At 42.5% G+C, this 72,089-nt stretch overlaps 2 protein-coding genes across 2 annotated transcripts; both read left to right on the forward strand.

Annotated features, from left to right (window-relative positions):
• The first annotated feature begins 22,559 nt into the window (after positions 1-22,559).
• On the forward strand, positions 22,560-25,722 carry LOC122721863 (D-amino-acid transaminase, chloroplastic-like). The gene is made up of 5 exons (XM_043950815.1): positions 22,560-22,848; positions 22,925-23,001; positions 24,226-24,401; positions 24,553-25,226; positions 25,465-25,722. The coding sequence occupies exons 1-5, from the start codon at positions 22,830-22,832 to the stop codon at positions 25,572-25,574; spliced, it is 1,056 nt and encodes a 351-aa protein (XP_043806750.1). The 5' UTR covers positions 22,560-22,829; the 3' UTR covers positions 25,575-25,722.
• Positions 25,723-69,676: 43,954 nt separating this feature from the next.
• On the forward strand, positions 69,677-71,432 carry LOC110608272 (uncharacterized abhydrolase domain-containing protein DDB_G0269086-like). Its single transcript, XM_021747485.2, has 4 exons — positions 69,677-69,811; positions 69,917-70,618; positions 70,704-71,009; positions 71,067-71,432. Exons 1-4 carry the CDS (start codon positions 69,677-69,679, stop codon positions 71,430-71,432), a joined length of 1,509 nt encoding a protein of 502 aa, XP_021603177.2.
• Positions 71,433-72,089: the final 657 nt, after the last annotated feature.

The raw sequence follows: 72,089 nt of genomic DNA on the forward strand, positions 1-72,089 counted from the left end.
AACTGTCTGGAAAAGCCCATCCAGCGAACTCATTCGCAAATTCTTCCCATGTCATACCGTCTAGTCTCGGGTCCACATAACATTTGAACCATTCCCGTGCCTTCTTGCACTTTAAAGTGAACCCTGCCATCTGAATGGCCCTGCTGTCACTTGCCCCTAGCTCATCAGTTATTGTCTTCACTACTCTCAGATACTCAAAGGGGTCATCCCCTGACTTGTATTTGGGAGCATCTAGCTTGAGGTAATCTGTCATCTTTACCTTGCTCCCATCGACTGAGCTAGGTCTAGGAGGTTGAGTAACTGGGGCTGCTGGTTCTGTAGGTGGTGGAGGTGGAGGTGCAGCATTCCCCGAGGTGGGGTTTGCCGGGTTTGGATAGAAGGGTGAGGGTGGATAAGCTGGGTACTGTGTATAGGGTGGATAGAAAGGTGGATAAGGCATGTAGGTAGGGTAGGGGTTAAAGCTGGAGTAATCCGATGTGCCTCCCATCGGATACCCTGAACCCTGTGGGAAGGGTGGATAATGGGGTGGAAAACCATACCCCGAGGCCTGAACGCCTCCCTGAGACTCCCCTGTCCCTTCTTCCTGCATGCTCACATCCAGGTTCCCATCCCTCCTCTGATCCTCTTCCATAACCTCCCTCACATCTGAAGAACTTCCTCCTCTATTTGTCCCCCTTCTGCTAGCATCAAAAGACCTTCTAGGGTCCCTTGACACTCTCTCTCTGTTGGCTCTACAAGACATTGCCCTAGGCAATGTAGGAGGACGGGCGCTCGTGCCCTCATCCTCAGGTGGCACTCCAGTCAATCGCGCAGATCGACGAGTTCCTCTCATCCTATTCTCTGAAAAATAGCTCATAACAAGCAAACATTAGCATCATATGGTTCATGTGGGCACACATGAACCCTCATCACATACATCACATAGCTTAGCATATCATCAATGCACATGTACAAAATCATGGCATTTCACATCATCATACAAGACAGGACTCAACATCCTATCCTAGTGGACATGACCTTCCTATTGTGCTTGACCTTCTAGAACATCTATGAGCCCGACACTCTAGGTCCGACCATATGAACCTGGGGCTCTGATACCATTCTGTAACGCCCCGGAAATCCGGACCGCTACCGGCGCTAGGATCCGGGTCAACTTAAGGCCGCCGGGACCCGTAGCAAGCCTGACCTATAACCTGTAAACCTGTATAATCCCATACATGATCAACAACATGCATAAAAATTAAAACTTTTCTTCATACAAACTGTCATCAACTAACTCAACCTGTGCATACTCTGAACATCTACATAACATAGTCCCTCTGTGGGATCTCATCAAGCCTTAAAGGCAAAACAACCTGTGTTGAGTTAGTTTACATAAACATCATAACATAAGATCATGTATATACAAAAGGGATTAACAATATATTATGGTCAAGCACAACTCTATCCTCAATAACCTCATTACATAACATCCTGAATATTTTTACATTTCATCGTAATACAATTGTCATGTCCACAAACTAACTATTACATACATATGACTTTTTCTCGTCTTGCCTTCTCTATCTATCCCGTACCTGCAAACCTGGGGGTTAGGGGAGAGGGGTGAGCTAGATGCCCAGTGAGTAGAACTATAAAAGAAAATATTTAAAACATGCTATCATGAAATGCGTCACTGCACAAACAAATCACACCACGGATGGACTGATTCAAAAATCCCTCAACTCCATGCCCGGCCCTATTATGGGCACCACAGGACTTCGTATTGCTCGGCCCTATTATGGGCACCACAGGACTTCGTACTCGGAGTTATTGCCCGACCCTATTATGGGCACCACAGGACTTCGTATTGTCCGGCCCTATTATGGGCACCACAGGACTTCGTATTCAGAAGGCTAATGAATCATCCTAATGTCCATCCACTGTCATCTATCACAACAATACAATACGGCATAGTCGTGCATTCTAATGCAAACAACCTATAATATGATCATGATGCATGAAGCATGATAAAAGCATTTCATTTCTTAATTTAAAAAGGTTAAGTTTAGTTCCACTCACCTCTGGCTGACTCTGACAAACTCTGTAGCAGCTGGCTCACTGCTGGGGTCCTTGGTTCCTCGGGTCCGAATCTACACAGGTGGACTCCAATGAGGGACCAAACATATATAAACATGACTCTAACATATTCCCCCAAAACCCCATAAAGCATCCTGAAAATATCACATAGAGATATGCATGGGGTGGCTGAACAGGGCACTTTCGGCGGCACCCGAAAGTCCCAGACAGAGACGAAACTCAGGTAGGTTCGGCGGCACCTTCGGCGGCCGAAAGTCCCAGACAGAGACGAAAGTCTCTTTTCGGGGGCAACTTCGGCAGCCGAAAGGCCTGCCTCCCCAGCCATGTTCGGCGGCCGAAAGTGCCTTCGGCTGCCGAACCTGGTTTCTGCCAAAGAGCAGAAACTTGGCTCCTTTGTGCATCTTCGCCTCCAAACTCACCAATCATGCATATATCTCACCAAAACATGCATACAAGTTCCTAGGGGCCTCAAAACATCAAATACCGCAACTACAACACTTCAAACACCCACAATCAACACACATTGACCAAAACATCAATATTAACCCATAACTCAAAATATAACCTAACATGCATTTCTACTCATGGATCTAGCATAAAACTTACTTAAAACATATAAGGAGCTTAAGATCGGCCCTTACCTCTTGAAGATCGAGAGGGAGACGACCTAAACTTGGAGATTCACGAAAATGAGCTCCTGAGTTCCCAAGGCTCCAAAACTTGGTTTAAATGTTCAAAACTTGCAATGTGAGTTTAAAACTTAAGAAAAATGGAAGAGATTTGGAGGAAGAGCACAAGAGTTGCAAAGGGAAGGTCGGAAGCTTGCTGTGGCCGAAAATGGGAGAAAGCTCGCCCATTTCGGCTAAGTGCCCCATTTATAGGTGGCTGGCCAGGCCACGTTCGGGGGCCGAAAGTGCCTCCGCATCCATGCAATGTTCGGCGGCCGAACTTGACTTTCGGCGGCCGAACCTGAACTTCCCTAACTCATGCTTTCGGGGGCCTAACGTGCCTCCAAAACGCATGCATGTTCGGCAGCCGAACTTGACTTTCGGCGGCCGAACCTGGATTTCCCTCCAATGCTATTTTCATGCAAAAACTCATTTAGTTTCATACTTTAAAACCATTAAAAACATGAAAACATTTTATGAAAGCATGGTTCTACCCTCCTAGAGGTCTCCGACATCCGAGATTCCACCGGACAGTAGGAATTCCGATACCGGAGTCTAGCCGGGTATTACATGAGGGGTATGCCTAGAGGTTTGATATCAGCCCTGCAGGCTCGTAGGTTGCTCAGGAGGGGTTGTCAGGGGTTTCTAGCTCATGTGAGAGAGCTTGACAGTCAAGTTAGGGAGCCCGCCTCAATGCCTGTGGTCAGAGAGTTTCCAGATGTTTTCCCAGATGAGCTTCCAGGACTATCACCTGTTAGGGAGATAGAGTTTGAAATAGAAGTCATGCCTAGAACCAGACCGATCTCTATCTGATAGAGCATAATTTAGTCCATTTTATATTAATATTATTAATGAATATTTACATGATTTCTGCTTAATTTATTATTTTTAATATTATTTTGTAGAAAATGGTATAAAAGGACAATTTGAAGAAAATCCTCCTAAAACTGCCTTATTTGGAGTAAAAGAGAGGAAGTCTGCCAAATTGGATTTAAACGAGCTAAAAGGAGGAAAATATTTTGAGGCTTAAATATTCAAGTTTGGACAGCCCATGCAAGCTCACCTTGCAAATGGACCAAAGCAAGGCTCAATTCGCGCACATTCACCATGGGCCGCATAAGGTGCGTGGGAATTGGCGTGAGTGGAGTCCAAACTCTTCACATGGACCATTCCCACTTGCACATGGGCCCCGCCAACTTCACTCCACCATTCACTTCACGTGGAACATGGCCCGCTTCATCATTTCCTCACGCGGCCCGCACGTCCACCTGCCCGTTCCAGCACATCACCGCACCGGATCTTCACCGCAGCACTTCCCCATTTTCACGCCCCTCCACTCCAGCTTCACGTAGACACTCGCACACTCAATCCACTCACGCACCGCGCGGACAGTTTTCCTAAACAGCACATCTCCTCTGCTCTATTTAAAGAACCTGCAGTGGCCAAGACAAAAAAAGAGACGATCTCTTCCATTCGGCAATTCCGCAAGCTCCACCGCCGTCGGTTCTTTTTCTTTTCTTTTTCTTTTTTTTCTTTTATTTTTCTGTTTTCAATTCAGTCAATGAGTGGCTAATTTTCCATCTAGTTGAATATTGGTTGAAGTTTTAGTTGTTTAATGAGTTATGAGACTTGATCAAATATTATTTAATTTTGGGAATTCAATATTCATGTAATTTCATATTTAATTCTCATATTATTTTGTTATTGAAATTTACGTTGATTTTTATTGCAAAATAATTATTTATTAGTTTGAATAATTTAAGTCCGTAATTACTTGGGTTATTCTTACATGAGAACACTTGGGATAAAACTTAAGGAAATTGTATGATCTAGCATTATCTCCATACGTTTGGGTAGCTAGGATTGGATCTCTCTATTTCTTAATGCAATTGACAATTGTTTTGATGCCTAAGGCCCAAGGACGTTCCTTGGCAATTTATTGATTAGTAATTAATTAGAGGACGTTCCCTAATTGGTTTAATCATAAGGAGAGATAATGGTGGTGAAAAGCGTCTTCCATCTCCATAAACTAATCTATTGAATCAACCCAAAAGAACAAAGTGTCTGTGATCAATCCCAATGACTAAAGTGGATCCAATACTTCAACTAGAGCTTTCTTATTATTCATTTCTCTTTTATTTTATTATTCGTTTATTTTAATTGCTTTTAGTAGTTTATTAATCAAATCAATCTCAAACCTCCCATTTTACTTTTATTACAATTTATTTTTATTCCGCTTTCAGTTTATATCATTTGATCCCACTTTCAGTGTTTATCTCATTTTTTTAGTTTATTATTGTTCCAGTTAATTCTCTTGGTCTTGTTGAGAAAAATAAATAGGTTCTCAATTCCCTGTGGATTCGATCCTTCACCACTATCTGCAGTTGTAAATTGTTGATAACCAATAAGGTTATTTTTGACCGGCCTCGACAACCGCGAGTCACTATCCCTCCCTACAGGATGGCACCAGCAGAGTTGCAAGAGTTAAAGGAGCAGTTGCAAGAGTTGGTAGATAAGGGTTTCATCCGACCGAGTACCTCACCTTGGGGCGCTCCAGTGCTATTTGTAAGGAAGAAGGATGGATCCTTGAGACTTTGTATCAACTACAGACAGTTGAACAAAGTCACTACCAAGAACAGGTATCCTCTACTCAGAATCGACGATCTATTTGACCAGCTAGCAGGAGCAGGTTGTTTTTCTAAAATAGATCTAAGATCTGGGTATCATCAGCTGAGAATCAGAGAAGAGGATGTGCCAAAGACAACGTTCAGGACCAGATATGGGCATTATGAGTTCCTAGTGATGCCGTTCGGGTTAACTAATGCCCCTGCCGCATTCATGGACCTCATGAATAGAGTTTTCAGCCAGTATCTGGATCACTTTGTTATTGTCTTCATTGATGATATCTTAGTGTACTCCAGGAATGCAGAGGAGCATGCCCATCATTTGAGGTTAGTGTTGCAGACCTTGAGAGAGCATGGCTTGTATGCCAAGTTCTCCAAGTGTGAGTTCTGGTTAGGGAGCATTTCTTTCTTGGGGCATATTGTATCAGACCAAGGCATTGAAGTAGACCCCAAGAAGATAGAAGCTGTAGCTAGTTGGCTGAGACCCACTTCAGTATCAGAGATTAAGAGTTTTCTAGGTTTGGCAGGCTATTACAGGAGGTTCGTTCAGGACTTCTAGAAGATTGCTGCTCCTATGACCAGATTAACTAAGAAGAATCAAACTTTTGTATGGTCTGACCAATGTGAAGAAAGTTTTGAAGAGCTCAAGAAAATGTTGACTTCAGCACCGGTGTTAGCTCTGCCTATCAGTAATGAAGACTTCACAGTGCATTGTGATGTGTCCCGAGTGGGACTAGGTTGTGTGTTGATGCAGAATGAGAAGGTAATTGCTTATGCTTCTAGGCAGTTAAAGAAGCATGAGTTGAATTATCCTACACATGACCTAGAGATGGCAGCTGTGATCTTTGCACTCAAGATGTGGAGGCATTACCTTTATAGGGTTAAATGTGAGATCTTCACAGATCATAAAAGCTTGCAATACATCTTGAGTCAGAGAGAGTTGAATTTGAGGCAGAGGAGATGTGTAGAACTGCTTAGTGACTATGATTGTACGATTCAGTACCATCCGGGTAAGGCAAATGTCGTGGCAGATGCTCTAAGCCGGAAATCACTTGGCAGTTTGTCCCACATCGCAACAGAGAGAAGACCGGTGGTGAGAGAATTCTATAAGCTCGTTAATGAGGGGCTGCAGTTAGAGTTGTCTGGTACATGTGCCTTGATCGCTCAGATGAGAGTGACACCTGTGTTTCTGGAGCAGGTGGCTCAGAAACAGCACGAGGACCCAGAGTTGGTAAAGATTGCTAGGACTGTTCAGTCAGGCAGCAATGGTGAGTTCAGATTTGACAACAAAGGGATCCTCCGCTATGGAACCAGGTTATGTGTACCAGATGATGTGAGCCTGAAAGGAGACATTATAAGGGAAGCTCATAATGCCAGGTACAGTGTTCACTCTGGAGCCACCAAGATGTACCAGGATTTGAAAAGAGTCTATTGGTGGCCAGCCATGAAGAGAGAGGTGGCACAGTTTGTGTCAGCTTGCGAGGTATGTCAAAGGGTGAAGCTGGAACATCAGAAGCCGGCTGGAATGCTTAACCCACTGCCAATTCCAGAGTGGAAATGAGAGAATATAGCTATGGATTTCGTGGTAGGGTTACCGGCAGTGTCCAACAGACTAGACTCCATATGGGTGATTGTGGACAGACTGACCAAATCTGCTCACTTCATCCCTGTCAGGAGTGGCTATTCTGTGGATAAATTAGCTCAAGTGTATGTTGCTGAAGTGGTTAGGTTGCATGGGGCTCCTGTTTCAATTGTGTCAGATAGAGGACCCCAGTTCACCTCCAGGTTTTGGCGGAGTCTGCAGAATGCTATGGGCACAAGGTTGGACTTTAGCACTGCTTTCCATCCACAGACTGACGGACAGTCAGAGAGGACCATCCAGACTATTGAAGATATGCTCAGAATGTGTGTGCTAAATTTTGGCGGTTCTTGGAGGCAGCATCTACCTTTGATGGAGTTTGCCTACAATAATAGCTACCATGCTAGCATAGGGATGGCTCCATATGAAGCTCTTTATGGGAGGAAGAGCAGGCCACCTGTTTGCTGGGAAGAAGTTAGAGAGAGGTCCTTAGCAGGGCCTGAGTTGATTGAGATCACCAGCAGGGTAGTGCCTATTATCAGAGAAAGAATCAGAACTGCTGTGAGTCGACAGAAAAGCTATGCAGATGTCCGCAGGAAGCATCTAGAGTTCCAGGAGGGAGATTTGGTGTTGCTCAAAGTGTCTCCAATGAAAGGGGTGGTTCATTTTGAGAAGAAAGGTAAGCTAGCTCCATGGTACATCGGACCCTTCGAGATCTTGCAGAAGGTTGGGAATGTATCGTATAAGTTAGATTTACCTGCTTCTATGGAGAGAATCCATCCGGTTTTCCACATTTCTATGCTACCAAAATTCGTGTCAGATCCGGGCAAGGTTCTTAGTGAGCCTGATGTAGAGATCCTTGGAGTTCTCACCTATGTTGAGCAGCCAGTGCGGATTCTAGACACGCAGATCAGGAAGCTGAGAAATAAGGAAATTCCGATGGTGAAAGTTCTTTGGAACCACCACCATATCGAAGAATGTACCTGGGAGACGCGGGAGTCTATGCTCCAGCAATACCCTCATCTCTTTTAAGGTTAGTTTGTGTGTGTTCCTTTATGTGTTTATGTGCTTATGTTCTTGCTTTGCATGTATTAGTGAGGAACATTCGGGGATGAATGTTCTTAAGGGGGGAGAATGTAATACCTGGTTAGACCTCGACGTCGAAATTCATACTTTCCGGCGAAATCTCCGTTGGAATCTGGAATTCTAGGATGTCGGAGCTTCTTAGAAGGGTAAAAGAAAGGTTTTCCAAAATGTTTTTGCATGTTTTTAGTGTTTTGATTAAGAAACTTTGAAATTTTGAAAAGAAAAGACCAAGGAGGGAAATGCCAGGTTCGGCCGCCGAAGGTGGCTTCTTTTCGCTGCCATCGAACCCCATGTTCGGCTGTCGAACGTGGTGGAGGTGTGGAAGTAAGGTTTGGCCGCCGAAGGTGGTTGACCGGCCACCTATAAAAGGGTCCCTTATCCAGATTAGAGGTGAGTTTTCCCTCTCTTTTCGGGTATAGGTGAGTTCTTGACCTCCTTTGATTGATTTCTTGGTTTTCTTTCAAGTTAAGCAAGTTTTAAGTAGTTTTCATGTTGGTTTTGAAGTTTTTGAGCAAAGAAGCAAAGTTGTGAGGCTTGGAGGTTTCAGATCTATTTTTCCTTGCATCTCCGAGTTTAGACCATCAATCCTCTCGATCTTCAAGAGATAAACATGGATCCTCACCTTTCTTTATGTTTTAAGTGAGTTTTGAAGGGTTTAAGTGTGGTTTTTGCATGGTTTGCATGGGTAGGGTTTATGTTGATCATAAGCCATATGTGTGTATATATGTTGTTTTTGGGGGTTTGAGCTAGTTCTAAGCCCCTATATGCATGGATAAGGGTATATGCATGTGTTTGAGAGCTTGTTTGTGAGTTGTGAAGGTTTGGATAGGTTTTGGAGGCTGGAAACTTGAGTTTGAAGCGAGTTCTGCCTTCTTGGCGAACTTAGGTTTGGCCGCCGAAGCAAGGTTCGGCCGCCTTGAGGAGGTTGTTTTGGCTGCCTAAACCCGCCCCCGAAATTTTGGACTTTTGGCTCTGGAGTGGAGTTTCGGCCGCCGAACATGCCGCCGAAGGTTGTGACTTTTGTCTCTGGAAGGACTTTCGGCTGCCGAACCCTGCCCCCGAAAGTGCCTGACTTTCGGCTCTAGAGGGACCTTCGGCCGCCGAAAGTTTCCTGTTCAGCCTTCCTTTGCATGCTTTCTATGAATGTTTTGTGATGTTTTAGGAGGTTTTTGGGGAGATGTTTAGAGTCATATTAGTGTATGTTTTGGTCCCTCATTTGAGTCCACCTGTGTAGGTTCGGACCTGAGGAACCGAGGACCCCAGCAGTAAGATAGCTGCTTCAGAGTCTGTTCAGAGTCAGCCTGAGGTGAGTAGATTGTTTGCATCACGAATGCCATGATATATAGTAGGTTGTTTGCATTAGAATTCACGAATATATTGCATTGCATACTATGATGTTGATGTGGATGGATGTTGTAGCCCCCGATATGATATGAGATGGTATGGTACGGAAGTCCAGGTCGAGGCCCATTCTACGCCCCTGGCACGATGTTAAGAGAAAGTCCAGGTCGAGACCCATTCTACGGCCCTGGCACATTGGAATGTTATGTTATGTTATGTTAAGGGAAAGACTAGTGGCCCATTCTACGCTCTGGCACTCTTGGAATGTGTAGAGGGCTAGTGGTGACAAGTCCATCCTTGATGTGATTTGTTTGTGATGTGATGCATTTCATGAAAGCATGGATTTGAATATAATGTTTTACTATTCTGCTCACTGGACTCTAGTAGCTCACCCCCTTTCCCTTAACCCCCAAGTTTGCAAGTTCGGGATAGACCAGAAAGTCAGCAAGAGTAAAAGTTATTTGTATGTAATAGTTAGTTGTGCACATGAAAGATGATGTAATGTAATGTAAAAGTATGGTACAGTTTTGTATTGAGGATTAATATTGTGCTTGACCCTAGTGTGTATGGTTTATCCCTTTGTTCATGATCATATTGAAATGTTTTAATGTTGAGAAATGTAAACCAAGCTTGATTAATGGAATGTTGACCCAACTAGAGCATTTGATGAGGACTCTAGGATGGGGTTTTTATGTATTCAGTTTTAGTGCATGCACAGGTTAAGCTTGGTAAATGGAAAGTTTAAAATTTTTATGTATATGTATGATCATGTATTGGATTTATCAGGTATGACAGGTTGTATGTTAGGCTTGCTACGGGTCCCAGCGACCTTAAGTCGATCTGGATCCTAGCGCCGATAGCGGTCCGATTTGGGATCGTTACACCTATATTAAAACCCCTAACATACCTTTAAATTTCCAAACTCTTGGTTACTATTCACTCTCCCTCAACCTTGAATTTTCTCTTTGATTTCTCTTCTTTTCTTCAAATTCTATTTTGAAAATGTGTTGGGAGAAAATGGATAATTGATTGAAGATGAAAATTTGAAGGAATTTGGTATAGAAGAGAAAAGATGGAGAATGAAATTTTTTTTGGTTCACAGCAGAGGAAGGAAAATTGAAGAAGTTGGGTTCTTCTTCTTCTCTTCTAGTATTTTCTTATTCTTTTTGTTTTTTTAATTTATTTGGTTAAGTGGCTAGCAAATTGCTACTTGTCCTTAAATTAATTTAATTTTTTTTCTCTCTCTTTTTTTTATTCTTATTCTTTTTTTATTCTTATTTTTTATTATTTATTATTTTATTTTATTTTATTTTATTTTTGGGATGTTACAACTCTACCCATCTTATAAAAAATTTATCCTCGAAATTATATATGTATTAAATAGATAAGGATATTGTGCTTTCATCTTCTTCTACTTTGTGATTCCTCCACAGGACTTTAATAAGAGAAATTCTTTTATTTCTCAACTCTTTTATTTCTCTTTCTAGAATTTTCACAGGTTCTTCTTTATATGAAAAGTTTGGTTGTACATCCATAAATTCCACTGGGAGGATATGAGAGTGATCTGACCTGTATCTTCTAAGTATAGAAACATGAAAGACATTGTGTATCTTGTCAAGTTTTGGTGGTAAGGCTAGCTTGTAGGCTATCAGTCCTACACGTTCCATAATTTCATAAGGACCGATAAACCTATGATTCAGTTTGCCCTTTTTGCCAAATCTCAGCACTTTCTTCCAAGGTGAAACTTTAAGGAAGACTTTATCGCCCACTGAAAACTCTATATTCTTTCTTTTCTTATATGTATATGACTTTTGTCTGTCTGATGCTGCCTTTAACCTCTCCTTGATGATCTTAACCTTTTCTTCTGTTTGTCTTATCAAGTCAGGACCCACAAGCTTATCTTCACTTAACTCTGTCCAGCATAGAGGAGTCCTACATTTCCTCCCATACAATGCTTCATAAGGTGCCATTTTAATACTGGATTGGTAGCTGTTGTTGTAAGCGAATTCTATTAATGAAAGATACTTTTCCCAGCGTCCTTCAAATTCAATAACACAGCTCCTTAACATGTCTTCTAAGATCTGAATTACCCTATCTGACTGTCCATCTGTTTGGGGATGAAAAGCTGTACTGAAGTTCAATCTAGTACCCAAGGCTTCATGCAATTTCTCCCAAAATCTTGATGTAAATCTCGGGTCTCTGTCAGATATGATAGAGATAGGTACGCCATACAGTCGTACTATCTCGTTTATGTACAATTCTGCTAATTTTTCAAGGGAATAATATGTTCTAACAGGTAGAAAATGTGCAGACTTTGTCAATCTATCAACAATCACCCATACAACATCTTTCTTTCTTGGTGTGAGTAGCAAACCAGTGACAAAATCCATAGTAACTCGATCCCATTTCCATTTTGGTATAGAGATTAGTTGTAGCAACTCAGAAGGAACTTGGTGCTCCGCATTTACCTGCTGACAGGTTAAGCATTTCGAAATAAACTCTGCTATGTCTCTTTTTATTCCTGGCCACCAATAGTTTTTCTTCAGATCTTGATACATTTTGGTACTATCAGGATGCATTGCGTATGGACTACTATGAGCCTCTTCAAGTATACTCTTCCTTAACTCAGTTACGTCTTGCACACATATTCTGTTTTGGTAATATAAGCAACTATCAGCTTTAATTTCAAACCCATTGTCCTTTCCTTCCTGTATTTGTCTTACCTTCACTGCAATATCCTTATCTTCCTTTTGAGCTTCCTGGACTTGTTGAAGCAAACTGGGCCTAACTTTCAGTTCTGCAATAACAGCTCCATCTCTAGCCAATGTCAAGTGAGCATTCATAGCTTTGAGTGCAAGCAAATATTTTCTGCTAAGAGCATTCGCCACCACATTTGCCTTGCCATGGTGGTAGTCAATAATACAATCATAGTCTTTTAACAACTCCATCTATCTCCTTTGTCTCAAATTTAACTCTTTTTGAGTTGGCAAGTATTATAGGCTTTTATGATCCGTATAAATATAATATTTCTCACCATATAAGTAATGCCTCCAGATCTTTAATGCAAAGACTATGGTTGCTAATTCTAAATCATGAGTGGGATAGTTTCTTTCATGTGGCTTTAATTGCCTGGAAGCATAAGCAACAACTTTTCCATCTTGCATCAACACGCAACTAAGTCCATTGTGAGAGGCATCACTGTAAATCACAAAGTCCTTACCTGATACTGGTTGTATAAGGACAGGTGCCTCTATGAGCATAGCCTTTATCAATCAAAACTGGCTGACACTTGTCAGTCCATTCAAACTTGACATTTTTCTGCAATAACCTTGTTAGTGGAGCAGCTATTTGAGAGAATCCTTTTACAAACCTTCTATAATAACCAGCTAACCCCAAGAAGTTTATGACTTCTGTAATGTTCTTGGGTGGCTTCTATGCAAGGATAGTCTCTATCTTTTTGGGATCGACCCCTATGCCTTCTGCAGATACTACATGTCCCAGAAAAGATATTTCATTCAGCCAAAATTCACATTTGTTGAATTTAGCATAAAGTTGTTTCTCCCTCAGCGTTTGCAACACAATCCTCAAGTGCCTATCATGTTCTTTTGTTTTTGAATAGACTAGAATGTCATCTATGAACACAACAACAAACTGGTCTAAGAAAGGGTGAAAGATACGATTCATCAAGTCCATAAATGCAGCTGGAGCATTAGTCAATCCGAATTGCACAACAAGCAATTCATAATGCCCATATCGAGTCTTGAACACAGTCTTTGGAATATCTGCACCCTTTACTTTGAGCTGATAATAACCTGATCTTAGGTCAATTTTAGAAAAGACACCCGCTCCCTTTAGCTGATCAAACAAGTCATCTATACAGGGCAGTAGATATTTATTTTTGATGGTCACCTTGTTGAGTTGTCTGTAATCCAAGCACAATCTCAGTGAACCATCCTTGTTCTTAACAAATAGCACTAGTGCACCCCAGGGAGAGATACTAGGGCGTATGAAACCCTTATCTAGTAATTCTTGTAGCTACACTTTTAATTCTTTTAATTCTACGGGAGCCATCCTATAGGGAGCAATTGATATGGGTGTAGTGCCCAGTATAACTTCTATGGCAAATTCTACTTCTCTTTCTGGAGGTAATCCTGGTAGTTTGTCTGGAAAGACGTCAGAGAAGTTGCAAACAGTAGGTATATCTTGCACAATAGGTTTCTCTTTCTTAGCCTCCAAAACATAGGCTGAGTATGCCTCACAACCCGTTCTTATCATTCTTCTGGCTGTAGTAGCAGAAATAACATTGGAGAGAAAATCTGATCTCTCACCCACAACTACTACTTCTTCACCTTCCGGTGTCTTTAGTGTGATTCTCTTCTTTCCACAATCAACTATAACCTGGTGTCTAAACAACCAATCCATTCCTAGAATCACATCAAACTCCTGAAAAGGTAATTCAATCAAATCTCCATGAAAAATGTGACCGTGAATCAAGATGGGGCAATCTTTAAATACTTTACTGACAACTACACTATGGCCAAGAGGATTGGTTACTACTATATCCTGGTCTAATATGTCTGCTTGTAGTTCCTTTTTATTTGTGATAGGTATGCAAATATAAGAGTATGTGAAATCAGGATATATTAAAGCATGAACAGACTGGCCAAAGATAGAAAATATATCCATGATAACGTTGGAGAATCCTGATCCTCTCTGGCTTTGATGGCATAGGCTCTAGCAGGTACTCTAAATTCCGGTCTATCCACAGTCTCTGACACTCTTTGACTAGAGGTACTTGTTGGCTTACTTCTACATTTGCTTATGGTCTTTTGAGTTACTGGTGCAGTTCTTCTGTTGCTGGTACTGAGGCTATCTGCTTCTTAAGACAATCCCTCATAATATGATCCATAGAGCCACATATGAAACAAGCTCATGTCAGCAATATACAAGTACCAGTATGTCTCCTTCTGCAATGGTCGCACTCTGGTGGAAGACTTCTTCCTGAGCCCTGAACTGGCCAAAGAAGTAGTCTGTTGAACAAACCCACTTGCTAAACTCTGAGCTGATTTTTGGCCCTGCCTTTGAGACTGGCTTGATCTAGCAGGTTGAAAACTTTTCTGTCTTTTACTAGAGCCCTGTGAAGCTATCATCTGTCCTTGACTCTAATTTTGACTGTGAGTCCTTTTTTGTTGATTCCTCTGTCTTCTACTCTGTTCTTCTTCCTTCACTTTCCTTACATTTAAGGCTGCATTCACCAGTGTTGAAAAATCTCTGATTTGAAGAGCAACTAGAAGTATCTTGATCTCAGTGTTTAACCCTTACTCAAATCTTTTATATTTTTCCTCCTCTGTAGGAATCATCTCCCTGGCATATCTGCTCAATCTAATAAACTCCCTTTCATACTCAACTACTGCCATACGTCCCTGCCTCAAATAGATAAACTCTCTTTTTCTCTCCTCCATATATATGTCTCCTGCATATCTCTTTCTAAACTCATTCAAGAAAAACTCTCATGTCCTCTGTATTGGTTGCACTGTCTGTGCCACAGTGTCCCACCATTAGTAGGCTTCTTCTTTCAGTAGTGACACTGCACATACTAGACTATCTTTTGGGAAACACTGTAGCTGTTGAAGCACCCTGTCTGTACTTTGTAACCAATATTCTGTTGTAAATGCATCATCTTCCTTTCGTCCTTTAAATTCTATAGCATTATACTTTCTCAATTTATCAATAGGCGGCCTAGTTGGTGCTGGTGCAGGAACCGGTGGTGGAACTATAACTGGCTGAGCTACTCCGGCCACCTGCCTGAAAATCTCTGCTATTTGCTGTAATAAGACCTCCTACTCTGGCCTTCTAGCACAAGGAGGAGCCTGTGGCGGTACATGGCCAATGACCTCAATCGGTACATGACTTTCTACCTCTTCTCCGACTTGAAGTTCTCTCCGCTCTTCAATCATCCTATAATATTAAAATTCATAAAATAGATCTGCATCAGAGTTACATCATATCTTTAATATATATGGCATGTACATATTCCTATACCTAATTATTTACCCACATACTGTCTAGAGTCAACTAAACCTGCTCTGATACCACTAAATATAACACCCCTACCTGGTTATTTAATTAACCGAGCCGGAGATATTACATTATGTAACAATTCTCTTCTTTTTCCTTTAATTATATCATGTAATTTATGGCCCTTTTATTATTATTATTACCGAAAATCCGGCAGAGTTTCACCTGAAATATGGACTTAATTCTACCTGTGAATAGTAATATCACACTTCTATAAACTTCAACCTTCACCCCCAAACTTATTTTAACATAAACACAATTTCAATTCAGATCAAACACTTTATAAACTATCTTATTAATCTCAACACAAAAACTTATACTAATAACCCATATTTACACCAAAATTAAAATCTTCAAACATATCTAATTCAAACCATATACAATTTTTTCTCTAAATCTTTATGTACATGTCATATTTTCAAAATTAACTTTATATAAAATTTACAAAATATACCCCAAGATAATTAATGATGTAACTCTGACTGGGTTGATGCAAATCTTAATCTACTGCTCCTTGGATCTACAACCTACACGAGGAAAAATAAGTTCCTACGCGCTAAGCAAATTGCTTAGTGGTGCTCAACTTCTTTTTTTTTTAAATAAAACATTTAAATCAAAATTCATTTATCAACCATAAATCAAACAAATAACAATAAACTATATAGCAAATAATTTGAAACAATTCTAAATCATATTATTATTTCACATATATACAAATTTCAACTTTCTTTTTCTTTTTCTTCATGTAAAAAGTTTTATTTTATCTTAATACTTTTATTTATTTATTTATTTATTGCCCCTATAAATTTAAATAGGACTGTTAAGTTTGATAAGGAAACTGTATTTATAGGGCACAAAGTATCAAATGGCTCAAAAACCGAGTCTATAATTGTAGGATACCTCATTGTATCACAAAAATCAATGTAACTGTAGTGCAGTACTGCAAGATCTGTATATGGCATACCACAATCTTAAACTAACTCACAATTCTCATCAAATTTACTAGAGTCAGACTTTAAATAATTTACACATTTAAACATCGGTACAAAAACTTTCAATACAGTGTAAATTTTAATTATTCAAACTATAATAATTTATCATATTATAACTATGCCTTTAAACATTGTCATATTATGTAAATCTATTAATTTAATTCAACTACATAAATTACAAATTCATAATTTAATCCTTAATTAATTAACTACTATTATTTTTATTATTATCATTTTTTCCTAATCTAATATTTTTTTTTCTATTTATCACAATATACCATATCTCATTTTTCTTTTTATTTTAATTTTTATTTTTATCCAACAACTTTCTATCAACCCTAATTTAACTATTTTTCAACGTTTAACATAATATTCCTTATTTAGACAAATAATTAATTTTTTTTATTACTATATCGTAGCCGAATTACATGCCTAGAGAAATTTCACTTGGTCCGTAACTTGAGTTTTGCTCAAATTACATATAAATTTCAAAATTTTCTATTTATTAAATTTATCATTTCTTCAAATTTTAATCATGATATATAACTAAAATATTATTTACTTGATCTAGTTCTACTAAGGTAGTAAAATTTTCAAATAAAACCTAATTAACAAATTATTGAATTTATTCAAATAAAGTTGAGCACAAACCTTAAACTTTCAAAAATCTTCCAAAACTTAAAATTTTCTAATACTTTTCCTTTAGAGTTTCCACTCTTCCCTTCCACTTCTTTTTTATGAAAAATAAATAAATAAATCATATTAATACAATATTCTTTATAAATATTCACATAAAAATAATAAGAAATATTTTTATATCAAAACCCCTAACATACCTTTAAATTTTCAAACCCTTGGTTACTATTCAATCTCTCTCAACCTTAAATTTTCTCTTCTTTTCTTCAAATTCTATTTTGAAAATGTGTTGGGAAAAAATGGATAATTGATTGAAGATGAAAATTTGAAAGAATTTGGTATAGAAGAGAAAACATGGAGAATGAAATTTTTTTTTTGTTCACGGCAGAGAAAGGAGAATTGAAGGAGTTGGGTTCTTCTTATTCTCTTTTAGTCTTTTCTTCTTCTTTATCTTTTTTTTTTTAAATTTATTTAGTTAAGTAGCTAGCAAATTGCCACTTGTTCTTAAATTAATTTATTTTATTTTATTTTCTTTCTCTTTCTTTTTTTATTTTTTATTATTTTATTTTATTTTATTTTATTTTTGGGATGTTACACAAAATGTGATATATAAAATTAAAAAAAATGAGAGAATATTCAATTTAATTTCCTATATTTTGTTTAAATAAAATAAAAAGTAATTTTTATTATTTAGAAGTTAAATATGAAAATAAAAAATAGAGTTATTCGGTCGGTTCGATTTAAAATTAAATTGAATTGAATAAATTAAAAATTAAAATTTTAATCGGTTTGATTTTTTAATTAACTTTTTATCTTTTAAAATTAAAATTAAAATCTCATATTGATTCGATTTAATTCGATCTGATCGATTGAATTTTTTAATAAATTTTTTATTTTTTATATTTTATTTTTAATATTTTAAAATTTAATTAAAATATTTCAACCTTATTTATAATTTAATCTCTCTATATTATCAAAAATAATATACTATTATCACTAATCAATTGGACTTTTTAATTTTTTCTAATTAAATCAAATCGAAATAATTACAAATTTTAAAATTAAAAATCGAATCGAAATAAATAAAAAAACCGAACTAATTTTTAAATTAATTCAGTTTAATTAATTTTTTCGTTTTGAATCAAATATTACTCACTCTAGAAATACACATTTTGTAAATTTACAAACTTAAAGGAAATATATCTTAGGACAATACCTCATAATATGATCCATAGAGCCACATATGAAACAAGCTCCTGTCAATCTGCAAGTATCAGTATGTCTCCTTCTGCAATGGCCACACTCTGGTGGAAGACTTCTTCCTGAGCCCTAAACTGGCCACAGAAGTAGTCTGTTGAACAAACCCACTTGCTAAACTCTGAGCTAATTTTTGGCCCTGCCTTTAAGACTGGCTTGATCTAGCAGGTTGAAAACTTTTCTGTCTTTTACTAGAGCCCTGTGAAGCTATCATCTGTCCTTGACTCTGATTTTGACTATGAGTCCTTTTTTGCTTACTCCTCTGTCTTTTACTCTGGTCTTATTCCTTCACTCTCCTTACATTTAAGGCTGCATTCACCAGTGCTGAAAAATCTCTGATTTGAAGAGCAACTAGAAGTATCTTGATCTCAGTGTTTAACCCTTACTCAAATCTTTTACATTTTGCCTCCTCTGTAGGAATCATCTCCATGGCATATCTGCTCAATCTAATAAACTCCCTTTCATACTCAGCTACTGTCATACGTTCCTGCCTCAAATAGATAAACTCTCTTTTTCTCTCCTCCATATATATCTCTCCTACATACCTCTCCTACATATCTCTTTCTAAACTCATTCAAGAAAACTCTCATGTCCTCTGTATTGGTTGCACTGTCTGTGCCACAGTGTCCCGCCATTGGTAGGCTTCTTCTTTCAGTAGTGACACTGCACATACTAGACTATCTTTTGGGGAACACTGTAGCTGTTGAAGCACCCTGCCTGTACTTTGTAACCAATATTTTGTTGCAGATGCATCATCTTCCTTTCGTCCTTTAAATTCTATAGCACCATACTTTCTCAATTTATCAATAGGTGTCCTAGCTGGTGCTGGTGCAGGAACCGGTGGTGGAACTATAACTGGCTGAGCTACTCTGGCCTCCTGCCTGAAAATCTCTGCTATTTGCTATAATAAGACCTCCTACTCTGGCCTTCTAGCACTAGGAGGAGCCTGTGGCGGTACATGGCCAATGGCCTCAATCGGTACATGACTTTCTACCTCTTCTCCGACTTGAAGTTCTCTCCGCTCTTCAGTCATCCTATAATATTAAAATTCATAAAATAGATCTGGATCAGAGTTACATTATATCTTTAATATATATGGCATGTACATATTCCTATACCTAACTATTTACCCACATACTGCCTAGAGTCAACTAAACATGCTCTGATACCACTAAATGTAACACCCCTACCTGGTTATTTAATTAACCGAGCCGGAGATATTACATTATGTAACAATTCTCTTCTTTTTCCTTTAATTATATCATGTAATTTATGGCCATTTTTTTTATTATTATTATTACCGAAAATCCGGCAGAGTTTTGCCTGAAATATGGACTTAATTCTACCTGTGAATAGTAATATCACACTTCTATAAACTTCAACCTTAACCCCCAAATTTATTTTAACATCAACACAATTTCAATTCAGATCAAACACTTTATAAACCATCTTATTAATCCCAACGCAAAAATTTATACTAATAACTTATATTTACACCAAAATTAAAATCTTTAAACATATCTAATTCAAACCATATACAATTTTATCTCTAAATCTTTATGTACATGTCATATTTCCAAAATTAACTTTATATAAAATTTACAAAATAACTCCAAGATAGTTAATGATGTAACTCTGACTGGGTTGATGCAGATCTTGATCTACTGCTCCTTGGATCTATAACCTGCGCGAGAAAAAATAAATTCTTACGCGCTAAGCAAATTGGTTAGTGGTGTTCAACTTCTTTTTTTTTAAAAAAAAATAAAATATTTAAATCAAAATTCATTTATCAACCATAAATCAAACAAATAACAATAAACTATATAGCAAATAATTTGAAACAATTCTAAATCATATTATTATTTCACATATATACAAATTTCAACTTTCTTTTTCTTTTTCTTCATGTAAAATATTTTATTTTGTTTTAATACTTTTATTTATTTATTTATTGTCCCTATAAATTTAAATGGGACTGTTAAGTTAGATAAGTAAACTGTATCTATAGGGTACAAAGTATCAAATAACTGTATGACTTAAAAGCCGAGTCTATAACTGTAGGGTACCTCATTGTATCCCAAAAATCAATGTAACTGTAGTGCAGTACTGCAAGATCTATATATGGCATGCCACAATCTTAAACTAACTTACAATTTCCACCAAATTTACTAGGGTCAGACTTTAAATAATTTACACATTTAAACATCGGTACAAAAACTTTCAATATAGTGTAAATTTCAATTATTCAAACTATAATAATTTATCATATTATAACTATACCTTTAAACATTGTCATATTATGTAAATCTATTAATTTAATTCAACTACATAAATTATAAATTCATAATTTAATCCTTTCATTAATTAACTACTATTATTTTTATTATTATCATTTTTTTTTCTAATCTAATATTTTTTTTCTATTTATCACAATATACCATATCTCATTTTTCTTCTTTTTTTTAATTTTTATTTTTATCCAACAACTTTTTCTCAACCCTAATTTAACTATTTTTCAACGTTTAACATAATATTCTTTATTTAGATAAATAATTAATTTTTTTGTTACTATATCGTAGCCAAATTACATGCCTATAGAAATTTCACTTGGTCCGTAACTTGAGTTTTGCTCAAATTATATATAAATTTCAAAATTTTCTATTTATCAAATTTATTATTTCTTCAAATTTTAATCATGATATATAACTAAAATATTATTTACTTGATTTAGTTCTATTAAGATAGTAAAATTTTCAAATAAAACCTAATTAATAAATTATTGAATTTATTTAAATAAAATTGAGCACAAACCTTAAACCTTCAAAAATCTTCCAAAGCTTAAAATTTTCTAATATTCCTTTCCTTTTCCTTTAGAGTTTCCACTCTTTTGATAGAGTTGATATTTTACTTTTTGATATTTATTCTGTGATAATAATGATGTCATTATTATAATATACATGTATTTATATAAATTCAAGGATTAAGACAACGTATGTTTTGCCTTGTCTTGATTGACTAACATACATATTATGTGACAATGATGGTGTCATTATTGGGGACCAGTGTTCAAAAACTTGAAAGATAATGGAGCTTTTATTAAAATTTACTGTAAATGCCTATATTAATACTTTTACAATTAAACCTTGGAATTATAATTGAGATTTGATGATTTGGAATCCAGAAAATAGGGTTTTACAGAGGTTTTGTGAATAATGATAAAGCTTGAACCTCTTGGGGTCCGTTCACCCCCCTTTTTATTCTTTTTCTTTCTTCTGTTAGTGACGTACAATGGAGCCCTCGTCATTAGACCACGTGTCCCTGCCATATGGATACGGAGATACGAGGATATCAGATCCCTGTGCCATGCATAACAACCTCTGATTCTGTGTATGTATGTGCCAAGGGATCCGCAAGATGAACGGATGGGTCTTACTCCGGGCTCCAGGCTGGGCCGGGTAAAGGGGATAAGATTGGGCTGAAGAGGGACTCCCCTGCAGAGCTGGGGAATGGGCCAGCCCGGTTGAGGTGTGCCAGGAGGGAGCCCGGCCTCACAATTTGAACGAACTAGACCTTGCTCATACTGAGGGCTTGAAGACGTCTGAATAATGGGCCGATATCCTGGGCCTCGACTCTGATCCGGACGAAGAAATCTCGCGGTCATCAAGATTTAAAAAAAAAAAAGATACTATCTCAAATGCATATATGTTGTAATTTGATTGAGATATCTTCTCTCCGTATAGCAATGTGTTAAGTTTGTGTACTGTCAATGCAATCTTAAATAAAAGATAGACTTTTAATTTTTGAGATGAAATTTAAAAAATATTAAATAAAATTGAGACGATATGTTAGATAATTGATGTGAAAAAAATCTCAATATATAAAAGTTCATTTATTGAATAATATTATTTAGCAATAATTTATATTTCAAAAAAATTATTTATTTTATAAAAAATATTTCTCACATTTTTTTTATTTTCAATAATTATTTTGATATAATGAATTTTTTAAATAATAATAATTAACTTTTCACAAAATATAAATTTTTATATTATTTCAAACTAAAATCCATTTGATGTTTGTAATATAATTTAATAAATTATTTTATAATTAAAAATTAAAAGGATAATATATACTGAAATGATTACATAATAAAAAATTACATAAAATTCACAACACAGATAAAATTTTTCCCAATCCCATTACCATTGGCTGCTGACTCGGCCAAGCCATGGTTGGTTATAAAATTCCAAAAACAAAAGAAAAGGAAGCATACGTTGAAACTGCTGTCCTGTACCTGATTCCAAAAGCTGCAAGACAAGCCGCTACGAGTTAACAGAAACTGATACGACTCAAACTCAACTCACGTTATTCTATTACTTCAGGCTTATTAGTTATTCACTATAAGCCTTCTCCTCATCAATTATACATCTCCCTCTTCAATTCCTTGCTTTCTACAGATTCTTTCCCTATCAACTTTTGCTTATCATCCATGGAGCATCAAAAATCAGGTAATACTATTTGGGATTTTTTCTTTTTTTCCTTTTGGCAAATTGTTGAGCTTGTTTAATGTTTTATGTCTTCAAGATGAGATTGTTGCGCTGGAGGTTGAGAAAGAAGTCTGCAGTGAATTTAAGGCTCATGTGTTCTCTTCTTCTGCAGAGGTTTAAAACTCTAAAACTCCATAATAATTTTCCATGCTTATGTATTGTTTAGGGTCTTCTTTGCAATCTTCTTACATCTTTGATAATCTCCCAAATTGGTCCTGTTTTTAGGACAATACTGCTCTGCTATTTGTGTTTCTCTTTCATGCAGACATTCAGGCTATTGCTCTGTTGGCTATTGATCGTTTAGGGAAAATAGGCAGTGGGTTGGGAGTGGATTTGGGATTGTCAATTGTATGAAAAAGAGAGCTGTTTTTTATTAGGTCTACAATTCCTAGCAGCTCATGGATTTGATGTGGTTATTTTTTAAAAACATACAGCAAGTTAGATTGTGATGCATTGTGTATAATGATGAATGAAAGGATTCTATGGTATGCACACTCACGCCCAGGACGGGGGAGGAGCCCTAAGGGGAGTGTCTAAATCCCCGCACATTACCCTATCCAAACCCATGTGGGATTCAATATGCCCTTTCACCGGTGGTTTACACCATGCAGTGGAATAAGAGTTGCAGGTTGGGGAAATCTTTTCCTTGTGTTTGGCAACTTAAAAAAGAGGAAATGTTTTTGTTTTGTTTGGATAGAGAGAACCTGAAAGGGAAATGTAATTATAAACAAAAAGAAGAGAACGTTTTGATTACTGTTAAATCAAAGAGGGTAATAAGGTTCTCCATCAAAGTTAAAATTTTTACACCCTAGTATGGGTTTTTGTAATTAGTTTCAACTCCTGGAAGTGGAACGATGAGGCATACGCTCCCTTCCTTTCCATTCTCCTCCTTTTAAAAAATTTTTTAAAAAAAGTAGTCAAACGAGATAGTCAGAGATTCTATCTCCATTCTCCTTCCTTCCCCTTCATTCTGCTCCCATCCATGCATAGTGTTTTGTTTAATATGGTGGTGAAGGTGAAGCAATTTAGGAGTGTGATAAGGTTTGCATTAAAAAATAATTTGGCTTTGTATTTTATCCTGACGCAAGAATTGGCTTCCAACTGATACAGATATGATTAAATTCATCCATTCAGATTGATGCCTGCCCTCATTCCCCTCAAGGGTGTTAACTAGTTCAGTGATTTTTGTGATTCAAATAGAAATATAGGAATTATCAACTTCAATAAGATTTAGCAAATAGTCCCGTGACTGCAGGAGAACTTTACCTCATCCTTCTCCATTCTATTTCCATAATATTTTACTCAACTTTCTTCTCCATTTCATTGTTGATCAATCAGTTGCTTGAAAGGCTACATGAGAAATGGAGTTCGGTGAAAAAGCAACCATACCCAGCAATGTATTCAAGCGTGTATGGAGGAATAGTTCTTCATCCTGCAATGATGGTGATTCCTATAGATGATCACATGGTTCATCGAGGGCATGGAGTGTTCGATACGACTATCATTTTTGATGGGTATGCATAAACATCTATGTGTCTTATATTTTAGTTGGCATTCTATGAATTTCAACTCGTTCTAGGCGTCCACTCATTGTAACTTTTCTTTTCCCATCATTTTTCAAGTACAATTGGAGTTAAAATTTCTTAAACTATATGGCTTATGCAGATATCTATATGAGCTTGATGTCCATTTGGATCGGTTTCTAAGATCAGCATCAAAAGCAAGGATATCTTCTCCTTTCCCTCGCTCAACTCTTCGAAGCATTCTTATCCAAATGACAGCAGTATCAAAATGCAAGAAAGGAACCCTAAGATTCTGGCTAAGTGCAGGCCCTGGAAACTTCTTGCTTTCCCCTGCTGGTTGTCCAACTTCTGCTTTCTATGCTGTAGTTATTGATGATGACTTCTCCCAGTGTAAGGAAGGGGTTAAAGCGATAACTTCCACTATCCCCATGAAGACACCTGAGTTTGCAACTATGAAGAATGTGAATTATCTCCCAAATGTCCTTTCAATGATGGAAGCCGAAGATAAGGGAGCATTTGCCTCCATCTGGGTTGATGACGAAGGCTATATTGCCGAGGGGCCGCATGTGAATGTGGCTTTCATAACCCAAGATAAGGAGCTTATCTTACCTTTCTTTGACAAGATCCTTAGGGGTTGCACTGCATTAAGGCTTCTTCAACTAGCACCTGAATTGGTCAAGCAAGGGCGGTTAAAAAGTGTTAAAACGGCTAATGTTACTGTTCAGGAGGCTAAAAGGGCAGCTGAAATGATGTTTGTTGGAAGCACACTTCCTCTCTTGCCGATTATCATGTGGGATGAGCAACCCATTGGAGATGGTAACGACATTTCTTTGTGGCAGATATCGTTATTTGTGGTTTTTAATGTGGAAGCTCTTGATTAGCAATAAAAAGGAAAATAAACCTTCTAAGTTGCTGAATTGCTCATTGAAAGTTCACTTTTCTTGTTTCATAGCATGAGATATGATTTTATAAGAACTGTTTTTTGCAATTGATTGTTTATGGATGAGTTATTGATTTCTTGTAAAATACTTAGTTTCTTTCTTCTTGTTTGCAGGTAAGGTAGGAGAGTTGACCATGGCACTCTCTGATCTGCTTTGGGAAGATATTGCTGCAGGCGTTGGCATGCAAAGGATACCTGTTCCTTATGAGAAGCTAACCTCATAGATTCAATAAGTGAAACCAAAGGAATGGTTTAAACTTTGAACTTAAACTTCAGCTTCTCTCATTGCTCATTGCTGTTTTCCTGCAACTTGTCAAGGGACTTGCTTTGGCTAGTCATTGTTCATGGAATAAAAAATTTGAAGTTTGCCTCTTGTTCTCTTCATTATTTGAAGTATATAGTTAACATAATTATACCTTATAATCATTATCTGCACTAGATGGTTGGCAAGACATGTTTGGAAATTCTCAGGTTATCTGGGTTTGATTTCTCTTGAAATGTATAAAAAGTATTTTAGCAAGACAACTAAGTTGACCTATCCTCAAACTGGTTTTGTCAAATACATGGTTTTAAAATGTCTTTTGCAACAATAGCTGGGAAAACATTTTCACCTGGAGATAGATTTCCTAGCAGCTTGGAAATCTTCTAGGAATTTAATTCTCAGGTAAAATGTATGGAAGAATGAAAAATCCTTGCAAATTAATACAAAATACAGGACAAAAACTTGGAAGTCATCACATCTTTATATATATCCGTTCTTACCATTGAAATCATGCTAATGTAGCATCATGAGGAGGTAATATAGTTCCTTGGGATTGAAGAACAAAGTAAGTTGTCATTGCAGAACAACTCCCAGCTCTTCCTTACCTCTAAAGATATAGCAAAGAAATTTCCCCATGTCACCCATTCCGAAGAAGAAAGCCTGAGCAGCAATGAATTGGCAAGCACTAGCCTCCAAGGATTCATCACAGCCGACAAAAGCAGGTGCCTTGAGCTTTATCATCTTGGACGCAAGCTATGAGCAAATATTTGCAAGAGATGTGAGAAAGGCTAGTTCTTTTTATTCTTTGAAGATGGAGAAGGAAGCAGTGATTGCTTAGCTTTGAAGCGAAATGCATATAATCCACGCCATTGAAATAGCATCTTACGGTTGCTTTTTATCTGCATCTAAGTGCGTTTTCTTTTGGTAGTTCACATGCCTTGCTTGTGACCACTGTCTGCCACCGTCGCTGACTTTTTCTTCTACCTGTTTCAAATTTCTGTTTTCTCAGGTTTAAAGAAAAAAGAAAGGACAAATTATAAGAAAAAAGAAAGGACAAATTATTTACTTCAAAATCTTGATTAGAATTTCCTTTTTTAGAATGAGAAGCACTTGCCCTGCTTGCCGCAAGCTAACTTTCAGTGTGAATTAAATCTCAGTCTTCATTGGTATAGATTTAATTAGTGAAATCTTATTTCAACGTTAACCGTATCTGAATTTATTGAAATTCTTTAGAATTTATCACATATATGATTTTTAAATTTTAGTGTAATTTGCAATTCAATAAATTTTTAGTAAATTCCATCATATTTACTATTGTGCCTTTTTTTTTTTTTTTTTTTTGAAGTTCATTAATTAAGAATACAACAATTCAAAGTTTACAGTATATGAACCAAGCGACCTATAAATATTTAATATTTGATAGAATTTTAAATTAACGAGATCCATTTTCTAAATGAGTAAAGTGAATTTGAGCTTTTAGAGTTTATAGTTTATTGGGCTTTTATTTATATATAGGTTTTAGAAATACTTTTATATTTTTTTAGTTTTATGGCCTTCGATCTGAATATGTAATTTTTGAATTTTTTTGAGCCTTTTAACAAATATCCTAATATTTTTTATTAAAAAAAACATAGGAAGAGGATATTTCAAATAAAAATAATTATTTTTGTAAATTTTCAAGTAATAAATCAGAATATTTAAATCAACTTTTTTCTTATTGCTTTATTCTCATTTTTCTACTACAAATTAAATTAAACAATTTAATACGATAGGAATTAGATCATTGAGTTTGAGATTAAGTTAGATATTATTTTGAAATATGATGAATTATTAACTTATGAATTTGTCTAATTTAAATTATGTAAAATTTGGAGACTAGGAACGAATTGTGATGATCTGAGATCCAATGGAATAGGGTTTTACAAGGGTTTTGTATTACAGAATAAGGCCTAAGTTTCCTGAGGAGGAGACTCCTCTTTTATACATTGTCTTGCTTACTGGTGGCGTGTGAAGGTCTCTCCAGGATTGGGCCACGCGTCTCTGCCATGAGGATTTGGAGGTACTAGGGTATCAGCCGCCTGCTCCATGCGTAACGGCCTCTGATTTCCCTCGTGCGTACGTTCGAGCGGATCTGCTAGGCTGTCTGGTGAATATTATTCCGGATCCTGGGCTGGGCTGAAAGTTGGACCGGATTATTAAGCTTGAGTGGAGAGGGTCTGCTTTGTGCGGGCCGGGCCAGCTTGAGTGAGAAAGATGGGCCGAGCCCGGCCATGAAGGAAGAAGACGAGCCAGGCTTGTTATGCATATCAGGTGTGTGGACCCCTACGTCGTGGGCCTTGGGCTGTGGTCAAGCCCCTGGTCCAGGGTGAAGGAATCCAGCGGTCATCAATTGCCCCTTCACCTTCTCGGCAGTTATTGCTCCAACTGCCGAGGGGGTGAATATCAAGAACTATTATGATCGCGCCTGTTCGGGTTCAGGTGCCTTAATAACATCCTTTCATCTTTCAGTCGTTGCGCAGTTTCTGAATTCCATCTGCTCTTTCCTCTTTCTGTCTTTTCTCCATTTTACTTGTCCTCCGCCGCCTTTACTTTCTTGTCATCATTATCTGGACATCTCCTTTCTTTCCTTTTCTGTGAATATCCTTTTAAACATCTGACGCCATTAGCTTAGAGTCTAGTGTAGCTCTGTCCCGTGCTAAGTCTTCAGGCTCCGAGTATATATCAGCGCCAGCTTTTATTCGTTCTTGAGCCTTCTTGTTGAATTGTTGAAGCGAGAAATTCTCGTTTTATCTGTGGCAGGTTTATCCGACGCCTTCTTCAAGCAGATTGCCTTGTGCCCCAGAGATTTGCCTTGATTGTGCTCTCATCATCTCAAGGGAGAACTGCTTCTGACTTGTCCCTGTTTTGAAACTTTTTGCCGTTCCTGAAATAAATATGGGTCAGTTCAAAATTCTTGGAGATTTGATGTTACCTCTAAGGCATCTGAAGGGTGCATTGAAGGTCCTTCGGGTATGGCAGGCGAAAGGCGGGACCATCCAGCAAGCTGTTGAAACTGCTTTACCCAGGTCGTCCGGCCGGCCCCCTCCTCTGCTTGTTGTCCGGGCTCCAAAGAAGGTCTGGGCTGTTGGGGGGTTCGCTCTAACTTCTCCTTTTTCCGCAAAGAAAAAGGGAATTTCCTCGATGCCCCTGTTGTCTTCTTTTGATATAAATGGGAGTGGCGCCGGCGTTCAGCTCGTTGTTCCTTTTGATGTGAAGTACCAGTATTATTATTTCCTTTGGTGTGAAGTACCAGTATTACGTGAGGCTGGGATCTGCTGCATTCAGTCAGGTCTCCAGCGATTTTTTCGACTGTGTACTTCACGATCTCTTCGGGGCCATAGCCTCGAAGACTTATGTTTTTTATGCGTGGTGCACGGTCGGCATACCATATCTGAGCTTGTTCGAATGTACCGTGCATCACATTTGGGTAACCGGATGTTCGCCCAGGGGAACAGTGAGAAATGCTTATGGGAATCAACTTGTTCAGTTCCCCTGTGATAGCGAGACAGATCTTGGCCTTTTCTGAGAAACTCTCATTCCGAGCTACGAGAAGTCCTCCGAGCTGAAGACTAGAATAATAGGATAGGTGATAGTCGCAGACGAGGAAGTATCTGGATATGTAAATTCTTTAAGGATAGTCTTTCATCCCGTAGTGTAGACCTTTGTAACGTGCTGTAATGTGCTTTTCTTTTAATGAAGTTCTTGTTTTGCTCTCATGCTTAAGCTGTTCTCTTTTTATCATGTGTGAAATACTTCAGATTGCTCGCCTTATAATTTTAACCAACTGAGCTCTGTCCTGCTTTTTCCCGAGCTAATCTAACCTATCTGCGAGCTCTGATGGGTTGAACTCCGGATCCACTTAGTCAACTGGGCTTTCAAGTTTTCGAACTGGACTGTCTGACCGACCTGTGAGGTCGGTCTTTATTTCGATGAATTGAGCTTTGAGTCTCCTTCATCCGTCCGGGCTCTCAGGTTATGTTGTCCGAGCGGAATTGACCGACCTGAGAGTTCTGTCCTTGCTTAGTGAAATGAGCTCGGAGTTTCCTTTAGCTGGCCGAGCTCTCAAGTCGTGCTGTCCGGGCTGGACTAATCCGACCTCTGAGCTCGGCTTCTGATGAGTTGAACTCTAAGCTCTCAGCTTTGTATGACTCCAAGGTGCTTTTGGCGCTCCTTTCCGATCTCCCACCCTTTGTTTAATAGCAGTAAATCAAATCTTATAATTTTTTAAGTGATGCACAAATCTGACCTTTATCATGCTCCCATTTGCTTGTACTTTTGAGTCTTTTCATAACTTGCCCCTCTGTGTCCTCGGATTTTACCATAGGGATGGTGAAGTAGTAGGCTAAGTTGCTCTGACTGATGGGTTGGGCCTGTATTATGTGGGTGGCAAATGGGCTCTTAAATGATGGACTGTCATCATACATTTGGCCCTTGATAAATGTAAAGAAGCCCAGCGATCATCCTTTTGCCCCTTTACCGTCTCGCCGGTTGTTACCTAACCGTCGAGAGGGTAAACTTCGAGAATAATTAATGATCGCACTGCTCCAAGACAAAACTGTTCAGTATCGACGCTTTGCCTCATAATAGCCTTTCTTTCTTTCTTTTCGAATTCCTTCTGTCCTTTGAAGAACTAGCGCTTGGTTGTTCTCTGTCTCCCTGCAATTCCTTCTACGTTTCTTCTTTCATCCCATCGTGTTCTCAGGTACGCTTCCTTGTTCTTCTATGGCAAGTTTAAAGCTTCCTGATGTTTTTGACCTTGAGTCGCATATTACCCCTTCCAACATAACTAATTACATTTCCCGGAGGCTTTTAGATACTCCGTTGTATCTTATCCGAGCACCTCTTTCAAATGAGAGGATAGTTCTTCCTTACCCTCGCCCTCCTGGTTTAGTAGATCCCCAAGAGGTTCGTAGTATAGTGTTTTTCCTGAAGCAGAGAGAATTTGGTCTACCGCTTCCTTTTACCCCTTTCTTTGTTGAGGTTTTTGAATACTTTGGGGTAACTCCTCGAATGTTGTCTCCAAATTCCATTTTATTCATGTCCTGTTTCGAGTCTATCTGTCTGGGTTGGGGTTTCGCTCCTACGGCCTGTCTGTTTGTCACTTTTTTCCGCCTGGTTAGGGCGAAGCAAAACTTCTATTACTTGTCCCCCCGTAATGGGCTGTCTATTCTTACGGGCTACAAGGATTCTATAAAGGGATGGGTAGAGAATTTCCTTGTGGCGGAGTTGAAATTAGGGTCCTGCCGATCGTGGGATGTGGACCTGAGGTGGGGGGAGATCTTTCCGGGCTGCAACGATCTGCCCGAATTGAGTCTTATCGAGCAGGTCGGGCTGCTTCGACTGACTTCCGTTGAGAGGAAGTATGATGTCGAGAAGTGTATGTCTGCGTCAAACCTTAGGGATATCCAGGACACGGGTATAGTGCTTTGTTCGGTTATTCTTCTTCTTCTTCTCTTTTTTTTTTTTTTTTTTTTTTTTTTTTTTACTCATGATATCAGGAAGTATGCTGACTCTTTATAACTTCTTGTTTCTCGCAGCTTCCGATGTTAGAATGGATAGCATCAAATTCCCCAAGAATTTTGACCTGTCTCGAGAGAACATGCATGCGATATTTGACGCCTTTGGGGATGGGCGCTCTGTAACTGAGATTGCTGCAGAGCTGGCTCAGGCCGCTTCTTCCAAGAAGATCAGCCGATCTCTTGTCAAAGCCTCTGCTCGGACTTCCAAGTCGAGCTCTCGCAGCATTAAATCAGCTCGGACATCTGGCCAAGGTGGGTCGAGCTCAACCTCAGAGGTCGTGAAGGAAACTTCCCTAGCTGTTATGGAACAGACCCAAGCTACTGAACAAGGGGGGCAGGGTGCCGTCCATTCTACTGAAGAGGTGTTAGGGGGGAAACTTAAGTCCCCTGTTGATGAGAAGGAGGTCTCTGGGACAGGGATGGAGATCATCCTCCTAGAGGATCAAAGTCCAGAGGTTTCTGGTGAAGGTGCCCCTGCCCCTGCGAGGACTGAGCCTGAGGGATCTGAGGGTGTCCCCTCAAAGACTGGGTGCAAGCGTCCGACCTCTTCTGGAACGCCTGTCCCATCTCCTGCAAGGAAAAAATCCCGGACTGCTGTAGGTCCTTCCCCACCTCTTCCTCCCGTTGGGAAAGGGAAGGGCGTTTCTGCTGTTCCGTCGTCGTCCCCTACTGACAACATTCTGGACCTGTCAAGCATTTCCTCGGAGTCTCCGGCCTCCGCTGTTGCCGCACTTCTCCGGGAACGGATGTTCGGCGGGATAACAGAGGCTTCGGATCCTCGTCTGCTGGCCCTGACTGGTCAGTTGGCCAGTTCTACCAAGGAGCAGGTGTCCTTCCAATCTCGCTCTCGTGAGGAGCTCGGATCCACAATTGGAGAAATGCTGCTGATGGTAAGTTATGTTTTTACCTGTCGTTTGAGTTTGCTTTGTGTCTTTTCTTGACAATTGTTCTTCCGTCCTAGGTGTTAGGCCTGGTTATGGAGGTGGATGCCCGTGATCTCTCTCTCCGGGAGTCCGTGGACCGCCGGATCGAGGAAGCGCGTCGTGATGAGAACCTGACTGCCACCAGCGACGCGAGGGGCCACCTGGCGGCCGCCCGGGAGCAGATCCAAACTCTCCGAGTGGAGTTGCATTCTGCCCAGGAGGCTTCTAAAAGAGCTGAGGACAAAGCAATGGAGGCGGCAGAGCATAGCAAATCCCTGGAGTCAGAGCTGTCTCGTACGCGCAGAGTTCTTCAGGAGTCTGATGAGAGGGCAGCTGAAGTGGAGACTCGTTGTGTAGAGGTTGTAAAACAGCTGTCCTCTATGACGACGGCCCTTCAGGATAGGGATGAGGCTGTAAGCTAAAGGGCTGAGGTCCAGCGCCAACATGAGGCCTTAAAGGCTGATTTTGAGGGACTTCAAGCTCACCTGAGCGAGGTGAAGGCTCAGAAGGAAAGTGCCCTGGCCCGAGTGGAGGTCCTTGAGCAGGAGTTGGGCACAAGTTCTGAACGTATCAAAGATCTGTCTTCAACGGCTGAAGAGTTCAACCTTCGCCAACAACAGCTGAAAAATGAAGTCAGGGTTTTGGAACGTAAATGTTTAGCCCTGCTCGAGGTGGTAAAGTATGCCGAAGGGAAGGTTCAGCTGAAGCGTGAACAGTATATAGCGGAGTATCAGGAGTCTGATGAGCTGAAGGTGAAAATTGATCAGGCCTATGAAGCTCATCTTCAGGACTATAAAGACTCTTCTGAGTTTAAGGAATTTGTGGCTGAGGCTTGTGAAGAACACCTTGATGAGTATAAAGCTTCTGGTGAGATGAAAAAGGCTATCCTTGATAAGGCCTACCGCATGTATGTAACTGGCTACAATCGCGGTTTAAGAGAAGCTAGACAGGCTCCTGATGTTCCTTTGGCCGAGCTTCGGAGGCGCGAAGTGGACTCAGATGGCGAGTCAGTGCTATACGGGGAGGATGATTGCCCTTTGCCCCGAGGAGATTCGCGGAGGAACATAGACCGGCCATCTGAGTCTTCGTCAGAGGAATCTGAGGTAGGGTCGGAGGAAGATGATCTTGATTCTGAGAAAGATGGCCTCCACCCTAGGTCAGAGGTGGCCCCTACTATTAATGTTGAGAGCTCTGGTCCCAAAGACACCGAGCTTCCTTCGGGGATGGCTGTAAATAGAGATAATGCAGGCGAGGGTGTACTTACTGATGTAAGTCCTTTAAGGACTATTTATCCTCCTTCCTCGCCGGAGAAATAAATTGTAATAGTCAGTAATGCAATATTAGTTTCTTTCTCGTTTTTCATATTTCTTGACATTTATCTTCGTATTTGTGATGTAAACTATATAATTGCATTTAGGAGCTCTGAATGTGCGAGCTCAGCTCTTAGCTGATGATTTTGGGAGATCAAGTCTCGTACCTTTTTAATGACAATTATCATGTCAGTCTTTGGCTTTTAGTCCTGCTTTCTGCGCTGTGACTTCGTATTTTTGTTTCAGATAAACTGATTTAGGCTTTGATTATAGCCGTTTTTATCCTTCTAAGGATATTTTATGCGTCCTGCTATGGAGGGAGCTCGGCCGTTCTGTTTTGGCCTTCGTATCTGGATCCTTTAAGGATATAAGTCTACCCGAGTTTGAGAGCTTGGTCTTGGGCCTTTGTGAATCATCAGTCCGAGCTGGGAGCTCGACTTCGAGTGTCGTAAGAATATAAGTATGGCCGAGCTGGGAGATCGGTCTCTCTCTTTTTTTTTTTTTTTTTTTTTTTTTTTTTTTTGAATAAGAGTCTCTGGGCTTTTCTCTTTCCGAGGTCGGAATTGGATTTTTAGGCTCGGGGCCTCGCCGGTTTTTTGTTTCCAGGAGATCTTACGGGATCCTGTCTTTTCTTTGAATTTCCGGGACGACCTCGGGGCCTCGCCGGTTTTTTGTTTCCAGGAGATCTTACGGGATCCTGTCTTTTCTTTGAATTTCCGGGACGACCTCGGGGCCTCGCCGGTTTTTTGTTTCCAGGAGATCTTACGGGATCCTGTCTTTTCTTTGAATTTCCGGGACGACCTCGGGGCCTCGCCGGTTTTTTATTTCCAGGAGATCTTACGGGATCCTGTTTTTTCTTTGAATTTCCGGGACGACCTCGGGGCCTCGCCGGTTTTTTGATTCCAGGAGATCTTACGGGATCCTGTCTTTTCTTTGAATTTCCGGGACGACCTCGGGGCCTCGCCGGTTTTTTGTTTCCAGGAGATCTTACGGGATCCTGTCTTTTCTTTGAATTTCCGGGACGACCTCGGGGCCTCGCCGGTTTTTTTGATTCCAGGAGATCTTACGGGATCCTGTCTTTTCTTTGAATTTCCGGGACGACCTCGGGGCCTCGCCGGTTTTTTGTTTCCAGGAGATCTTACGGGATCCTGTCTTTTCTTTGAATTTCCGGGACGACCTCGGGGCCTCGCCGGTTTTTTGATTCCAGGAGATCTTACGGGATCCTGTCTTTTCTTTGAATTTCCGGGACGACCTCGGGGCCTCGCCGGTTTTTTGTTTCCAGGAGATCTTACGGGATCCTGTCTTTTCTTTGAATTTTCGGGACGACCTCGGGGCCTCGCCGGTTTTTTATTTCCAGGAGATCTTACGGGATCCTGTCTTTTCTTTGAATTTCCGGGACGACCTCGGGGCCTCGCCGGTTTTTTGTTTCCAGGAGATCTTACAGGATCCTGTCTTTTCTTTGAATTTCCGGGACGACCTCTGGGCCTCGCCGGTTTTTTGTTTCCAGGAGATCTTACGGGATCCTGTCTTTTCTTTGAATTTCCGGGACGACCTCGGGGCCTCGCCGGTTTTTGCTTTCCAGGAGATCTTATGGGATCCTGTCTTTTCTTTGTCATGAAAAATGTGTTTTCACAAAGATAATTTCATTGTATAAACAATTTCCATTTATTCATATTTGTCAAAATACGATGCTTTTTCTTTACAAGTATTTCAAGGGAAATACCTTTTTAAGTGCTGGATGTTCCAAGCATGGGGCTCGGGGTTTCCTTGCATATCTTCAATTCGGTATACCCCGGGCTTAACCACTTTCGTCACTTTGAATGGACCTTCCCAGGTCGGTGCTAGTTTGCCTGCAGCTGCTCTTTTTCCAGTGGCTTCCAGGTTTCTTAAAGTCAGGTCTCCCACCTTCATGCTTCTTTCTCTGACCTTTTGATTGTAATATCTTGCTGCTCGTTGTTGGTAAGCGGCAGTTCGGACTTGGGCGTCTTCCCTAACTTCTTCAAGAGCATCTAGGTTGCTCCGTAATTTGTCCCCATTAGCGTTCTCACTAACGAATTGAACTCGATGAGTGGGGATCTGCAATTCAACTGGGACTACAGCCTCTGTGCCATAAGCAAGTGCAAACGGGGTTTCTTGAGTGGGCGCTCTGGGAGTGGTCCGGAGTGCCCATAGAGTGCTATTGAGCTCTTCTGCCCAACTCTCCTTTGCGCCATTCAGCCGTTTCTTTAATCCTTGAAGGATAGCTCTATTAGTGACTTCCGTTTGGCCATTAGTCTGAGGATGAGCCACAGAGGAGAACTTATGCCATATGCCCATGTTCGTTGTGAAGGCTCTGAAAGTGCTGCAGTCAAATTGTCTGCCATTGTCTGAGATAAGTACTCTTGGTATGCCAAATCTGCAGATGATATGCCCCCATACGAAATCTATCATTTTGCGGGCTGTGATTGTGGCTATTGCTTCTGCCTCTGGCCATTTCGAAAAATATTCCACAGCCACCACTACGAATTTCCTTTGCCCCGAAGTCTTGGGGAAAGGTCCCAGGATGTCAATTCCCCATTGTGAGAAGGGCCATGGACTGGATATGCTTGCTTGAGGAGTGGCAGGGGTCCTGATGGCATTAGCAAATCTCTGACATACGTCACACCTTCGGACAAATTCTTCTGCTTCTTTTTTAACAGTGGGCCAGTAGTATCCTTGCCTGAATATTTTGTTAGCTAATGTCCCTGCTCCCTCGTGAGCCCCACATAGGCCTCTATGTATTTCCTCCATTACCTTTGCAGCTTCTTCCGGACTCACACACCGGAGCCAAGGGCTGGATTTCCCTTTTCTATATAAAGTTCCCCTTATTACTTGGTAATTGGCGGCTCGAGCTGCTATCTTTTTGGCTTCGACTTTATCTTCGGGGAGTTCGCCCTTTTCCAAGTATCTCAAGTATGGAGTCATCCAAGTTGGGCTCTGCTCCACCTGTAGTACTGTGTTTATCTTCTTGAAAGCAGGTATGCTAACATGCTGTATGTAGACTTCATCAGGGAGCTGCTCTAACTCTTCTTTGGTCAGCCGACTAAGCAGGTCTGCCTCCTCATTTTCATTTCGAGGTATCCGCTGAAATCTCGTCAATATTCCTCTGCTCGTGAGGTCGGCTTCCACAGCTTTTACTTTATCAAGATAACTCTGCATGATGGGATCTCTGGCCTGATATATTCCCGTCACCTGGTTGATCACCAGCTGAGAGTCACTATTTATTTCGAGGTCGGTTACCCCTATTTCCAGAGCTACCAACATTCCGTTCACCAAGGCTTCATATTCGGCCACATTATTAGAAGCTTTGAATTCTAGCCTTAAGGCATAACATACTTTGAAGCCCTCCGGCCCCTTAAGTATTATCCCAGCGCCACTGCCCTTAGCGCCTGATGCTCCGTCTACATATAGCTTCCAGCTGGACTCTTGGGAAAATCCTCCCTCTCCTTCTTTGCTTGGCATCTCCGAGGATGATCCTTCCTTTTCCTTGTTGAATGAGCATTCTGCTATGAAGTCAGCCAACGCTTGAGATTTTATAGCTGTCCGAGGTCGGTACTCCAGACAGTAAGGGCTGATTTCCACGGACCATGCTAACATCCGTCCGGAAGTTTCCGGCCTTCGTAGGATCTTTTTTAACGGTTGATCTGTCATCACAACTCCTTGATGGCCTTCCAGATAAACTTTGAATTTCCGGACTGCTAACAACAAGGCATACGCCAATTTTTCAATGTTCGAGTATCTAACCTCAGTATCTCTGAGTACCTTGCTGACGTAGAAAACAGGTTTCTGTTCCCCGTCTTCCACTCTTACTAGTACTGCGCTAACTGCTTGCTCTGAGGCTGCCAAGTATATCAAGAGTTCTTCCCCTTTTGCGGGGCTGCTGAGCACGTGAGGCGAGCTGAGGTATTCCTTAAGCTCTGTGAAGGCTTTTTGGCAGTCTCCTGTCCATTCAAAATTCGGGACCTTCCTCAATTTTTTGAAGAATGGCAAACACTTTTCTGCCGATCTTGACATAAATCGATGAAGCGCCACTACTCTCCCGGTCAATCTCTGAACGTCCCTTACACAGGTCGGCTCTGGCATATTCAATATGGCTTCCACTTTCTCCGGATTGGGTTCAATGCCTTTTCCGCTCACCATGTACCCCAAGAATTTTCCTCCCCTGATGAAGAAAGCGCACTTTGCTGGATTCAGCTTCATCCTGTATTGATCTAACACCCCAAATATCTCCCTTAAATCCGTTATATGTTGTTGAAAGGTTGAACTTTTAACCACCATGTCATCCACATACACTTCGACATTCCTGCCGATCTGGTTTTTAAAGATTTTATTCATTAGTCGTTGGTAGGTTGCCCCGGCGTTTCTTAATCCGAAAGGCATAGCTCTGTAGCAGTAAGTCCCGTCTTCAGTTATAAATGAGGTCTTCTCCTCATCCGTTTTTTCCATTGGGATTTGGTGGTAACCAGACATAGCATCCAAAGAAGACATATAATCAAAACCAGCCGTTGAGTCGACCATCTTATTAATATCGGGAAGGGGGTAACAATCTTTAGGGCAGGCCTTATTCAGGTCGGTAAAATCTATACACATCCTGTATTTGCCATTGGCTTTTTTGACTAACACAGGATTTGCCAGCCACTGTGGGTACATAACCTCCCTAATAAAGCCTGCCTCTTCTAGCTTCTGCACCTCTTCCTGGGTTGCCCGCTGCTTCTCTCTTCCCACTACTCTCTTCTTTTGCTTTACTGGTCTGGCCTCGGGGAGGACATTCAATTGGTGTGTCATTACTTTGGGGTCAATTTCCGGCATGTCTGAGGGCTTCCATGCGAAGGTCGGTGAGTGACTTCGGATCAGGGCCATGGCTTCACCTTTTTATTCTTTGGTGAGGCCGGCATTGAGACTGAAGACCTTACTCGGTTCTTCTTCTGATAGGGAGAAAGTCTCCAGCTCTCCAACGGGCTCTGTCCGGGCTTCCTTTGTCTCATCCCTGACTTCCAAAACTTCCGAATCAAGCGCTTCTCCGGCTGAGTTTGGTTCCGTCACTGTGGCCAAGTATACTGCCCTTGCTTCCTCCTGGCTTCCCCGGACCATTCCCACTCCTCCTTCCGTTGGGAACTTGAGCGCCAGATACCTGATGCTAGTGACAGCCTCGAAACTGAACAACGCCGGCCTCCCCAAAATCGCATTGTAGCTCAGTGGGAGTTTGACCACCAAGAAAACCTCATAATGAGTGCGAGCTTTGGGTGCTTCTCCCGAGGTGAGGGCCAGCTTCACCTTCCCTTCTACAAGTACCGGTGCTCCTCCGATCCCTTTGATAGGTGACTGGTCCCGAACCAGCTGTTCCTCTGGGATTCCCATCTGCTGGAAAACCCGATATGGCAATAAGTTAACCTTACTTCCATCATCCACCAGAACCTTCTTCACCCGAAAATTATGAATGACTGCTTCAATGACAAGCGCGTCATCATGGGGCATCTGAACGCCCTGTGCATCCTCCGAAGAGAAAACGATGGTCATGGGAGAGTGTTCAACGATCTGCATGACCTCGCCATTGCTGGTCTCCCCTTCCCGGTTTCTCTTCTTTCCTCGACGGTTCATCCGTCCTCCAGTTCCTCCGACGATCATATTAATAGTCCCACTGGACCCATCGTTCACTGGCCCCGTTCCAGTTCTCTTGGGCATCTGGGCTGCCGGACTGGGTTGAGGCCTCTGCCCCTCCGGTTTCTTCACAAAATTTTTGAGATGCCCCCTTTTTATCAATCTTTCAATCTCTGCAATTAACTGAAAACAGTTATTTGTGTCGTGGCCATGCGTTCGGTGATACTGACAATACTTATCAGGATTTCTCTGATCTGCTTCCGACTTCAAAGGTTGAGGCCACTGGAGAAACTCTTTATTTTGGACGGCCATGAGCACCTCGGCTCTAGACGCATTTAATGGAGTCGGTTTCTCTGGAACCCAAGGAGGGAGCGTTCTTGGTTCGAGAATCCGAGGAGGAGGAGGCCTGTGATCCCTTCTTTCCCAGGCCTGCTTGTACGGTTCAGGCCTCTTTCCATGCTTCTTCTCGTGCTTCTCCGACCTCCCTTCCTCCGGGGCTTTTTCTTTTCCTTCCGCCCTTTTGGCAAATCTACTCGTTACTAAGGCGTCATCCTGCCTTATATACTTTTCCGCCCTCTTCATCAACTCGGCCAGTGAGGTCGGAGGTTTCCTGCTTAGTGAACCGAAGAACTCGGCAGAGGTTGTTCCCTTCTGCATGGCCTCTACCGCCCTTCCTTCGTCAAGCTCGGGGATCTGCAGGGCCTCCGTATTGAAACGGGCGACGTACTCTCTAAGGGATTCACCAGCTTTTTGTCTCACTGTTTCCAGATAACTTGTCTTCCTATCTGCAGGCACCCCGGCTACGAACCGGCTAATGAAGCGAGTGGCCAGATCTCCGAAACTTTGAATGCTTCCGGCCTCTAGGCTGTTGAACCATGCCCTCGCTGGTCCCGAGAGCGTTGTTGGGAACACCTTGCACATCAGAGCATCTGACAGGGTTTGTAGCTCCATGAAGGTCTTATAGTTCATGACGTGCTCTCTCGGGTTACCAGCTCCATTATAGGCCGCCATCGGTGGCATCATAAACTTTTTGGGGACGGTCTCCTGCTGCATTAACTTTGAGAAGGGAGAAGAAGTAGGCAAGGAGGTGTGACTCTGATCTTTCTTACCTAGCTCGGCTAGGAGCTGCTCCTTCAACCTTTTCAACTTTTGGTTCATTTTCTCGTCTTCCGGGTTGGGTCTTTTGCCCAAACTGCTTTCTTCCTCCTCTGTTTCGGTTCCCGTTTCTCTGGTTGTTTCGGCAGAATAGTCGTTCACCTCTTCATTTTCTATCAACTCTCTTGCCCTTCGCCCATGAATTCGGGCCTCTGGTTCTTCCTCTTCTCCGGTATCGTGGTTGTTAGTTCAGAGGCGGGCAGAGGTAGGTTGAGGTTCATCGGTTCTGGGTTCCTCCACTACTGGGAGTGTGTTTACTGGGGTGCTAAGTCCCCTTTGTTGCATTATCTGGCCCAACCAGTGAGCAGTGGTTTGCAGCTGGAGGGCCATGGTTTGAATGTCTTGGTTAGACAGGGTCATGGTGGGAGTATTCCCTGCCAGGCTTGGCGAGGGATTAAGAGGAATAGGTGTTTGGTTATTCAACATTGTAGGACTAGAAAAGGAGAACTGCTGTCCGTCTTGGGCAGAGCTCAGGTCATTTGGAATATTAAGGTTACTGTCTTGGTGGTTTGCCATCGTGGATCTCAGTGGGTTTTGAAAGTGAAAACTCCGGTGATGAAAAGATCTCCTTCGTTTCCCACAGACGGCGCCAATTGATGATCTGAGATCCAATGGAATAGGGTTTTACAAGGGTTTTGTATTACAGAATAAGGCCTAAGTTTCCTGAGGAGGAGACTCCTCTTTTATACATTGTCTTGCTTACTGGTGGCGTGTGAAGGTCTCTCCAGGATTGGGCCACGCGTCTCTGCCATGAGGATTTGGAGGTACTAGGGTATCAGCCGCCTGCTCCATGCGTAACGGCCTCTGATTTCCCTCGTGCGTACGTTCGAGCGGATCTGCTAGGCTGTCTGGTGAATATTATTCCGGATCCTGGGCTGGGCTGAAAGTTGGACCGGATTATTAAGCTTGAGTGGAGAGGGTCTGCTTTGTGCGGGCCGGGCCAGCTTGAGTGAGAAAGATGGGCCGAGCCCGGCCATGAAAGAAGAAGACGAGCCAGGCTTGTTATGCATATCAGGTGTGTGGACCCCTACGTCGTGGGCCTTGGGCTGTGGTCAAGCCCCTGGTCCAGGGTGAAGGAATCCAGCGGTCATCAAATTGAATTAAAATTTTTTAAAAAAATTAACTTATTGTTTGGAAAATTTTAACAAAAAAATTATGCATTGTAGATATTTAAGAAATTTTTTCCGTACTGATAAAAGAAAAAAAAGTTAAAAGAACAAGAAAATAAACTATAAATATTTATATATAATTTTCCGCTAAAAATAGTTTTTTAAAAATATTAATTCTGAAAATTTCAGACCTGCGATCCATTAATTTTTACATGCACGTTAATTCAAAAAAATCAATATATTAAATGAGAAACTTCAAACCATCGGTAATAATTTAGCGATATGGTATATTAGGAAATAATTAGATAATGAAAAACTTCAAACATTGGTAATAATTTGGGGATCTGATATATTAGGAAATAATTAGATAATTAAATTAAAGACAAAATTGTCATAAAATAAATAATTAAATTACTTTTTTATTTTTTATTAAAATTTTCAGTGAATCAAATGAAATTAGTGAAAATATAAATTCAATTTTTAACCTAATAATAAATAAATCTAGATAAATTTAAGAGATTTCAGATTTACTCTCGAAATCTCTATTTTTCATTCTAAAAGACATTAAATTTATACCCAGATCCAAACAGTAGTAGAGATCCAACCCAACCCAACTCCCCCCCTACCCTCAGCCGTAGCCGAAGGACAAAAAAAAAAAAAAACAATTGAATCAGATTAAAAAATTCAACATGCACTCTCCTAATAAACTAAAAGAAATCCAAACTGAATAGCACCATAATATTCTACACTGAATTTTCATTGCTAACCAAAATCACCGTCATCGTTCAACTAGCTTAACAAAATAAAATAAGCTCTAATATTTAATAACTATACTTAAAAAAGAGATGCAAAAAAGCTCCATTAATATTGGTCATCAGACATAACGACACAATTCTGAATTATCGATATTAAATATAACATTTTTTCAAACAAAAATATAACATCTTACAAACAAAAATAAAAAACTATTAATACCAGTTATCTGATAAAATAATACAACTATTACTTAAAATAAAATAATATAAAATAATAAAAAAAATAATAGATCGAGAGAAAATCTGAAAGTTAAAACCTTTTTATACCAGCTAACAAAACGATAACTTCTCCTCTGCTTTTCCTCTTCTTCTCTCTTTTACGGTGAGTCAATTAAATTGTCTTTCATAAATGGTAATAATTTAATTATTATTTATTAAAATAGCTAAAAAATAATAAAAAATAAATCTAATGTATAGGAAATAACATAATGTTAATTAGATGAGTTTACTTTAAAGAAAAGAGAATATTTATTAAAAAAATAATAATATAAATAATTTAAATTATTTTTATTATTAAATTTAAACATTTATTTAAAATTAATGAATGTAAAATAAAAATCTATTTTTAAATTTCTTAGATGTTTAAAAAAATACTCCACTTTGCATAAATAAAGGGATTCTTGACTAAATTTAGAAAATTATTTTTCAAAATTACAATTTGTAAAACTAATATACGTAGTTAGGGAAACTCTATATTTCAATTTTCTCAAGAAAAAGAGGAAAAAATTGGTAGAAAATTATACCATTTTTCCAAATATCAAACAACTATCAAATATTCTTCAAACTCCTAAGAATAAGTGCGATATATTGGCTAAGAGAAAGAGTCCTTTTATCCAAAACTTCGGATATAAAAAGAAAAAAAAAACTATATATATATAGGACTAGTGCTCGAATTTTTTAAAAGAATTCAGAATTTTTAGATATTACAGAAAAATATCAGACAACCAGTAGATTGCCTAGCAAATGATAAGATGTGTAACGAGGTGTGATGACTTGTTAATGAGGTGTTTTGCTGAAGAGTCGACCTGCTTGATGGAAGCAAGGCAGGCCTAATGAGAGAAGGGCTGGAGTGCTTAAAATACTCGTAGGACTAGCAGAGTCCAGATACTTGTCAAGGTAGGCTAGTTGTCCAGAAGAGCTTGGATGCTCAGAAGCTTGTAAGGCAATAAGGAAAGCTCGAAGACTCGAAGACTCAAAGTCTCATTAAGGCTTGAGAACTTGGAAGCCCAAAAGGCTGGAGGGCGAGAGTAGCCTAGAAGGCTGGAGGGCGAGAGTAGCTCGGAAGCCTAAGGACTCACGAGGGCACGAGTAGCCCGGATGCCAAAGTTCAAAATGTCCGAAAGTTTAGAATGCACGGATTCCTCAAAGTGCTTAGAAAGTCTGACACACAAATTCTTTAAAGTGCTCAGAATATCTGAGAGGATTAAAAGGAACGACGCCGTTTTATTTTTCCGCCTTCATTTTAAAGAATTGAGGGGTTTTTCAGTCTTTTACATTGGGGTCAAGGTCGTTGAGTCTGCTATTTAAGGGGCAAATGTCCCTCTGTTTTGTGTGTGAGAAAGTGTAAAAAGTGCACAAAGTGAAAAGCGTTGTGATTATTGTTTTTCTGTCATTGTTGATTTGTAATAGCTTGTGCTTATGTGTAGTTGTTCTCTCTCTATAACTCTTCGTGAATAAATGATTCCCTCTTCTGAGATGTAGGACGATCCTCTCAAAAGATCGATCCGAACTCGTAAAACTCTCTGTATTTTCTTCTTCTCTGTTTTTCTTTCTTTTCTTATTTTGTATTTACATCGCTCACTGAAGATCGGTGTTACGGTATTAGAGTAACTACAAGTGGCATCAGAGCAAGGTTTGTGAGCGAGGAGTTCGTCACCTATTAGTTTTCTTGAAGTCTGGTTGAGAAAGGAATGGCATCAACGATGTAGAAACTTGATGTTGAGAAGTTTGATGGGAGAGAAGATGTCATGCTTTGGGAAAAAAAAAGATCGAGATAAGTCTCAAGATCATAGGGCTGCAAAATGCTCTTAATGATGATTAAAAAATATGGAATCTTGAGGAAAAAAATGAATCAATGAAACCAAGAACTCTAATTCTGAAAAGAATCCTTTCTTTAACTTCAGAAACCTCATAATCTTCTGAGGCTGTTTCAATTATCATCTCGGATCAACAAAAAAGATCCAAAGAAAAAGAGATTGAGGAGTCGATCAAATGGTCAAGAAGAGAAAGAAGTAAGAAGGTTAAGAACTTGATAGTTCTGTGTCTCTCATATTAGATTCTCAGAAAAGTGATCCATGAGAAGATTGCTTTTGGAATCTGGAGACTTCTGGAGAAACTCTACCTAGAATAATCTTTACCTTACAAAATGTACCTAATGCAGAGGGTTTTAAACTTCAAGATGGACGAGGGCAAGACTATTGAGGAAAACTTGAATGTTTTCCAAAAGATGCTGTTAGATTTGCAGAATCTTCAAGTTAGGGTGGAGGAAGAATTTCAAGCAGTGTATGTGTTGAATTCTTTGCCTCCCTTTTATGAATAGTTGAGGGAGGTTCTGAAGTATTCAAGAATCAGTATCACGGTTGAAGAGGTGAAGACTACAACAAGGTCTAAAGAAGCAGAACTCAATGCTTAAAAGGGTACAAGAAGTCAAGGTGAAGGTCTGGTAGTGAGGGGAAGATCTGAGCATAGAGACAATAAAAATAGGTGTAAGAGGAAATCGAGGGCAAGATCGAAGTCCAAGAGCAAAGCCGAATGCTAGTATTATGGCAAGGAATGTAACGCCCCGGAAATCCGGACCGCTACCGGCGCTAGGATCCGGGTCGACTTAAGGCCGCCGGGACCCGTAGCAAGCCTGACATATAACCTGTAAACCTGTACAATCCCATACATGATCAACAACATGCATAAAAATTAAAACTTTTCTTCATACATACTGTCATCAACTAACTCAACCTGTGCATACTCTGAACATATACATAACATAGTCCCTCTGTGGGATCTCATCAAGCCTTAAAGGCAAAATAACCTGTGTTGAGTTAGTTTACATAAACATCATAGCATAAGATCATGTATATACAAAGGGATTAACAAAATATTATGGTCAAGCACAACTCTATCCTCAATGACTTCATTACATAACATCCTGAATATTTTTACATTTCATCATAATACAATTGTCATGTCCACAAACTAACTATTACATATGTAACGACCCCAAAATGGACCGTCACCGGCGCTAGGATTCAGGTCGGCTTAAGGCCGCCAGAACCCGTAGCAAGCCTGCTATACTCTCTGTGTACCTGTAAACCTCATACATGATCATACATTTTCTGTGAAAATAAAACTCTTTTCTGAACCAAGGCTTAACCTGTGCATGCACTATCTCTGTACTCTGTACTCATGTACTCTGTACTCTGTATCCCTGACTAGAGCTTGCTCTAGATGGGTTAACTCATACCTGTTAAGCCTGGTTTTCACATACAGGAAAACATATATACATATACAGATCATGTACAAAACATACATCTCTAGGTCAAGCAACAACTATTACATCTCTTTAATATTACATGTCCACTCTAAGCTATTACAGATTTCTTTACTCTTCCTGTACTCTGCTGGACTGTCCCTGTACACTGTACACTGAACCTGCAAAACTGGGGTTAAGGGAGTGGGATGAGCTCTATAGCCCAGTGAGTAGAACAGTAAAACATCTCAATAAAATATGATCTCATGGAATGCACCATATCACAGACAAGCCACATCAAGAGTAAACCTGTCACCACATAGTCCCAGTAACTCTGTGCCAGGGCATAGAATCGAGCACCTGGTCTTCCTGTCATATATGTATATGTGTATATAACACCTGTGTACTTACCATTGCCAGGGCGTAGTCAAAGGCTCCTGGACTTTGCTATACCTGCCAGGGCGTAGTCAAAGGCTCCTGGACTTCTCTATACCTGCCAGGGCGTAGTCAAAGGCTCCTGGACTTCCTGTCTGTGACTATTGGATCATTCAGCATTCACTCACATCACCAAACAATGATGCAATGCAACAGATTCGTGAATACTAATGCAATCAACCTATGGCATAAACATGATGCATGAGATATGCTAAAAGCAGTTTGTGATTCAATTAAAAGTCATAAGTTTAGTTCCACTCACCTCTGGCTCTGGACTGACTGACTCTGCAGGCTCTGAACCTCTGGAGCAGTACTCACTGCTGCTCTCTCTGGTTCCTCTGGTCTGTACCTATACAGATAGACTCAAATGAGGGACCAAACAAGCGTAGAACTAACTCTCTTAAACTTCCCCAAGAATCCCCTTAAACGTACTCAACTATCCATGCAAAGCATGCAAAAGAAAGCTGGACAGGACACTTTCGGCGGCAGGTTCGGCGGCCGAATGTCCTCTCCAGAGACGAAACTCAAGCACCTTCGGCGGCCGAATCTCAAGCTTCGGCGGCCGAACCCTTTCGGGGGCAAGTTTCGGGGGCCAAAAGGCACTCCAGAGACGAACATGCAAAACTCGCGGGGGCAAGCTGTGGCAGCCTAAGCCACCATGCAAGAGGTTCGGCGGCCGAATGAACTTTCGGCTGCCGAACCTGAGTTCATCCAGAACTCAGCTTCAACGGCAAACCATCTTCTCCTTCCCTTCAACCACTCAAACCATATATACTCCAACTCCTCAACACACATATACTCACGTATATGATCACAGGGGTCCAAAACTACCTAACAAACCCCAACAAACATATCAAACAGAACACATAATCATGCTTACATGCATAAACCATCAAAAACACCCTTTTCACCTAAGCATGCCTCTCTACCCTTCTTTCATAACACTGCTGTAAAATAGTAAAACATGTTCAAGATCTTCACTTACCTCCTGTAGTCAAGAAGAAGATGAACGATCTGAACAAGAAAATGAATCAACTCTCTTCACACGCATAAACTCTCAAACCTAAGCTTTTTGCTTCAACCTCTCAAAACTTTTGACACTAAACAAAACAACACACTTGCAGGAGCTGTACCATATAGGAGACGTGGCCAAGCTTCTGGACAGGGTGTGGAGCCAACACCTGTCCAAAATGCTGACTCAGGAATGCTCATTAGTTGGCTGAGCAACTCAGCTTCGGCTGCCGAATCGCATGCAAAACCATGCAACATTCGGGGGCCGAATCTGAACTGCGGAAGCCGAACATTGGGCACTTTCGGCGGCCGAACTTACCTTCGGCGGCCGAACTTGGCAAACATCTCCATAGACTTTTCTCTTCCAATCTTAACCCAACTCAACTCACTTCAACTAACAACACACATAATAACACTTAGGAACACATAACACACTTCGACATCCTGGATTCCGCCGGTAAACAGGAATGCCGACGCCGGACTCTAGCCGGGTATTACAACATACATATGACTTTTTCTCTTCTTGCCTTCTCTATCTATCCCGTACCTGCAAACCTGAGGGTTAGGGGAGAGGGGTGAGCTAGATGCCCAGTGAGTAGAACTATAAAAAGAATATTTAAAACATGCTATCATGAAATGCGTCACTGCACAAACAAATCACACCACGGATGGACTGATTCAAAAATCCCTCAACTCCATGCCCGGCCCTATTATGGGCACCACAGGACTTCGTATTGCCCGGCCCTATTATGGGCACCACAGGACTTCGTACTCGGAGTTATTGCCCGGCCCTATTATGGGCACCACAGGTCTTCGTATTGCCCGGCCCTATTATGGGCACCACAGGACTTCGTATATAGAAGGCTAATGAATCATCCTAATGTCCATCCACTATCATCTATCACAACAATACAATGCGGCATAGTCGTGAATTCTAATGCAAACAACCTATATTATGATCATGATGCATGAAACATGATAAAAGCATTTCATTTCTTAATTTAAAAGGTTAAGCTTAGTTCCACTCACCTCTGGCTGACTCTGACAACCTCTGTAGCAGCTGGCTCACTGCTGGGGTCCTTGGTTCCTCGGGTCCGAACCTACACAGGTGGACTCCAATGAGGGACCAAACATACATAAACATAACTCTAATATATCCCCCAAAAACCCCCTAAAACATCCTGAAAATATCACATAGAGATATGCATGAAGTGGCTGAACAGGGCACTTTCGGCGGCACCTTCGGCGGCCGAAAGTCCTGGACAGAGACGAAACTCATGGACAGAGACGAAACTCAGGTAGGTTCGGCGGCACCTTCGGCGGCCGAAAGTGCCAGACAGAGACGAAAGTCTCTTTTCGGGGGCAACTTCGGCAGTCGAAAGGCCTGCCTCCTCAGCCATGTTCGGCGGCCGAAAGTGCCTTCGGCTGCCGAACCTGGTTTCTGCCAAAGGGCAGAAACTCGGTTCCTTTGTGCATTTTCGCCTCCAACTCACCAATCATGCATATTTTTCAACCAAAGCATGCATACAAGTTCCTAGGGGCCTCAAACATGCATATACCCCATCTACAACACTTCAATCACACACAATCAAGCTACATTGTTCAAAAAGTCATCAAAAACCCATAGGTTCAACATATACCCTAACATGCATTCTACCCCTTAAAACTTCATAAAACTTGTTTAAATCATACATTGAGCTTAAGATCGGCTCTTACCTCTTGAAGATCGAGGGTTGAGGAGATCTAAACTTGGAGATGGGAGAAGTTCCAACTTTTGGTCTCCAAGCTCCAAAACTCGTTCTAAGCTCAAAGATCTTCAAAACCAAAGTTATAAACTTGTAAAGATCATGGAAAAAGGAAGGAAAAACTCAAGATTGGGGAAGGATGGCGGAATGCTCACCTTGGCCGAAATGGGGAGAAAAAGCTCGCCCATTTTCGGCTAAGGGACCCTTTTATAGGTGGCTGGCCATGCCACGTCCGGGGGCCGAATGTGCCTCCGCATCCATGCAATGTTCGGCGGCCGAACTTGACTTTCGGCGGCCGAACCTGAACTTCCCTAACTCATGCTTTCGGGGGCCTAACGTGCCTCCAAAACGCATGCATGTTCGGCGGCCGAACTTGACTTTCGGCGGCCGAACCTGGGTTTTCCTCCAAAGCTATTTTCATGCAAAAACTCATTTAGTTTCATACTTTAAAACCATTAAAATTCATGAAAACATTTTATAAAACATGTCTTTACCCTTCTAGAAGTTCCCGACATCCGAAATTCCACCGGACGGTAGGAATTCCGATACCGGAGTCTAGCCGGGTATTACATTCTCCCCCCCTTAAGAACATTCGTCCCCGAATGTTCCTCAACTAGTACATGCATAGCAAACCACATAACATACATATAAAACACATAGGGACCAACCTTAAAAGAGGTGGGGATATTGCTGGAGCATGGACTCCCGTGTCTCCCAGGTACATTCTTCTATATTGTGGTGGTTCCAAAGGACTTTCACCATCGGGATTTCCTTGTTTCTTAACTTTCTGATCTGGGTGTCTATGATCCGTACTGGCTGTTCAACATAGGTGAGATCCTCTTGGACCTCCACATCAGGCTCACTAAGAACCTTGCTCGGATCTGACACAAACTTCCTCAACATTGAAACATGGAAAACCGGATGGATTCTTTCCATCGAAGCAGGTAAATCCAGCTTGTACGACACATTCCCAATCTTTTGCAAGATTTCAAAGGGTCCGATGTATCGTGGGGCTAGTTTACCCTTCTTCCCGAAGCGAACCACTCCCTTCATTGGAGACACCTTGAGCAATACCAGATCCCCCTCCTGAAACTCTAACTGTCTTCTACGGACGTCTGCATAGCTCTTCTGTCTGCTTACAGCAGTCTTGATTCTTTCTCTGATTATGGGTACCACCCTGCTGGTGATCTCTACTAGCTCGGGTCCTGCCAAGGCCCGTTCTCCAACTTCCTCCCAGCAAACAGGTGATCTGCACTTCCTTCCATACAAAGCTTCATATGGAGCCATCCCGATGCTAGCATGATGGCTGTTGTTGTAGGCAAACTCCACCAAAGGTAGATGTTGCCTCCAAGAACCGCCAAAGTCCAGCACACACATTCTAAGCATATCCTCGATAGTCTGGATGGTCCTTTCGGACTGTCCGTCCGTCTGGGGGTGGAAGGCAGTACTGAAATCCAACCTAGTACCCATGGCATTCTGCAGACTCCGCCAAAACCTGGAGGTGAACTGGGGCCCTCTATCTGACACTATAAAAACAGGAACCCCATGCAGTCTGACGATCTCATCCACATATACCTGCGCCAACTTGTCCACAGAGTAGCCACTCCTGACAGGAATGAAGTGAGCAGATTTGGTGAGTCTGTCCACAATCACCCATATGGAGTCCACTCTGTTGGACGCCGCCGGTAACCCCACTACGAAGTCCATAGCTATATTTTCCCATTTCCATTCTGGAATAGGTAGCGGGTTAAGCATTCCAGCCGGCTTCTGATGTTCCAGCTTCACCCTCTGACACACTTCGCAGGCTGACACGAACTGTGCCACTTCTTTCTTCATAGTTGGCCACCAATAAACCTTCTTTAGATCTTGATACATCTTGGTGGCTCCGGGGTGAATGCTGTATCTTGCATTATGAGCCTCTCTCATAATGTCTCCTTTTAGCCCAATGTCATCTGGTACACATAGTCTGCTCCCATAGCGGAGGATCCCCTTGCTGTCGAATCTGAACTCACTACCATTGCCTGACTGAACAGTCCTGGCAATCTTCACTAACTCCGGGTCCTCATGCTGTTTCTGAGCCACCTGCTCCAGAAACACGGGTGCCACTCTCATCTGGGCCACCAAGGCACCTGTACCAGACAACTCCAACTGTAGACCTTCCTCAATAAGCTTGTATAACTCCTTCACCACTGGCCTCCTCTCTACCGTGATGTGGGATAGACTGCCTAGTGACTTCCGGCTTAGGGCGTCTGCCACGACATTCGCCTTACCCGGATGATACTGAATCTTGCAATCGTAGTCACTCAGCAGCTCCACCCATCTCCTCTGTCTCAAATTCAGATCCCTCTGACTCAAGATGTACTGCAGGCTTTTATGATCTGTGAAGATCTCACATTTTACCCCATAGAGGTAGTGCCTCCACATCTTGAGTGCAAAGATTACTGCTGCCATCTCTAGGTCATGCGTGGGGTAATTCAACTCATGCTTCTTCAGCTGTCTAGAAGCATAAGCAATCACCTTCTCATTTTGCATCAGTACACAACCCAGTCCCACACGGGACGCATCACAAAAGACTGTAAAGTCCTCATCACTGGATGGCAGAGCTAACACTGGTGCCGAAGTCAACCTCTTCTTAAGCTCTTCAAAACTCTCTTCGCACTGGTCGGTCCACAGAAATTTCTGATTCTTCCTGGTTAATCTGGTAAGAGGAGCTGCTATCTTTGAGAAGTCCTGAACGAACCTCCTGTAGTAACCTGCCAAACCCAAGAAACCTCTAATCTCTGTCACTGAAGTGGGTCTAGGCCAGTTAGCCACAGTTTCCGTCTTCTTGGGATCTACCTCAATACCATTCTCTGACACTACATGCCCCAAGAACGAAATGCTCCTCAGCCAGAACTCACATTTAGAGAACTTGGCATACAAGCCATGTTCCCTCAAAGTCTGCAAGACCAACCGCAGATGATGGGCATGCTCCTCTGCATTCCTGGAATACACCAAGATATCATCTATGAAGACAATAACGAAGTGATCCAGGTACTGGCTAAACACTCTGTTCATGAGATCCATGAATGCTGCAGGGGCGTTAGTTAACCCGAACGGCATCACAAGGAACTCAAAATGCCCATATCTGGTCCTGAAAGCCGTCTTTGGCACATCCTCATCCCTTATCCTTAGCTGATGGTACCCCGATCTTAGATCTATTTTGGAGAAACAACCTGCTCCGGCTAGCTGGTCGAATAGATCATCGATCCTTGGCAATGGGTACCTATTCTTGGTAGTGACTTTGTTCAACTGCCTGTAGTCGATACAAAGTCTAAGGGATCCATCCTTCTTTCTCACAAACAAGACTGGAGCATCCCAAGGCGAGGTACTCTGTCGGATGAAACCCTTTTCTACCAGCTCTTGCAACTGCTCTTTCAACTCCTTCAACTCTGCTGGGGCCATCCTATAGGGAGGGATAGAGATCGGTCTAGTTCCAGGCACCAACTCTATCTCGAACTCTATCTCCCTAGCAGGTGGTAAACCTGGAAGCTCATCAGGAAAGACATCCTGAAACTCTCTGACAACTGGCACCGAGGCCGGCTCCCTGACCTGACTATCTAGCTCTCTCACATGAGCTAAGTACCCCTGACATCCCTTCCTAAGCAACCTACGAGCCTGAAGAGCTGATATCAGACCTCTAGGTGTGCCCCTCTTGTCTCCTCTGAAGACGACCTCTGACCCGTTCTGATCTCTGAACCTGACTACCTTGTCCCTGCAGTCCAAGGTAGCACCATGGGTAGATAGCCAATCCATCCCTAGAATGACGTCAAAGTCTGTCAAATCTAGAACCACAAGGTCGGCGGAGAGGCATCTTCCCTCAATAAAAACTGGACTGTACCGGCAGACTGACACTGCCACTGACGGGTCACACTTGGGTCCACTGACCCATAGGGGACACTCTAACCTAGAGACTATCAGACCTAACCTCTCAACGGCTCTCGGAGCAATAAATGAATGAGATGCACCCGGGTCCATTAATGCATACACATCAGAACACCCAATGACGAGATTACCTGACACCACGGTGTTGGATGTGTTAGCCTCCTGCTGTGTCATGGTGAAGATCCTGGCTGGAGCTGATGGACCTTCACCTCGGGAACCAGAAGAAGAGGCTGCCCCTCTCCCTCTACCTCTGCCACTGCCCTGAGTTGTGGCTGGAACTGCTGGCTGTGCCACACTACCAGAAGCTGTCTGTAACAGCCCGGCCCTTTTCGCACGGCACTGTTACCACTCACAGCCCGGCCATCCTCCGTGACCGGCCCTGTGAGCAGCTCTTAACATCCCCTCACCCTCACGGGATCCGGGCAGGATTTGTCCCTCGGGAGAGCACCTACGGCCCATCCTGCCCGGATCCCGTGAGGGTGAGGGGATGTTAAGAGCTGCTCACAGGGCCGGTCACGGAGGATGGCCGGGCTGTGAGTGGTAATAGTGCCGTGCGAAAAGGGCCGGGCTGTTACACTGTCTGCTGGGGCTGGCCCATAAAAGGCGCTCTAGGACAATCCCGAGCTATGTGTCCCTCCTGTCCACATCTGAAACATGCATTAGTCCCAGCTCGACACACTCCCCTGTGCGGTCTTCCACATCTCTGGCATTCTGTACCATCCGAGCCTGAGCTCGAGCCACCGCCAAATCCCAGACCGGATTTCAACTTGTTCCAAAACTTATTCTTCTTCGGCTTCTTGGTGGTACTATCCCACCTCTTCTTACCTGAGCTCTGAGAAGAGAAACCTGGTCCTCCTCTGCTTGGGGTCTTAACCCCTGAAGACTGGGTCACTGACTGCTTCACTGACCCCTCAACTATAGCACTTGCCTCCATTCTTCGAGCCATATCCACCACAGTGTGGAAACTTTCTCTCTCAGCTGACTGAACCAACGAGGAGTACCTGGAATGCAGCTTCATAACATATTTCTTGGCTTTCTTCGTATCTGAATCTAGAGCTTGCCCTGAAAAAGGCAATAGCTCCAAGAATTTATCCGTGAACTCCTCTACACTCATGTGCTCTGACTGCCTCAGTTGCTCAAACTCAATCATTTTCAGTTCTCTAGAACTGTCTGAAAAAGCCCATCCAGCGAACTCATTCGCAAATTCTTCCCATGTCATACCGTCTAGTCTCGGGTCCACATAACATTTGAACCATTCCCGTGCCTTCTTGCACTTTAAGGTGAATCCTGCCATCTGAATGGCCCTGCTGTCACTTGCCCCTAGCTCATCAGTTATTGTCTTCACCACTCTCAGATACTCAAAGGGGTCATCCCCTGACTTGTATTTGGGAGCATCTAGCTTGAGGTAATCTGTCATCTTTACCTTGCTCCCATCGACTGAGCTAGGTCTAGGAGGTTGAGTAACTGGGGCTGCTGGTTCTGTAGGTGGTGGAGGTGGAGGTGCAGCATTCCCCGAGGTGGGGTTTGCCGGGTTTGGATAGAAGGGTGAGGGTGGATAAGCCGGGTACTGTGTATAGGGTGGATAGAAAGGTGGATAAGGCATGTAGGTAGGGTAGGGGTTAAAGCTGGAGTAATCCGATGTACCTCCCATCGGATACCCTGAACCCTGTGGAAAGGGTGGATAATGGGGTGGAAAACCATACCCCGAGGCCTGAACGCCTCCCTGAGACTCCCCTGTCCCTTCTTCCTGCATGCTCACATCCAGGTTCCCATCCCTCCTCTGATCCTCTTCCATAACCTCCCTTACATCTGAAGAACTTCCTCCTCTATCTGTCCCCCTTCTGCTAGCATCAAAAGACCTTCTAGGGTCCCTTGACACTCTCTCTCTGTTGGCTCTACAAGACATTGCCCTAGGCAATGTAGGAGGACGGGCGCTCGTGCCCTCATCCTCAGGTGGCACTCCAGTCAATCGCGCAGATCGACGAGTTCCTCTCATCCTATTCTCTGAAAAACAGCTCATAACAAGCAAACATTAGCATCATATGGTTCATGTGGGCACACATGAACCCTCATCACATGCATCACATAGCATAGCATATCATTAATGCACATGCATAAAGTCATGGCATTTCACATCATCATGCATGACAGGACTCAACATCCTATCCTAGTGGACATGACCTTCCTATTGTGCTTGACCTTCTAGAACATCTATGAGCCCGACACTCTAGGTCCGAACATATGAACCTAGGGCTCTGATACCATTCTGTAACGCCCCGGAAATCCGGACCGCTACCGGCGCTAGGATCCGGGTCGACTTAAGGCCGCCGGGACCCGTAGCAAGCCTGACATATAACCTGTAAACCTGTACAATCCCATACATGATCAACAACATGCATAAAAATTAAAACTTTTCTTCATACATACTGTCATCAACTAACTCAACCTGTGCATACTCTGAACATATACATAACATAGTCCCTCTGTGGGATCTCATCAAGCCTTAAAGGCAAAATAACCTGTGTTGAGTTAGTTTACATAAACATCATAGCATAAGATCATGTATATACAAAGGGATTAACAAAATATTATGGTCAAGCACAACTCTATCCTCAATGACTTCATTACATAACATCCTGAATATTTTTACATTTCATCATAATACAATTGTCATGTCCACAAACTAACTATTACATACATATGACTTTTTCTCTTCTTGCCTTCTCTATCTATCCCGTACCTGCAAACCTGAGGGTTAGGGGAGAGGGGTGAGCTAGATGCCCAGTGAGTAGAACTATAAAAAGAATATTTAAAACATGCTATCATGAAATGCGTCACTGCACAAACAAATCACACCACGGATGGACTGATTCAAAAATCCCTCAACTCCATGCCCGGCCCTATTATGGGCACCACAGGACTTCGTATTGCCCGGCCCTATTATGGGCACCACAGGACTTCGTACTCGGAGTTATTGCCCGGCCCTATTATGGGCACCACAGGTCTTCGTATTGCCCGGCCCTATTATGGGCACCACAGGACTTCGTATATAGAAGGCTAATGAATCGTCCTAATGTCCATCCACTATCATCTATCACAACAATACAATGCGGCATAGTCGTGAATTCTAATGCAAACAACCTATATTATGATCATGATGCATGAAACATGATAAAAGCATTTCATTTCTTAATTTAAAAGGTTAAGCTTAGTTCCACTCACCTCTGGCTGACTCTGACAACCTCTGTAGCAGCTGGCTCACTGCTGGGGTCCTTGGTTCCTCGGGTCCGAACCTACACAGGTGGACTCCAATGAGGGACCAAACATACATAAACATAACTCTAATATATCCCCCAAAAACCCCCTAAAACATCCTGAAAATATCACATAGAGATATGCATGAAGTGGCTGAACAGGGCACTTTCGGCAGCACCTTCGGCGGCCGAAAGTCCTGGACAGAGACGAAACTCAGGTAGGTTCGGCGGCACCTTCGGCGGCCGAAAGTGCCAGACAGAGACGAAAGTCTCTTTTCGGGGGCAACTTCGGCAGCCGAAAGGCCTGCCTCCCCAGCCATGTTCGGCGGCCGAAAGTGCCTTCGGCTGCCGAACCTGGTTTCTGCCAAAGGGCAGAAACTCGGTTCCTTTGTGCATTTTCGCCTCCAACTCACCAATCATGCATATTTTTCAACCAAAGCATGCATACAAGTTCCTAGGGGCCTCAAACATGCATATACCCCATCTACAACACTTCAATCACACACAATCAAGCTACATTGTTCAAAAAGTCATCAAAAACCCATAGGTTCAACATATACCCTAACATGCATTCTACCCCTTAAAACTTCATAAAACTTGTTTAAATCATACATTGAGCTTAAGATCGGCTCTTACCTCTTGAAGATCGAGGGTTGAGGAGATCTAAACTTGGAGATGGGAGAAGTTCCAACTTTTGGTCTCCAAGCTCCAAAACTCGTTCTAAGCTCAAAGATCTTCAAAACCAAAGTTATAAACTTGTAAAGATCATGGAAAAAGGAAGGAAAAACTCAAGATTGGGGAAGGATGGCGGAATGCTCACCTTGGCCGAAATGGGGAGAAAAAGCTCGCCCATTTTCGGCTAAGGGACCCTTTTATAGGTGGCTGGCCAGGCCACGTTCGGGGGCCGAATGTGCCTCCGCATCCATGCAATGTTCGGCGGCCGAACTTGACTTTCGGCGGCCGAACCTGAACTTCCCTAACTCATGCTTTCGGGGGCCTAACGTGCCTCCAAAACGCATGCATGTTCGGCGGCCGAACTTGACTTTCGGCGGCCGAACCTGGGTTTTCCTCCAAAGCTATTTTCATGCAAAAACTCATTTAGTTTCATACTTTAAAACCATTAAAATTCATGAAAACATTTTATAAAACATGTCTTTACCCTTCTAGAAGTTCCCGACATCCGAAATTCCACCGGACGGTAGGAATTCCGATACCGGAGTCTAGCCGGGTATTACAAGGAAGGCTATCTCAAGAAGGACTCCTACTCAAGGAAAAACAATACAAAGGATTCTCAAAATGAGAAGGGTGAGGTGGCAATTGCAAATAGTAAAATGCAAGATTCTAAAGTTTTGACTAAAGAAACTTCAAAAGTATTATCCACCACTAAGTCAAACATTAAAGAACAGTAGACATTGGATTCAAGTTGTACATTCCACATGATCCCAAGAAAAGAATGGTTTATCACATTTGAAGAAAAAGATAGAGACAGAGTCAAGATGGGAAATAACACAACTTCCAACGTCCAAGGAGTTGGAACAAGTACAAATCATGATGCATGATAGCTCGACTATGATGTTAACTCAAGCGATGTATATTCATGAACTCAAAAAAAATTTTATTTCTCTTAATGCACTTAAATTACAAGACTGCTAGTAAAAGGCTTAGAAAGGCATAATGAAGATTGTCAAATCTCATTTCGACGCTAATTGTATTAACTAGTCAAATCTCATTTTGACGCTAACTGTACCTGAATTTACGAGAATTCATTAGAGGCTATCACATGTATGATTTTTAAATTTTAGTGCAACTTGCAAATCACTAATTCTTTAGTGAATTGGAAAGTCCATCATATTTACTATTGTGCCTTTTTTTTCTTTGAATTTCAATCATTAAGAATACAACTTGTTTATAGTATATGAACCAAGCTACCTATAAATATTTAAGATTTGATTGAATTTTAAATTAAAGAGATCCATTTTCTAAATGAGTAAGTGGGTTTAGGTTTTTAGAATTTATAGTTTATCAGGTTTTTATCTATATAGGTCTTAGAAACACTTTTATATTTTTTTAGTTTTATGGCCTTGGATCTAAATATGTAATTTTTGAGTTCTTTTGAGCCTTTTAACAAATATCCTAACATCTTTGATAAAAAAAAAAAAAAGCAAGAGGTTATTTCAAATAAAAATAATTATTTTGTGAATTTTTAAGTAATAAATCAGAATATTTAAATAAACTTTTTTCTTATTGCTTTATTCTCATTTTTCTACTACAAATTAAACTGAACAATTTAATACGACAGGAATTAGATCATTGAGTTAGATATTTATTTTAATTATTGATGATCTGAGATCTAGAAAATATGGTTTTACAAGGGTTCTGTAAAACTGAAAAAAGCTTAGACCTAAAGGAGAGTATTTCTCCTTTTATATGTTTTCTTTTGTCCGCTAGTGACGTGTAACAGAACGTATGTCATTGGACCACCCATCCCTGTCACGTTGATATGGACGTACGAGGAAATCAGATTGCTGCCCCATGCGTAACGGCCCCTGATTCTTCCAGACGCGCATGTGGGTGGTCTCTCGTAAAAGGGGGGTAGGTCTCCTTCCTGATTCCGGGCTGGGCCGGAAGATATGATATGGGCACCCAGAGAGGACTTGTTCATCGGACCCAAAGAGCTTGGCCGGCCTGATTGAGGAAATTGGTGGGAGTCCGGCCTCCAGACTGAGTGGACCGGACATGATGCATATATGAAGCTTGAGGGCCTCTAGATAATGGGCTGGTATCGTGGGCCTGGCCCTAGACCGGGGTGAAGAAATCCAGCGGTCATCAATTGCCCCTTTACCTTCTCGTCAGTTACTGCCCGACTGATGATGGGGTAAATATCGAGAGTAATAATGACCGCGCAGCCTAAAGGACAGGTCTACTCAGAACATCTTTTCGTCTCATCACTGTTTCAGATTTCAAATTCTCTCTGTCTTCTCAAAACCTTTGCTCTCTTCTGTCTTCGGCGCAATTTGCCTACATCGTCCTTTTGCCCCAGCCATTTTCAAGGTACGCTCTTCTCTTTGTCCTTCCATGGATAGCCCAAAACTTCCCGATGTTCTTAGAGTAGAGTCTAATATCACTCCGTCCGCCCTGAAAAATTTCTTCTCTAGGGAGTATTTAGATACCCCTCTCTTTCGTATCCGGGCCCCCTACCCGAACGAGAGGATCGCTCTTCTTGATCCTCCTCCCTCCGACCTAATCGACCCTCAAAAGGATCTTAGCCTGGTCTTTTTTGCTAAACAAAGGGAGTATGGCTTAACCTTCCCCTTTTCTCCTTTCTTTATCGAGGTCTTCCGCTACTTCAGGATAACCCCTCGGATGCTAGTTTCCAATTCCGTTCTGTTCATGTCCTCTTTTGAATCTGTATGTCTGAGCTGGGGGTTCACACCCACGGTGCATTTGTTTATCTCCTTCTTCCGATTAGTCAGAGCAATCCAGGGTTTTTATTATTTTTCCCCTCGCGGGGGACTTTCAATTTTTTTGGGTCATAAGGACTCAATAAAGGGCTGGATGGAGGGCTTTGCAGTAGTGGAGCTCAAGAAGGAGTTCGGACTCATCTGGGACCTAGAACTCTCCTGGGAGGATGTTTCACTAAACTGTAATGACCTGCCCCAGTTGAGCCTTACCGAGCAGGTCGGGTATATTCGACTGACTTCTGTTGAAAAGAAGTATGATGTCGAGAAGTGTATGTTTGTGTCTAATCTTCGTGATATTAGAGACGCGGGTACTTTACTCCACTTATGTAACAGCCCGCTTACCGGACCATCACCGGCACTAGGATCCAGATCGGCTTAAGGCCGCCGGGACCCGTAGTAAGCCTACTATCAACTCTGTGTACCTGATAAATCCCATACATGATCAAACTTAAGCTTAAAACTGTTACTTACTCTTTTCGATGTTATTATTTTTTTTCTTTTTTTTGACTTTCTGTAACACTGAAACTTTTCTCATCAACTAAGCCTGGACTATGCATGCTCTGTCTGTATGCACTCGAAGAGTGATACCTGCTATGGTACCATACAGTAACTACAGAGATAGTGATACTACCATGCACCAAGCCTAGCTCTCATAACAACATTATCTCATTCATAAAATGATCATGTGCAAAGGGATAAACATACACTAGGGCCAAGCACAATTCTATAACTCAATACATAACTTACTATTACATCATTTCTATACATTACATAAACTCTGTACTGTACATCATTATCATGTCCACTATTCTCTACTAGTACATATGCCTTTTACCCTTGCTATCTCTTTCTCTTTCTCTTCTCTGAGGCCCTGTAAAAATGGGGTTAGGGAGAGGGATGAGCTGCTAAAGCCCAGTGAGCGGAATCTATAAAAATCACATTTAAAACATGCTATCATATGATGCATCACTGCACAAACATTTCACATCTCGGATTGGACATGATCCCAAAACTCCCTCTGTCAGTGCCCGGCCCCCAAAGGAGCTCACACAGGTCTTTCACTAACTACTCATGGTGCCCGACCCTATAAGGGCTCTCACAGGACTCATCCAAGGTAAATGCCCGGCCCCAAAGGAGCTCACACAGGACATACAATAATGACAGACTTATGGGCTATTGAGATCGCCTCGGTCCAATCCACATATACAAGTAATAATGCAATGCATCAATTTGGTGAATACTAATGCAAAGCATCCTACATAAACATGGCATTAATGATGCATGAATCATGCTAAAACAGTTCTTAACTTTTAAAATAAAGTTCTGTTCCACTCACCTCTGTCAACTGCTGAGCAGTCTCTGTAACTCTAACTCTGTGGGCCTCCTTGGTCTCTTGGGTCCGTACCTACACAGGTGGACTCAAATGAGGACCAAACTTACTTAAACATAACTCTTAGTATCTCCCCAAAACCCCTCTAAAACATCATAGGCATGCATGGAAAAATGGGTAAAAGAAGGCTGGACTGGGCACTTTCGGCGGCACCTTCGGCGGCCGAAAGCCCTCTCCAGAGACGAAACTCATGCATGTTCGGCGGCACCTTCGGCGGCCGAAAGCCTCGTCCAGAGACGAAACTCATGCACTTTCGGCGGCCGAACTCCCTCTTTCGGCGGCCGAAAGTCTCTTTCTCACCCAAAAGCCTAGCTTTCGGGGGCAAGGTTTGGCAGCCGAAACTGCCTCCACAAGGGGTTCGGCGGCCGAACCTTGCTTCGGCGGCCGAACCTGGATTCTCCAGAAAGGCAGAATCCGAGCACAACTTATGCTCTCAGCCTCCAAAAGCCTATCAAACACCCATAACATGCATACCAACACTTCTCAACTAACACACAACAAATCTCATGCATCTAGGGGCCTAAAAACTAGCTCAAACCCCAAAAACAACAACAAAACTCATACTAACTCATATGATTAACATATGCTCAAACTCATGCTTATACCCTAAACATAAGGGGAGGTGAGGATCCATGCTTACCTCTTGCAGAACTAGAGGATTGATGATCCAAGCTTGGAGATGGGGAAAAACTCAATCAACCTCTCCAAGTGCTCAACTTTGCTTCCTTTTGCTCAAATCTCTAAAACAAAGCTCAAATCAAGTTAAAACATGCAAGATTTGAGGAAAACATGAGAAATCACACCAAGGAGAGCTTAAACCTACCTTTGACCCAAAAACAGAATGTTTAACACTCAAGTCTCGGGCAAAGGGGCTTTTGTAGTGGCCAACCGACTCTTCCTTCGGCGGCCTAACGTGCATGCGAAACCATGCAACTTTCGGCGGCCGAACTTCACCTTCGGCGGCCGAACCTGGCTTTTGTCCCCTTGGCCTTTTCATTTCAAAACTCAATTTTCTTAACTCAAAACATGCAAACATGATAAAAAAAAAAACACTTAAAATACATCTTAAAAACCTTTCTTATACCCTTAGGGCAAGCTCCGACATCCTCGAATCCCGACTTCCAACGGAAAATCCGCCGGAACGTAGGAATTCCGATACCGGGGTCTAGCCGGGTATTACATTCTCCCCTCCTTAAGAACATTCGTCCCCGAATGTTCCTCTCTAACTCAAACATACTCCAAACATAACACAAGGCACATAAAGAACAAAAGAAACTAGAACTAACCTCAAAAGAGATGGGGGTACTGTTGGAGCATAGACTCCCGTGTCTCCCAGGTGCACTCTTCTATGTTATGGTGGTTCCAGAGGACTTTCACCATCGGGATCTCCTTGTTCCTTAGCTTTCTAATCTGGGTGTCAATGATCCGCACTGGTTGTTCTACATACGTGAGATCACCTAGGATCTCCACATCTGGTTCGCTGAGAACCTTACTCGGATCTGACACAAACTTCCTTAGCATCGAAACATGGAAGACTGGATGGATTCTTTCCATAGACATAGGCAAATCAAGCTTATACGACACATTTCCGACCTTCTGCAAAATCTCAAAAGGTCCAATGTACCGCGGAGCCAGTTTACCTTTCCTCCCAAAACGAACCACCCCTTTCATTGGAGACACCTTCAACAAGACCAGATCCCCCTCCTCAAACTCTATGTGCTTCCTGCGAACGTCTGCATAGCTCTTCTGCCGACTAACAGCAGTCTTGAGCCTCTCTCTGATAATGGGCACCACTCTATTCGTGATCTCTACTAACTCAGGCCCTGCTAGGGACCTTTCTCCAACCTCTTCCCAACAAACTGGTGACCTGCACTTCCTCCCATACAGAGCTTTATATGGGGCCATCCCTATGCTAGCATGATGACTATTGTTGTAGGCAAACTCCACTAAGGGTAGATGCTGCCTCCAAGAGCCGCCAAAATCTAGCACACACATTCGAAGCATATCTTCTATGGTCTGGATGGTCCTCTCTGACTGTCCGTCAGTCTGTGGATGGAAAGCAGTGCTGAAGTCTAATCTTGTGCCCATAGCCTCTTGCAGACTTCGCCAAAACCTGGAGGTAAACTGGGGTCCTCTGTCAGACACTATAGAAACAGGAGCCCCATGCAACCTCACAACTTCCTCAAGATACACCTGCGCTAGCTTGTCCACAGAATAGCCACTCCTGACAGGAATGAAGTGAGCAGATTTAGTCAGTCTATCCACAATCACCCATATGGAGTCTAGTCTGTTGGACGTCGCCGGTAACCCCACTACAAAATCCATCGCTATGTTTTCCCATTTCCATTCTGGAATCGGCAGTGGGTTAAGCATTCCAGCCGGCTTCTGGTGCTCTAGCTTCACCCTTTGACATATCTCGCAGGCTGACACAAACTGTGCCACTTCTCTCTTCATTGCTGGCCACCAATACACTCTCTTCAGATCTTGATACATCTTGGTGGCTCCAGGGTGAATGCTATATCTCGCATTATGAGCTTCTCTCATAATGTCTCCTTTCAAACTGATGTCATCTGGTACACATAGTCTATGCCCGTATCGGAGAATCCCTTGGTCGTCGAATCTGAACTCTTCGCTCTTGCCTGACTGAACAGTCCTGGCAATCTTGATCAACGCTGGATCCTCATGTTGTTTCTGAGCCACTTGCTCCAGAAACACGGGTGTAACTTTCATCTGTGCAATCAAAGCACCTGTACCAGTTAACTCTAACTGTAGCCCTTCCTCAACTAACCTGTAGAAGTCCTTCACCACCGGCCTTCTCTCTGCTGTAATGTGAGATAAACTGCCTAGTGATTTCCGGCTTAAGGCATCGGCTACAACATTTGCCTTTCCCGGATGATACTGGATTCTGCAATCATAATCACTAAGCAATTCTACCCACCGTCTCTGCCTCAAGTTTAACTCTCTCTGACTCAGGATGTGCTGTAGGCTCTTATGATCTGTAAAGATCTCACATTTCACCCCATAGAGGTAATGCCTCCACATCTTGAATGCAAAGATAACAGCTGCCATCTCAAGATCGTGTGTCGGATAGTTCAGCTCGTGCTTCTTCAGCTGTCTCGAAGCATAAGCTATTACTCTGTCATTCTGCATTAACACACAACCTAATCCCACTCGGGACGCATCACAGAACACTGTGAAGTCTTCATCACTAATAGGCAGAGCTAAAACCGGTGCTGAAGTTAATCTTTTCTTTAACTCTTCAAAACTTTCTTCACATTGGTCAGACCATGTGAATCTCTGGTTCTTTCTGGTTAATCTGGTCATAGGAGCCGCTATCTTCGAGAAGTCCTGAACGAACCTCCTGTAGTAGCCTGCCAAACCCAAGAAACTCTTGACCTCTGTCACTGTGGTGGGTCTAGGCCAATTGGCTACAGCTTCTATCTTCTTGGGGTCCACTGCTATACCTTGATCTGACACTACATGCCCCAAGAATGAAATGCTCCTTAGCCATAACTCACACTTGGAGAACTTGGCATATAAACCATGCTCTCTCAAGGTCTGCAGGACTATCCTCAGATGATGGGCATGCTCCTCTGCATTCCTGGAATACACCAAGATATCATCTATGAAGACAATAACAAAGTGATCCAGGTACTCTCTGAAAACTCGGTTCATGAGATCCATGAATGCTGCAGGGGCGTTAGTCAACCCGAACGGCATCACTAAGAACTCATAATGCCCATATCTGGTCCTGAAAGCTGTCTTAGGTACATCCTCTTCCCTGATTCTCAGCTGATGGTAGCCCGATCTCAGATCTATCTTAGAAAAACAACCTGCTCCTGCTAGCTGGTCGAATAGATCATCGATCCTGGGTAGAGGATACTTATTCTTGGTAGTGACTTTGTTCAACTGCCTGTAGTCGATACAAAGTCTAAGGGATCCATCCTTTTTCTTGACAAACAACACTGGAGCACCCCAGGGTGAGGTACTTGGACGGATGAAACCCTTATCTACCAACTCCTGTAGCTGCTCTTTCAACTCCTTAAGCTCTGCTGGTGCCATCCTGTAGGGAGGAATAGAGATTGGTCTGGTACCAGGCACTAACTCGATCTCGAACTCTATTTCCCTATCAGGTGGTAGTCCTGGAAGCTCATCTGGAAACACATCTGGGAACTCTCTGACTACGGGCACTGAACTGGGGTCCCTATCCTGACTGTCTAGCTCTCTCACATGAGCTAGATACCCCTGACATCCCCTCCTGAGCAACCTACGAGCCTGTAGGGCTGATATCAGACCTCTAGGCGTGCCCCTCCTGTCTCCTCTGAAGACAAACTCAGATCCATCCTCATCTCTGAACTTAACTACCTTGTCTCTGCAGTCCAAGGTAGCACCATATGCAGATAGCCAATCCATCCCTAGAATGACGTCAAAATCTGTCAACTCTAGAACCACAAGGTCAGCTGGAAGGCATCTACCATCTATAAACACTGGACTATGTCGACAGACTGTCTCTGCCAACGATGGATCACACTTAGGGCCACTGACCCATAGGGGACACTCTAACCCAGACGTCATCAAACCCACTCTCTCTATGGCTCTGGGAGCAACAAAGGAATGTGAAGCACCAGGGTCTAACAAAGCATACACCTCAAAACACCCAATGAGAAGGTTACCTGACACCACGGTGTTAGAAGTGTTTGCCTCCTGCTGTGTCATCGTGAAAATCCGCGCCGGAGCTGACGGACCTCCACCTCTGGGACCTGCAGATGAAGAGGCTGACCCTCTCCCTCTGCCTCTGCCCTGTGTCATAACTGAAACTGGTGGCTGTGGCATGCTAGCTGGAGCTGTCTGCTGGGATGGTGCCGTGAAAGATGCCTGAGGGCACTCACGAGCCATGTGTCCCTCCTGGCCACACCTGTAACATCCTGTAATCCCAAAGCGACAAACTCCTCTGTGCGCTTTACCGCACCTACTACACACTGGAACCTCTGAACCTGAACTCATGCCACTGCCTAAACCCAGACCTGCTTTAATCTTGTTCCAGAACTTATTCTTCTTCGACTTCTGAGTGGAACCACTCCACTTCTTACCACTGGAAGTTGCTGCACCCTGTGAAGAGGGATCTGACTTACCCCTACCTGGGGTCTTAGAACCAGAAGACTGTGCCGGCTGCTGTTTCACTGTACCCTGTATAATGGCACTAGCCTCCATCCTCCGTGCTAAATCCACCACGGTGTGGAAACTCTCCCTCTCGGCTGCATGGATCAAAGAGGAATACCTGGAATGCAGTTTCATAGCATACCTCCTGGCCTTTTTCTGTTCCGTATCATAGGCCTGTCCTGCATACCGCAGCAACTCTATAAACCTATCAGTAAACTCATCAATACTCATATCCTCTGTCTGCTTGAGCTGCTCAAACTCTATCATCTTTAGCTCTTTCGAACTATCTGGGAATGCCCATCCGGCAAACTCATTAGCAAACTCCTCCCAAGACATGTTATCCAACCTAGGGTCCACATAGACGCCAAACCATTCCTTCGCCTTCTTACATTTTAAAGTGAACCCTGCCATCTGAATGGCTCTGGTATCATCTGCCCCTAGCTCATCTGCTATCATCTTGACTGCTTTAATGTACTCAAACGGAGCATCTCCTGATTGATACTTAGGAGCATCTAACTTTAGGTAATCAGTCATCTTTACCTTGCTCCTCACAGATGGGCCAGGTTGAGGTGTTTGGATAACTGGGGCTTCTGGTTGTACCACTGGTGGTGGTGGGGGAGGTGCAGAACTTTCTGGTGTAGAGTATGCTGGACTGGGGTAAAAAGGTGAGGGTGGATACATGGGATATGGTGGATATGGGGGGTAATACGGTGGATAAGGCATATATGTGGGATATGGGTGAAAACTAGGATAATCCGATGTACCTCCCATCGAATATCCTGGGCCCTGTGGGTAGGGCTGATAGTGGGGTGGATAACCATACCCCGAGGCCTGACCGCCTCCCTGTGATGATCCCACATCCTCCTCCATAGTACCAACACCTAACCCTCCATCCCTTCTTGGATCCACATCCATCTCTTCCCTTGTATCACTAGATCTTCTTCTCTGTTCTGTCTCCCTCCTGCTTTCATCAAAAGACCTTCTAGGGTCCCTTGATGATCTTTCTCTGCCTGCCCTTTGGGACATAGCTCTTGGCAAAGCAGGGGGACGCCCTTCCATACCCTCATTCTCGGGCGGAGCTCCAGTCAATCTAGCGGATCGACGGGTGCCTCTCATCTTAGCTTCTGAAAACATAACATAAACTTTAGCATCATAGGATCCATGTAACAACATGAACCCGCAACTCATAACATAACATAGCATATCATTAAATGCACATGCATAAATTCATGGCATTACACAGCATCATGACAGGACTCAACATCCTATCCTAGTGGACATGATCTTCCTATTGTGCTTGCCCTCTAAGACAACCTCTTTCCGATGTGAGATCTCTCTAACCCCTGAGCATCTTAGCTCAGCACACCGTACTCTAGAGGCCCGAAGCTCTGATACCAATCTGTAACAGCCCGCTTACCGGACCATCACCGGCACTAGGATCCAGATCGGCTTAAGGCCGCCGGGACCCGTAGTAAGCCTACTATCAACTCTGTGTACCTGATAAATCCCATACATGATCAAACTTAAGCTTAAAACTGTTACTTACTCTTTTCGATGTTATTATTTTTTTTCTTTTTTTTGACTTTCTGTAACACTGAAACTTTTCTCATCAACTAAGCCTGGACTATGCATGCTCTGTCTGTATGCACTCGAAGAGTGATACCTGCTATGGTACCATACAGTAACTACAGAGATAGTGATACTACCATGCACCAAGCCTAGCTCTCATAACAACATTATCTCATTCATAAAATGATCATGTGCAAAGGGATAAACATACACTAGGGCCAAGCACAATTCTATAACTCAATACATAACTTACTATTACATCATTTCTATACATTACATAAACTCTGTACTGTACATCATTATCATGTCCACTATTCTCTACTAGTACATATGCCTTTTACCCTTGCTATCTCTTTCTCTTTCTCTTCTCTGAGGCCCTGTAAAAATGGGGTTAGGGAGAGGGATGAGCTGCTAAAGCCCAGTGAGCGGAATCTATAAAAATCACATTTAAAACATGCTATCATATGATGCATCACTGCACAAACATTTCACATCTCGGATTGGACATGATCCCAAAACTCCCTCTGTCAGTGCCCGGCCCCCAAAGGAGCTCACACAGGTCTTTCACTAACTACTCATGGTGCCCGACCCTATAAGGGCTCTCACAGGACTCATCCAAGGTAAATGCCCGGCCCCAAAGGAGCTCACACAGGACATACAATAATGACAGACTTATGGGCTATTGAGATCGCCTCGGTCCAATCCACATATACAAGTAATAATGCAATGCATCAATTTGGTGAATACTAATGCAAAGCATCCTACATAAACATGGCATTAATGATGCATGAATCATGCTAAAACAGTTCTTAACTTTTAAAATAAAGTTCTGTTCCACTCACCTCTGTCAACTGCTGAGCAGTCTCTGTAACTCTAACTCTGTGGGCCTCCTTGGTCTCTTGGGTCCGTACCTACACAGGTGGACTCAAATGAGGACCAAACTTACTTAAACATAACTCTTAGTATCTCCCCAAAACCCCTCTAAAACATCATAGGCATGCATGGAAAAATGGGTAAAAGAAGGCTGGACTGGGCACTTTCGGCGGCACCTTCGGCGGCCGAAAGCCCTCTCCAGAGACGAAACTCATGCATGTTCGGCGGCACCTTCGGCGGCCGAAAGCCTCGTCCAGAGACGAAACTCATGCACTTTCGGCGGCCGAACTCCCTCTTTCGGCGGCCGAAAGTCTCTTTCTCACCCAAAAGCCTAGCTTTCGGGGGCAAGGTTTGGCAGCCGAAACTGCCTCCACAAGGGGTTCGGCGGCCGAACCTTGCTTCGGCGGCCGAACCTGGATTCTCCAGAAAGGCAGAATCCGAGCACAACTTATGCTCTCAGCCTCCAAAAGCCTATCAAACACCCATAACATGCATACCAACACTTCTCAACTAACACACAACAAATCTCATGCATCTAGGGGCCTAAAAACTAGCTCAAACCCCAAAAACAACAACAAAACTCATACTAACTCATATGATTAACATATGCTCAAACTCATGCTTATACCCTAAACATAAGGGGAGGTGAGGATCCATGCTTACCTCTTGCAGAACTAGAGGATTGATGATCCAAGCTTGGAGATGGGGAAAAACTCAATCAACCTCTCCAAGTGCTCAACTTTGCTTCCTTTTGCTCAAATCTCTAAAACAAAGCTCAAATCAAGTTAAAACATGCAAGATTTGAGGAAAACATGAGAAATCACACCAAGGAGAGCTTAAACCTACCTTTGACCCAAAAACAGAATGTTTAACACTCAAGTCTCGGGCAAAGGGGCTTTTGTAGTGGCCAACCGACTCTTCCTTCGGCGGCCTAACGTGCATGCGAAACCATGCAACTTTCGGCGGCCGAACTTCACCTTCGGCGGCCGAACCTGGCTTTTGTCCCCTTGGCCTTTTCATTTCAAAACTCAATTTTCTTAACTCAAAACATGCAAACATGATAAAAAAAAAACACTTAAAATACATCTTAAAAACCTTTCTTATACCCTTAGGGCAAGCTCCGACATCCTCGAATCCCGACTTCCAACGGAAAATCCGCCGGAACGTAGGAATTCCGATACCGGGGTCTAGCCGGGTATTACAACTTAGCTGTGTCGTTTTGCCTTTGTAATATGTGCGGCATGTTATCTTACTTTGTATTGATTTTGGACTTTTGCAGCTCCTAACGAGAAGATGGATCAGATCAAGCCCTCGAAGAACCTTATACTGTCTCGCGAGAGCATGAACACGGCTCTGGACACCCTCCGGGCTGGGCGATCGGGGAAAAAAGCTACCCAGGAGGTGGCCAAGACTATTTCTACTAGGACGGTGGGTAAGCCTCTTGCTCCACCCTTCTCCCGAGCTCCCAAACCGAGTACCTGAGGAACCAGATCTGCCAAGTCCCACAGCAGCAGGCCGAGCTCGGCTATTCAGCCTCCTCGAGCTTCCCGGTCCCCACGAACTTCCACTGAGGGGGCGAAGAAAGCTCCAAAAGACACCGCTGGGTTATCCGTGGGCGTCGAGTTGGAGAGAGCGGACTCAACTTTGCTTCCTGGGGAGGCCCCTGAGGGGACAATCGAGACCCCTGTAACTGAAGAGACGGCTCCTGGAGAGGAAGCGGGGGTCATCTTTGTGGATGAGGATGTGATAGAAGCCGCTGGTGAGGATGCTCTGGTTGTTAGGAATATCCTCGTGAAGGCTTCTGAGACTAGAACGGCTGAGGATGCTCTTCCCCAAAAGGAGTCCTCAGGTGTTCCTAAAGAAATTTTTGGGAGGACGGCGAGCAAGCGTCCTCTCCACTCTGATGCTCATGCCCTAGTTCCTAAGAAGTTTCGAGCTCCTCGACGCCCGGATCCCGCTTTACCTCCACTCGAGAAGAAGAAAACCTCGGTGGTGCCCCTGCTGTTCGCTTCTAACAATGACATTTTGAATGCGGAGGACATCACCCACAAGTCCCCGGCGAGTGTGGTCGCCGAGATAATCGGGGAACGAATGTTTGGTGGGATCACGACGGCTTCAGATCCTCGCCTGCTAGCTCTCTCCGGCCTCCTGGCCAGCTCTACACAAGAGCAGGCGGCCTTCCGAGCTCGGTCCAGAGAGGACCTAGGGAATACTGCTAGGGAGCTGCTCTTGATGGTGAGTCATGCTTGTTCCTTTTCTGTTTCTAATTTGTTTCTGCCTTTCCTTACCTCCTGGCTTTATTTGTCTTCCCTTTTACTAGGTCACAGGTATATTCATGGAGATGGATGCCCGGGATCGCGTTCTCAGGGAATCTATGGACCGCCGTATCGAAGAGGCTCGCCTTGAGGAGAACTTATCCGCGACCAGCGATGCCCGAGGCAATCTCGCCGCTATCCGGGAAGACTACAAGTCCCTCCAGGTTGATTTGTGCATGGCCTTGGAGGCTCGTAAGAAGGCTGAGGGGGAGACAGCTGAGGCACAAAAGCATGCCCAGTCCCTGGAAGCGGAGTTGTCTCACGCCAGGAGGGTTCTCAAGGAATCTGATGAGAGGGCAGCTGCAGCAGAGGTCCGTTGTGAGGAAGCTCTAAAGTAGCTGTCCTCCACGGCGGATGCTCTGCGTGAGAGAGACGAGGCCGTGAGCCAGAAGGAGGAGGTCCAGCGCCAGAATGAGCAATTAAAGGCAGATTTTGATGTCGCGTTGGCTCAAAGGAATGAAGCTCTAGCTCGGGTCGTGGTTCTGGAGCAGGAGCTGAGCAAGCAAACTGATAACGTTAAGGGCTTGACTTTGGCGGCAGAGGAGTCTCAACTTCAGAATCAGCAGCTCTGCCAACAATTCGAATCCATGGAGAAGAAGTGCTCGGCCCTGCTTGAAGAGGCCAAGCTGGCTGAAGATAGGGTCCAGCTGGAGTGCGAGGAGCGCTTGAGGGAGTACAAGGAGTCCCCTGAGTTGAAGGACGAGATCAAGCAGGCCTGTGAAGTTCGTCTCTAGGATTATAAGGACTCTTCTGAGTTCAAAGCTGAGATGGCTGAGGCCTGCGAGAGACGACTCGCGGAATATAAGGCTTCTGACGAGATGAAGACAGCAATATGGAATAAGGGCTTCCGTATGTTCGTCTCGGGTTTCAATCGAGGCTTGAGGGAGGCCAGACATAACCCATCCATCCCATTGGCTAAACTCCGAGCTAGAGAGGAGGATTCCGATGGTGAGGACGTGATTTATGGGGAGGACGACAGACCTTTGCCAAAAGAGGCTCCTCGTACTTCAACTGTGTAATACCCGGCTAGACGCCGGCATCGAAATTCTTACTTTCCGGGGGGATCTCCATTGGAATATAGAATTCGAGGATGTCGGAGGTTCCTAGAAGGGTAAGAGAAAGGTTTTCTAAAAGATTTTTGAATATTTGAAGGTTCTGACTAAGAAAGGAATTGAGTTTTGAAAGGAAAAGACCAAGGGGACAAATTGCAGGTTCGGCCGCCGAAGGATAAGTTCGGCCGCCGAACATTGCATGGTTTTGCCCGCCGAAGGAGAAGTTCGGCTGCCGAACGTTGCATGGTTTTGCATGCAGCTTAGGCTGCCGAAGGAGAGGCGGTTTGGCCACCTATAAAATCCCCGTTGACCTAAAATGGAGTGTGTTTCACTCTATTT

The sequence above is a fragment of the Manihot esculenta genome, chromosome 15 (assembly GCF_001659605.2).
Source record: "Manihot esculenta cultivar AM560-2 chromosome 15, M.esculenta_v8, whole genome shotgun sequence".
Classification (NCBI taxonomy): domain Eukaryota; kingdom Viridiplantae; phylum Streptophyta; class Magnoliopsida; order Malpighiales; family Euphorbiaceae; genus Manihot; species Manihot esculenta.

What these genes read in the sequence shown, in the direction of transcription:
- LOC122721863 (XM_043950815.1), top strand. An exon ending in TGTTCTCTTCTTCTGCAGAG is followed by an intron (nt 23,002 to 24,225) that starts GTTTAAAACTCT and finishes TTGATCAATCAG; the next exon opens with TTGCTTGAAAGGCTACATGA. An exon ending in ACGACTATCATTTTTGATGG is followed by an intron (nt 24,402 to 24,552) that starts GTATGCATAAAC and finishes TGGCTTATGCAG; the next exon opens with ATATCTATATGAGCTTGATG.
- LOC110608272 (XM_021747485.2), top strand. Translation starts at nt 69,677, where the DNA reads ATGGATCAGATCAAGCCCTCGAAGAACCTTATACTGTCTCGCGAGAGC. An exon ending in AGACTATTTCTACTAGGACG is followed by an intron (nt 69,812 to 69,916) that starts GTGGGTAAGCCT and finishes TCGGCTATTCAG; the next exon opens with CCTCCTCGAGCTTCCCGGTC. An exon ending in AGAGGGCAGCTGCAGCAGAG is followed by an intron (nt 71,010 to 71,066) that starts GTCCGTTGTGAG and finishes GCTCTGCGTGAG; the next exon opens with AGAGACGAGGCCGTGAGCCA.